The 72,089-nt window shown below is 40.7% G+C and overlaps 2 protein-coding genes and 1 pseudogene across 3 annotated transcripts in view; 1 reads left to right on the top strand and 2 right to left on the bottom strand.

The window, feature by feature from the left end:
- Positions 1-8,111, bottom strand: part of LOC117394651 (zinc finger TRAF-type-containing protein 1-like) — a 19,289-nt gene extending 11,178 nt beyond the window's left edge. Inside the window, exons 1-2 of one of the 2 annotated variants that reach the window (XM_033993037.3) lie at positions 7,229-8,111; positions 6,738-6,785 (exon numbers count right to left, since the gene is read on the bottom strand). In XM_033993037.3, coding sequence (XP_033848928.1) covers positions 6,738-6,785; positions 7,229-7,522 — 342 coding nt within the window. In that variant the 5' untranslated portion in view covers positions 7,523-8,111. The remainder of the gene's footprint in view (positions 1-6,737; positions 6,786-7,228) is intronic. The other variant, XM_033993038.3, reaches the window with a different exon arrangement.
- Positions 8,112-23,885: 15,774 nt separating this feature from the next.
- LOC117394509 (tonsoku-like protein) lies at positions 23,886-45,083 on the top strand (annotated as a pseudogene).
- A 20,987-nt stretch (positions 45,084-66,070) lies between these two features.
- Positions 66,071-69,722, bottom strand: nkl.4 (NK-lysin tandem duplicate 4). The gene is made up of 5 exons (XM_034059200.3): positions 69,626-69,722; positions 69,038-69,105; positions 67,342-67,422; positions 66,997-67,170; positions 66,071-66,160 (listed from the first exon to the last, which is right to left on the bottom strand). The coding sequence occupies exons 1-5, from the start codon at positions 69,666-69,668 to the stop codon at positions 66,155-66,157; spliced, it is 372 nt and encodes a 123-aa protein (XP_033915091.3). The 5' UTR covers positions 69,669-69,722; the 3' UTR covers positions 66,071-66,154.
- Between the last annotated feature and the right edge of the window lie 2,367 nt (positions 69,723-72,089).

Raw genomic sequence — 72,089 nt, 5'->3', positions numbered from 1 at the left:
TATATTAATTTTTTTTACTCACAGATGTCGCATCCTAAAATATACAGTTACATAACACTTTTGTCATATGTTTCATCACTTGAAAACTGTATAATTCTTGCCCGTCACACAAACAGGTACCGGATCTGGGATCTAGCACAAATTAACCCTGGTCTGCAGTAATCAGACCACAAACACAGCAAGTCATGTTTCGAGGTATCTACTTCCAGTGTGAAGTGAAGGTACAGTTATGCACAACAAAGGGCCAACCAATAGAATGTTAGCAATAGCTGACAAGAGGCGGGCAGCACTCAGTCAGGGTCAGTTAAAATTTTGCAGAGATGAAAAAAATATGATAGTGGTTGGCCAATTAAAGTCTCACTGCGGTTTTGTCGTTTACCAAATACGACTCAAAGTGGCAGCTCCAAGGTCTAATTCTAGAGGATTTTTCTTACTGTTCCCTTAGGGATATAAAAAACTACAATACAAAATTAGCCTGATACTCAAATCTGCAATTTGATGCCTTGACTAGGTGAAGAACGCTTTGCGTAATTACATAATTACAAAATGCTTAATTTTTCTTGTACAAAACCACATCAAATTTGGGCTACAGAATTGAGAGGAACGGTAGTTCCTCGCGCCAAGTTATCAGCGAGAACTGCCAGAGACTCTCTATACAGCAAGGATAGTTTTTTTCAGGGTATTGGCGTAGCAAAAGTAAATCAGCCAAAAGCACCATTTCACTTTTAATGTGTAGTTCCCAACACATAGGTGAAATGTAGAAAAAAAAGTCAATACCTGTCATACAGTAAGAGAAATAAGTCGCCAAAGTAAGGTAAAAATCATCGTCTTCTTAAAATGTATTTTTTTTGTAGACCTCAGGCACACTTATTCACGCGTATGTATATTACAGGACGCCCGATTTTAATGACAATTAACTTGTTTTGTCAGCATGGAAATATGCTTGGGAACAATGGAACATTTGCCTGCAAAAAATATCTTTTTTTATATAAATATAAAAAAGTGTAGTATGCGTGGGCTTTGAAACTATAACCTTCAGTTTACAAGCGTGTTGTGTTATAACTGTCAGTGCTACACGATTGAGAAAACAAGCAGTATTTTGAAAGATGAAGTCAGCCAGCTGAGAATTCTCTGGACTATTTTTTACATTTTGGAGATTTTTTTTTTTTTTTTTTAGTCATCTCATCAGTCTGAGATTCTGATCTCGATCTCTGAAAAATATTGGTTTTCTGTCAGTGTAACGCTCATTGTGGTCCCTATTGGCGCAAGGAAGTACGGTTTCCTCTCGATACTGGTCGATGAGAGTAACGCTATTTGTGGTCCCCACTGAACAAAAAGGAACGTTAATTAATTAGCTATGCTTAAGGACAGCCTATATATTTGGTAAAAGTAAAACGTAAATAAATTAATATTTAAATGAATACATAAAACAATAGACATTTCTTTCTTTACCTATCTTGCTATTTATTTCTTTTTTATTATCAGATATAAACCATTTAATACTGTATGAAACAAAAATAAACTCAACAGCTCTTGTTCAATTGTATATTAGTGAAGATTTTTGTACATTGAGGTCGTCCTGCTTTCATATATTTTTACTTACAAATTCAAGAAAAATATTGTAACGACCCAGACAATTGCTTTGTTGCATGACTTGTTATCTGTTCAACTTGTCTCGTCTGTCTTTTATGTTACATGTATTGTAATGGGAACGGGTCATGTCGTTACTTAGCATGGGAAGGGGGAGTGAGTGAATGAGTGGGGAGAATGTGTGTTGCTGTTTTCAGGGGTTGCAGAGCATGCATGTGACTGGTTGATGAGCCGGACAGCGACGGGAGGTTATATAAGGGGGTGCATGAGCTGGGGACTGGAGACAGTCCAGCGCTGAACTTGAATGAGAAACTGTGGGTGCGACTGAGCGAGTGTGTGAAATGTGACCGGAGAGAATATGCAGTGAAAATGCATTATTGTATTAGTGTATTATTTTGGCACCCCAGACAGGAATTCTCTGTAGTTTTTCACATAAAACAAACATTTTTTAGAATTCAACACCGTCTCCCTGAGTACTACTTCCTAAACATGAAAACGTTACAATATCCTAAATGAACGGATCAAGCTTATTATGATAGTTTGCAAAATCAGATGAAAGCTTTCAATAATCGGGATAATACAAAATCATTATTTACAAAATCTTATTCATCTTGTTACTTGTTAAAAACTACCTTTACTGATATACTATTTGCAAATGTTGTCAAATGGAAGGACAAACTTTGTGGTGTGAAAGCTAGGGTGTCTGCATTGGAAGCATGTCTTGGGTTTGATTTCCACACTGGGTTTATATTGCAAACTTTAAAAAAAATTAAATGCATTTTATTTTTGTGTAACAAACACATTTTTAAAGTGAAAAAATGTAGTTGATATGAAGGACACTTTCATTGAACATACATACTTTTGCACACATAACTTTAACGTGCATATATATGTGTGTGTGTGTGTGTGTGTGTGTGTGTGCGTGAAGGGCGAAACCCGGTGGTCTGGCGAGTCTAGTTTTGCCTGGGCCAATCTAGTTTCGTCAAGGGCTTCTGGGCAAATCTCCAAGTTACCACTTTTTGCCCGTGTCCAATCGGGCGAATCAAGGTTGGCCCACAACTTGAAAAAATTTTTTCAACAGTTTTCACTGAATTTCAGGACTAGCCCATGCAAGTCTAGTTTCGTCCAAAGCTTCAACATCAATGCTGGGACAATCTTGTTTTGCCTATGCCAATTACTTGGGCTAGATTTGCATTTCTACACTCTCTCCTGCCAGCTTCCAAATGCGTGCCGGGGTACCTGCCTCCCCTCCACTTTTGACAACAATGTAGCGACGGTGTGCTGGGTTTCCAGCGCGGTGCTGAAAAGGCAGGACACCAGGGCTGGTTGTTCAAACCGGCATACTGTACGTCAGCCGAATAGCACATCAGGAAAGTCCATACAACCTTGCTTTACTTCCCTGTTACTCTCTGTTCCAAACATTACAATTGTGTTCCCACTCCTGCACGAACAAAACCACAAACAAAAGGACAGACAAAGAGACTCAAACCCCCAGGACGGCCATCCCATTTACAAGCGATGTGAGCTTTTTATATGCAGGTGCGTAAAACTATCAATAATTCAATTAGTCACTACCCAATAACATTACAAGGGGACCGAGTGGAGAAGCTACTAGAAAGCGATAAATCAATTACAAGGTGCTAGTCGATAATATATAAAAAATGTGCACTAATCAAATCAAAGTGTACAAAACATGCAAGTGACAAATATGTGAAATATAACTGGGGCATTATTGACCCTGTTACAATCTTAACTATCTTTTAATGAAGATAAAAATAAAAGAAGATTCGAATATGAACAATTAAAATATTATTTCTCTCTCTTTTGTTTGTGTGTGTGTGTGTGTGGTGAGTTTGCCTGCGTGTTACCGTTTCTCTCTCTCTCTCTCTCTCGTGTGTGTGTGGCGAGTTTGCCTGCGCGTATGGAGGAACGAGACTTCTTGACTGCACTTTTTGGGAGACAGAGCTAATAAAAAAAACCAGCCCTGGTGTCCTGTAGAAATGCAAAACTAGACTCGCCAAAATAATTGGCTTAGGCAAAACTAGACTGGCCCAGCATCGATGTTGAAGCTTTGGACAAAACTAGACTCGCCCAAATTAATGGCATGGGCAAACCAGATTCGCCCAGCATAGACTTTGAAGCGTTGGACGAAACTAGACTTGCCTGGGCTAGTCCCGAAATGTAGTGAAAACTGTTGAAAAAACGGGTTTCGCCCAGTCATCTTTTTCAAGTTCTGGGCCAACCTAGATTGGACGCGGGCGAGTGTCAAAAAAAAGTGTTAACTTTGGGATTCGCCCAGAAGCCTGTGACGAAACTAGATTGGCCTGGGCACACACATTATATATATATATATATATATATATATATATATATATATATATATATATATATATATAATAAAATAAATAAATGCAGGATATGAACCCTAACTAGTCATACTTTCACTCCAACTACAAAACCGCTATGCTACACAGATTCACATCTTAACCCTTTCAACAGACTAGGCTACTATTTACATTTACCCTATCCAAACAGCAATACATTGCCTCAATATAGGTTGAACAATTTTGCTATTCCTGTAATGTGTGTGTGTGTGTTATTATCCTTTAAGTGTAAAAATAAGTGATATCTGAAACAAAAACACATTGGAAATGTGAAAAAATGGCAAGTGATCAAGTGCCCAGCCATTTAAAATGGAGATATAAAAAACACAAGCCAAGTTTCAAGAAAACAATGGGGCAACCTTGTCCAGGCAGCAGTGTGGAGTAGTGGTTAGGGCTCTGGACTCTTGACCAGAGGGTTGTGGGTTCAATCCCCAGTGGGGGACACTGCTGTTGTACCCTTGAGCAAGGTACTTTACCTAGTTTGCTCCAGTAAAAACCCAACTGTATAAATGGGTAATTGTATATAAAAATAATGTGATATCTGTATAATGCGATATGTTGTAACAATTGTAAGTCGCCCTGGATAAGGGTGTCTGCTAAGAAATAAATAATAATAATAATATGGTGAGGGGGGTACAGTGTAGCTTAGCCTTCCTCCTGTCAGCTAAAGACTAAACTCAAACCTAATGTTTATATTTATTATTAGAAATACCTTTTTGGAATAGAACACATTGTGATGTTTCTCCCCCTAAAAACTTTTTTGCAATTTGTAGTTTAGAAATTCTGGCCATGTGAGCAACAGGAGAAAGGGGAGGTCAGGGATCACAGGCTGTGAAATGTCACAAGATCTCTGTTGTCGTCATTCAGAGTGCAACCATGTTCGCTCACTTACACACAAACACACCAGGGATGGGATTAAGACTTCCCTTGAATAGTTCCAAATTTAAATGCAGTATTTATGAGCCACTGTGCATAGGTAACAAAATCAGGTGTGTTTAATTAGGCTCAGCGCAAAACCTGGAACAGATCGAACTGTTTGGCATGTGTTTGAAATACTGTATATTCAAATGATATCAATCTTTTGTTTTCTGACACTTTCTTATGTAAGGTGCTATCCTGCCTTGGCTTATTTTTACTGAAGTCAGTGTTTAGTACATAATGGATGCAAGTCAAACACATGACATGCCTTGTGATTCATTAAATGATCCTGACAGACTATTCTGTAGGAATTATATTAAGACAACATTTTTATGAAACATGGTGAGACATGTGTTCATACCAAAACATATCACATTTATTTAAGAAACAAGTAGCTGGAAAGTGCTTTTGGTTGTGCATCAGGATGAGGATGCTTAACCAAATAAAAAGTTTATGAAATATCAGCCTTACTAGACGCAAATGACAGTTCTGTGCAGAGCTTGTGATGGAAGCAGCAAAAACAGACTGAAAGGGCCACAGGGGTCTTGTTTATAATTAGTATTTCTGGTGACAAGAACATACCACTGACACTGTACACACCGACAGAAATTAGACAGGACAGGTGTCAGAACACAGTTTATTTTAATCTGCTGGCTGCTACCAGTATATTTGCATTATAACTTTAAACTGCAATAGGCTAGGGTGTGAATTCAGTGCAAATACATGTACATCTTTTTATTTTATTTTAAATTACACTTTATATTTTGGCAAGTCATCTGCTCTTAAGGCTGAGGCAGTGCATTAAATGGAAAGTACCGGTAATTAAACAAAAACAGTATCTGCCGAAAGGGCTCTGATGCTTGGTATTGTGATTCTGTACAGGGCAATGATTCATTGTACACACTAGTTTAGCTTGGGCAAGTGTGCAGGATAAAGAGACAGCATTGTCGGTGTTAATACCAGCAGAAAGGATTTTCACTATGTTATCTGAGGTCTGAATATTGCAGAGCAAACTAGTATAATCTGACAGGGTCATCTGTACTGTTTTGATGCACAATTTCTCCTGTTCCTTTCTATATGTGTGTTACAAATCCCATCAATAACCAGCTGGATTGAGCTACTTCAGCAGACTGCAAACATTGTTTTAAAAATTCAGTGTAAAATTTCTGCTGTCAATGGACTTCCATTTTCTACAATGAAATGTATAGGCTAATAATGCAAAACCTGTGTGCTGGATGATTTCTATAAGCTAAGAGGGCAGCTAGTCAGCAAGAAAGGTTTGTGATGTTACAGGTCACCAACAGTTCCAGGAATTAATAGCAGGTGCATGTCTAGGCACATCTCACACAAAACATGTATACTCAGTGTTGTACTGCCCCTCACACAGAACAGATGGAATAAGGTTTTATGAGCATGCAGGGTTACACAATGCATATATTCAATAGTATTAGGATGCTTCCAGTATCTACACTGCTGGCTTGGTGCATATCAAGGCACATATTTACAATTAATAACTACAGTATGATGCAGCATGGCACTGTATTCATCTTACAAAGTACACTGAGAATTTGGCAGATTTAGAGCAAAGGTATAGGCTATTACAAAATACAATGATTAGGCATTAGATTGAATTTCAATACCTCTGTGGCGGCCCAGGCTCACAGTGCAGAGCCTGTCTAGAAGGTAAAAACTGAAAGCGATACAGGGAGAATTTACGTAACAATAATGCAATATCTACTTACCAGGTCCTACCTAGATGCAAGGAGGTGGACAGTGGGATAAACAGAAAGTGTACATATAGACTAAATCAATATTATTGTATTATAATGCATCATCTCATCTTACCTGGTAGAAGGAGGACATGGGCAGGTCCACACGCACGTTGCAGTCAGTCTATGTAAACAGGCAGTGTTGTGTGTTATGTTTTGTAAGGTTACCTTATTATGCTATGCAGTACACTCAATATTACTGTAAGCATATGTTTATTGTCATTCCTTACCTTGTTGACCAGAATTCTCATGGGAAAGCCCAGACAAACAGTGCAAAGACTGGCATGTTATATAGCGTTATCTTATTTATAGTGTACATTATCGGCGTTATTATAATATTTATGCGGTGCATTACACAAATACACTATCATTAATAGTATTATTAGTAGCAGTATTATTGATTTACTTTATAAGGCCGCATCGCATGTTTCTTACGCAGAAGATTTAAGCTTTTATCCGACAGGTCTAAACACAAGGTTCAAAGTCAGGCAGTGATAACAGACTAGTCACCACACAAATACAACACAATATTAAATTGTAAGAGATGCGATAGAGTTTGCCTCATACCTGGTAGACAGACGCCTTTGGCAAGTCCAAACACACAGTGCAGCACAGCACCACGTAAAGTCTCTCCTCCAGCTTGCCTGCCTCACCCTCCTGCAGCAGCCTCACACGCTTCTTGGGTGGCGCGTCTGGGTCTGGCTCCTGATCGGCCTGCTCCTGTCCGCCCTGCACCCCGGGACCACCGGGCCCAGCCTCCAGCCCAGCCCCCGCGGCCCCGACACCGAGCCCGGCCGAGGAGGAGCTCGGAGCCGTGGCCACCGGAACTCCCACTTCGCCGCGATCCTCCAAAGAAGACATCGGGGATGAGTCTGTCTGTCTGTCCGATTTGTATGCGTTATGTGTCACTGTCAGTGGCAATGTACCGTACAATTAACTAACAAAATGTTAACTAGTATTTGTTTCTCATGTATTAATAATAAAAAATAATAATGACGATGATAATGATGATGATGATGCTACTGATAAATTGTAAATGACAGTGATGAAAGGGGATTGGGTAGTAAAATGGATGAATTAATTTGATGCTACTATCTTTTAAAGATAAAAGTTATAATTTTTTCAACATATTTTTTAAAGAATGTTTCGCATTTTTGTTCAGTCGGAAACAAAACAACCCTTCGAGTGTATATCGTGTCTTCTCCCTCATTGAAACAGGCTTCCGAGCGGCTCTGCAGCGACTCGACCGAAGCTCTCTCACCACCCAGCACCTGCCGAGCTCACCTAGATCACACCGGCTGTAACGCTTCAATCTCTACTGCGACTCTGTTTGAAGACACTAAGACCCTGCAGCCATCTTTGTTTTTCTTCAGTCCGTCTCATCCTCTCTCCTAGACTCCCCTCCGCCCAGCCAATCGACACGATGTTTACTCAGTGGGGGGGGGGGGGGTCACAACGGAGACCAATCCGACTAAACAATACGAGTAAGTCGTAACCTTGCTTGCCAGTCTTTACGTTGACTCATATGTCAGCAATGTTCCCGTTCCTGATTGGTTGATAGCTGTGTGTTGTGTTTAATCAGGTGACAGGATATTTTCATAATAGAGCCTGGCGGAAGCCTATCGGCCTGCAGCGGGTCAGAGAAGAGGATAATAATAATAATAGTAATAATAATAATAAAAATAATATATATATATTTTTTTTTGATTGATTCAAATTTCGGTGCAGGTGGATTTATTTTCGTAAGTTTTCTTTTGGTTAAGTGGCGCAGCTGTGCTCTGTTTTTTTTTGTTGCAAGCCAATTGAATGTAGTTTTGCAAGTTTGTATTTGGTTGCACAGAGTAGTGGCTTATAAAGCATCTTCTGCAAGGCTCTCGTTTCCCTCTATTGTGCGCATTCGTCTTTTTTTGTGCTTCAGTGTGAGAAGTAACGTTTGGACGTTTTAGTTACGCAGTGTTCAGAAATTAGGATTTAGGATTTATATTTGTGCACATTGTACTGGTTCTACTCAAAGTGATTCCTGTTCAGGTATTTTTGAATGGGAATAATAAGAGACATGCACGTCTTTCTTATTTGATGACTAAGAAAAAATAACTGCATTTCTAACATTTTCAACTATACAAAGGTGCCTAATTTAAAGGTTTGATAAAAAAAAAGTCTGTTTAGTTTTTGCAATTTATTTAATTTACTAAAATGAAAGTTTTTTTCACTGCATATTCTATGTGATTTTCATCTTTCACAATATTTATTCAAATGAATAAAGGACAGTTTAGATTAGGTTTATTTTTAATTATACAGGTTTAAACATATAAAATGTTTTTAATTTGACATTTTCCCAAGGAGTGCTAATAGTGGGCCGCAGTGCCTAATGCAGCTGAACAGGTGGGCCTCGGGTAAAAAAGTTTGGGAACCCCTGGTTTAGAGAAAAATGGCTGGTATGTGTGACAAATGTAAACACATTCATTTAAGCACAGCTAACCAGTAAAATAATAAGTACACATCTTCTGAGAGTCAACAAGATGCTGAAAACACTTTATTTACGGAGAAAATGACAGACAAACACATGGTCTTCACAAGTATATGGAACCCAAGCCAAGCCAAGACCCAATCGGGTTGAGGGTATAAGTTCATGGCATGTACACATCTTCTGAGAGTCAACGAGACGCCGAGAACAATACATTTTCATTTCTCTCTTCTGCATTGCAGCAAGATGAACATGTCCTTAACTTTTAATTGACTTTATTTACTGAGAAAATGACAAACACATGGCCTTCACAAGAACACGGAACCCAAGGCAAGACCCAATCGGGTTGAGGTTATAAGTTCATGGCATGTTTTTTTTTTTTTTTTTTTTCCTAAACAGGACATGGTATGTTTGTATGGAGAAGTCAAAGTGGCACGCCAGAAACTGAATTTGTGCAGCCACTCCTCAGTTCCGAAACTTGTGTCAGGTCTGCTGACAGTCCTGGTGCAGAGAGGTGTCATGGCTAATTCCTCACTGGCTGGAATAAGTGGCAACAATTCAAAGGAGGGAAAGTGGCAAAAAGACCATCTAAATCCAGATGTGGTAGATGCAATTACAAGTAAGTACAACCAGGTTTTATTTTAAAATAAATATAGCAAACAAAACGTTTGTAAACACAAAACAAAAACACTAAACAACCACGTGACAATACAAACAATACAAAAGCATGGGTGAATAAAACAAACACAATGATAAGCAAAAGACTTGCCGCTGTAATGTAATTTTAGTACAGTAATAGTATTGTAGTACAGTAGATTGGTGCGCGAGTTAATGTGAAGGAACACAGATTGGGAGAAAGAGAACTAAAGCGGAATAAAAGCGACCTTAGACCAGAAACTGAAAAATAAGTAAGACATATATTTAGATTGATAGATTTTAAAACTCAAAGACCGACATGACCCTCTGTCTGAGCCTTGACGAGTTGTAGAGTGCTGAGCCGCTTGTAGACGTGTTCTGTCAGAGGGAGGTTAAACGTGAGTCTGACCTGCTGACTACCAGATCAGCTGAAATTACTGGGATAAACAGATAAAGAATGCTGGAGAATACAGTCTGTAAACTGCGCAGGGGTCACAGGATTTTCAGCAGAGTTAAACTTGGGAACGCTGTTGGACTGAGTTGGATTTGACATAATACCTTTGAGTCCTTCAGAGTTGAATGCTGTGGCTACAGCAAAGATAATTGATTTATTTCAAGAAAAATGGGAAAACAGTGGAAAGGGAAGATTTTATTATGAAAATCATTCAAAAGTAGGGAAATATAAACGAGGAAAGGGAAAACAGTGAGGAAGAAACGAATATTAATAGACTAAGGTTAGGATATATAGTATTTAATTATCATGTATGCAGGATTGGGAGTCATGAGAATGGGTTATTTAATAATTGTAGTGAACAAGAAACAGCAGAACATATTCATGAAATGCAGTACATATATTCAGCAAAGAAACATATTAAACAGAAAATTAGGGGAAATAGAAATTGAAGTAATACCAGTAAATGATATTTGGAAGGTAGAAGGGAGAGAAAGACATGGAGAAAGAGAAATGTATATTCAAATGTATAAAACTGGGAGAAGATATAAGGAAAGAACTATATGTACATATATAAAGGTAGAGGGCACTCATCATCTCCATTTAGATGGCATGTGTCAACAACCCCTAAAAAGAAGACTAAGTTTGATTGGAAGGGACTGGTGGGGTGTGGGGCATTGCTGGACTGATGTGTTTTTGGGTTTACGCATTTCTGGACTGGGCTTCTGCTGTGTAATGATACAGGTTGGCAAAACTTGACAAGACTTGGTCTGGATGAAGCTGTCAATGCAGACAAACAATCACATGTATAAAACACACACACACACGCACACAATACTGTGGTGTTTTTTTCATTAACAGATTAACAAAAACATTAACAGGGGAGATAGTGATTATGTGCTGACAGACATTGTCTCCGTTGACAGAGCTTCAGAAAGCAGAGTAAAGCTCAGAGTAACAACAACCTTCGAGAGGAAGCCAGTCTGTGCAACCAGCTGGTTGAGATCCTTGCCAGGAGCGGCAAGTGTCTGTGTGTTCATGAAAATTGTACATTTGTTATTGATATCCGACTAATGGTAAGGCCAAGGTGTTTGTGGTGATGGATCTATTAAAACAGTGTAAAGGCCTTAACACACCAGATGCGACAAATTCGCTGTGAAAACACCGTGCACACCAGAAGCGACCACAGACACGATGCGACAGCTGGAAGTTTGCCAAATCTAAAGTATGATTACTAACAAACAAACGGAATAGAAAACGGCTTATTATTATTATAGGCCTGATGATAATAGCAATATACAGACGTGCTCAAATTTGTTGGTACCCTTACAGCTCATTGAAATAATGCTTCATTCCTCCTGAAAAGTGATGAAATTAAAAGCTATTTTATCATGTATACTTGCATGCCTTTGGTATGTCATAGAATATAGCAAAGAAGCTGTGAAAAGAGATGAATTATTGCTTATTCTACAAAGATATTCTAAAATGGCCTGGACACATTTGTTGGTACCCCTTAGAAAAGATAATAAATAATTGGATTATAGTGATATTTCAAACTAATTAGTTTCTTTAATTAGTATCACACATGTCTCTTATCTTGTAATCAGTCATTCAGCCTATTTAAATGGAGAAAAGTAGTCACTGTGCTGTTTGGTATCATTGTGTGCACCACACTGAACATGGACCAGAGAAAGCAAAGGAGAGAGTTGTCTGAGGAGATCAGAAAGAAAATAATAGACAAGCATGGTAAAGGTAAAGGCTACAAGACCATCTCCAAGCAGCTTGATGTTCCTGTGACAACAGTTGCAAATATTATTAAGAAGTTTAAGGTCCATGGAACTGTAGCCAACCTCCCTGGGCGCGGCCGCAAGAGGAAAATCGACCCCAGATTGAACAGAAGGATAGTGCGAATGGTAGAAAAAGAACCAAGGATAACTGCCAAAGAGATACAAGCTGAACTCCAAAGTGAAGGTACGTCAGTTTTTGATCGCACCATCCATCGCTTTTTGAGCGAAAGTGGGCTCCATGGAAGAAGACCCAGGAGGACTCCACTTTTGAAAGAAAAACATAAAAAAGCCAGACTGGAATTTGCTAAAATGCATATTGACAAGCCACAATCCTTCTGGGAGAATGTCCTTTGGACAGATGAGTCAAAACTGGAGCTTTTTGGCAAGTCACATCAGCTCTATGTAGCTTTGAAGCTTTCAAAGAAAAGAACACCATACCTACAGTGAAACATGGAGGAGGCTCAGTTATGTATTGGGGCTGCTTTGCTGCGCCTGGCACAGGGTGCCTTGAATCTGTGCAGGGCACAATGAAATCTCAAGACTATCAAGGCATTCTGGAGCGAAATGTACTGCCCAGTGTCAGAAAGCTCTGTCTCAGTTGCAGGTCATGGGTCCTCCAACAGGATAATGACCCAAAACACACAGCTAAAAGCACCCAAGAATGGATAAGAACAAAACATTGGACTATTCTGAAGTGGCCTTCTATGAGTCTTGATCTGAATCCTATCGAACATCTATGGAAAGAGCTGAAACTTGCAGTCTGGAGAAGGCACCCATCAAACCTGAGACAGCTGGAGCAGTTTGCTCAGGAAGAGTGGGCCAAACTACCTGTTAACAGGTGCAGAAGTCTCATTGAGAGCTACAGAAAACGTTTGATTGCAGTGATTGCCTCTAAAGGTTGTGCAACAAAATATTAGGTTAGCGGTCCCATCATTTTTGTCCATGCCATTTTCATTTGTTTTATTATTTACAATATTATGTTGAATAAAAAATCAAAAGCAAAGTCTGATTTCTATTAAATATGGAATAAACAATGGTGGATGCCAATTACTTTTGTCAGTTTCAAGTTATTTCAGAGAAAATTGTGCATTCTTCGTTTTTTGTGGAGGGGTACCAACAAATTTGAGCACGTCTGTATATATTAGGCAATATGCATTTAATCATATATGAAATTATACAAACCAGGCACACCCAGATCATTAGAAATCGACTCCCATATTACGTTTTTGGCTTCGTTTTTTTATAATTGCTTTGAAAAAAGTCAGGGAAATTAAATACTGCAAGTATGATCTTCACCTCCATTTTGAGTGAAAGTGTGTGACGGGGTGTCCACACCTTGTGTGTATTTTCTTATTTTGAGTGGTGCGTGTGGGTGGTACCATCAGACCAGGAAATTAAACAAGAACAATGGTTGTACGGGCAAAACGGCGCTACTGCGCTCGTATTTAATAATTAACAAAATAAACAGTTTAAACAAAATAACACACAACACAAAGCAAAGGGCAATGTGAGCAAAGTAAAACAAACACTAACAATTCTAAACAAGTATATTTTATATATAGCAATTGTTTCTCTATTAATTTAGACTCACGTCTTGCCTCTGACACTCTCTCCTGGAGCGCAGAAAGGTTTTTATACAGATGACTATCTTCAGATTAGCAACAATTAATCAATTAATTAACTCGGGAGATGGTCACCTTCTGCACAAGGTTTTTTAAATAAATAAACAAAACACAAACGCACAGCTATTTCCCTTCATCTTAAATAATAAATAATCATGTCGGAAGGCTTTCGTCTGTCCGCACATAAACACAATATATTTATATAATAATAATAACAATAATAATAATAATAAATGAATACCTACATAAATAATAATACACACAAGGGCAGGCACCCGTCACAAAGTGAAACGGCTTGATTTCAAACCACATGTCATGAAGCTGTTCTGCGATTGCTCAGTTGTGTAGTTATCGTGCGACGAATTCGCAAAAATAGGACCATGTTCTATTTTTTTTTTCATCGCTGGAATTGGAATTTGTGTCGCGGCGATGGTGTGAAGGGTGCTATTGAAAAGCATATGTTTTATTGATTTTCTTGCATCGCTTTGTTGTGTCACTCTTCGTGTCGTGTCTGGTTAAGGTCTCCACACAGCGGACACGATGCGGCAAGCAAATGTGTCGTATGACACACTGCACCATGACAAAACAATTAAAACATGTATTTTTGATACGAGTCACTCACATTGCCTGCGACGCGACACTGGAGCAACACAGAAGCAACACGATAAAAAATAGGATTGGATTGTCTCGAGGCCGTTAGGGAACTGACCAACGAGAAACAGGTTCCCTTGCGTGCCATCAGTAAACAGTTTAGGAAAAATAATAATTCTTGCAGTCTCAAAATACGCAGAGCTGTACATTAAAGGACAAAAACATGATAACGACATGGGAATGAGGGAGATTATCTGGGAGTCACTTTCCAGGGAACTGGCTATATCTGGTGTGTATGATTTGTTTACCTTTACTGAAATAAGTATTCTGAAAAGCTATTATGTATTCTACATTTTTATTAGCTGTATAACAGGACAATCACACATGTGATTTTTTTCCAGCTGATGATACAATCAGAGGAGAGTCGCCTATCACATTGTGTCAAACACAGTAAAAACTAAAATATATTTGTGCGTTTTTTATTAGTATTTAATTGTAATATTGATATGTTCTTGCTTTTGTTATCTCTGGATGCTTCACATTACATTGATCTACATGTGATTAAATACATAACCTTTACAGTAAAACAAATACAACGTAAAATATGGTTCAATTACTATCTATCTATCTATAGATAGATAGATAGATAGCTTTGCAAAAAAACTTTGTTAGTGTATCAGTTAGGGCTGATATTAAAACGACAAAAGTAGGGAATTGCAATGTTAGGGTTTTTAAGCCTAACTCTGCATTCCCTCTCCCTTACAAGCAGTGGAAGGGTCAAGGCAACACAAGCAACCACCGACAGGCATCATCAGTTAAGACGAACAACATACCACTCTCTGCAGCTAGAAACATCCATCTGCAGTGCATAAGGATGGATATTTACAGAACGCATGTTATCTGCCAACATAGTCCTAAAACACTGGAGAATACAGAACATACTGGTATTACAGCACAATGTATACAGCCCAACTGATGGTGAGGCCATCCCTCCCATTAAACTGTATTCTGTTGCTCATCCAGTACGACACTGAAAAACTCTTGGTTGATCCATGTTGTTGGTGCTGCTCTCTCAAACTGACATGACACAGCACATTCCATGTAAACACAGCTTCATAACAGTGTACCTCATACAGTTCCATTTTTGCAGGTGACAGTATCATTGTGTCATACATCTGTCACATGGGTGCTTTATGCTTAAAGTTCTCCTATTCCCCCTATCCATGTTACTATGAATGCTAATGCCGGCCCATCACCCCTTCCTCCCTTGCAAAAGACTGTATTATGCCATTGAACATCTGTAATTCCATACACCAGAAATGTATGCTAGAACATATACAGCAGTAAACAATAACAATAACAGCAGTAAACAATAACAATGTTAATGAAGCAATACAGAGGTGTGTATAATAACAGTCACATTTCAGTTCACCCACACGTAACACAAACACAAACACCAGTCCACAGTGCGTGCTTTAATGCTCGTGGTGAATACAGTTGTTTAGTGACAACAAAAGTGCAGTGTTGTTGATCCAGGTTTAGTGCTCGAGAGAGAGTGGTTAGACAGGAAAGCAGAGAGCTGACGGTGTAATACCAAACTGTAGTGTTCCAAAGCCCGCGGGACTACCGGCAGCTTCTAAAGATTTTTTTTCTTAAGCAGTTACTTCAAAGATCTTCTATATTATTATTATTATTATTATTTGTTTATTTAGAAGATCTTTGGTTACTTTGTACAGACAGACTGATAAACCAGCTCAGTTTACTTCCTGTTTAGTACACACCTTAGTGTATGATGTCTAAAATGTACATTTAACGTGTAATACTGAAAGTTAACAGTAAACCATGGCGATGAATAAACTATATAGATTAAACAGATGATTACTTAACTGTCTTATTACTAACATTCATATTACATGATTTAGTAGAAAATATCAAAATAAAAATGCTATCTGGTTCGTTTTCAAGAAACGTAATGTGAGGAAATGGCTATTTTGTGTTGTAACGGGAGATCTGTGCTGACTATCTGGTGTATCCGTGGTTCTGCAGGAAGAGGGTCTCGCAAGATCCGCCTGTCAGTCATGGCGATGACATGGAGAGGTGGGGAAGAGGGTGTGTTGGCTTTCCCTCTCTCTGAGTGGCTGAGAGGCAAGCCTTGGGGGATTGCTCGGCCCTTAAGAACTGCGCTTGGTTATGCATTCGGGTGGCCGGAAAGAGGATACCCAGTGACGCTGGCGGAAGACGCCAGTGTAAACAAAGACCAGGCAAGCACGGCTGAGTGAGACAGCCTGCTGTTCTGTACATAAACACGCACAGACGATGCTTCTTTCAACAACAAAGTATTTATTACACTCGCTCTGACTCTTGTACCTTCAACCCCCTTCACGGCAGTTAGCCTCAGTGTTCAAACATGCCCAACCGCAACTGCTGTGAAACCAAAACAGATTAAATTGTGGATGGCTAGAATACAGTCAGCACTAAACATCAAAACACAGATATAACATTCCCCCCCTTCCCGAGTTCAAGTGTGAAAGGAAGTGTCAAAATCCTGATAACGGGTAGGTCTGTGGCGCAGCCTACTCGGACACTGTATGTGGGGCCTGGCTGGAGGTTCTTCTCCATTATGGTCACTGGTAGGAAAACTACTGAGAGTTAGGGCTGGTCTCAGAAGTAGAAGGAGGGCTGACTCTTCCTCAGCCTATTAGCATGCCAACGAGATCCATCATGGAGTTGAAAAGTGGCTGGACCCAAGCGTTTGGTGATGCACATTGGTGAAGACTACCGGGGTTGCAGTTTGTTGGTGCGGCGAGGCTTCCTTATTCTAACCCAATCCAGTTCCTGTAGCAGTGGAGGTTTCACTCTGTGCGCTTTCTCAAACCTTTCTTTCATTACCAGTTAACATTTTGTCACTGTAGTTCTGGTCAGAGGAGGAGCAGGAGGTGAACTGGGAGGGCAAAGCCGATCTAGTGGCAACTGTATCTTGCGGCCCAACATAAGAAAAGCAGGAGACGCCCCTGTGGTGGTATGTTTAGTGGCTCTGTATTGTAGGAGTGTTTTCAGTAGAGCTGTGTCAAACTTACAGCCTTGTGCTAGGTGGGCACGAATACCATTTTTCAAGGATTGGTTAAGTCTCTCCACTCCTCCGTTCGCTTGAGGATTGTATACTGCAGTCTGGATGTGTTTGATGTCCTTGTTCTTAAGATAGGAGTTAAAGTCTGCCAAAATAAACTGGGACCCATTGTCAGTAGTGATAACACGGGGCAGACACCAGCGAGCAAGGATTTGCAGTGTCACTTGTGTGGTAACTGAGGCAACTGGATATACTTCTGGTTCAGGCATGCTGTGCTGTACGACAGCCGTAAAGCAGTAGCCCAACCGCAACTGCTGTGAAACCAAAACAGATTAAATCGTGGCTGGCTAGAAAGCAGTCAGCACTAAACATCAAAACACAGATATAACACTTGCCTTAAAATAAACTAAAAAGTAAAAGAAATAATTACGTACCCGAGGGGACGTGTGTAGTTGTACGGGGAACGCTGGCCACCCCAGTGTATAGGAATTAACTGAGCGTAGGTCGGAGGCCCGTACTAACCGGCTTAGCGGCAGTGGGGGCACTGCGTAAGCAGCACTTTTATTTTGTAGTTTTATTACTGTGTTTTATTTTCCCTTTTTCTTTTGCCTTTTGTTTTCATTATTATTTTTGAGTATGTGTATGTGCACTGGACTGTATACCAGCACGGACAACAGCGCCCTCTGCGGGTAAAAATAAATCAGTGCTCCTGAGCGGCGTTACAAATAAAACCTTCTGTCTCCCGTGTGTGTCAGTGAATTGCCCACCACCCTTCCACATGTGTTTTGATGTTTTCATACTGTTTTGCTGTCTAAAATGTACATTTAATTTGTAATACCGAAAGTTCATGGTAAACCATGGCGATGATTAATAGCTTAAGTAATCACACGTACAAACTTCAACGAAACACTTACACATGCGCATATCTCAAAGTAGTGCAAAATTCAGCCAGGGGCAGCATTCGGCACGACACCGGCACTAGGATTTACTGGGCCCTGGTGCAAGACTGGGAAGTAGACCCCCAAAACGCATTAATCATCGGCATCAATTGTATTTTTAAATTCATGTTATCAAGTACAAAAGTTAGTACGAAAACGTTGTAACAAACTTCCTTAGTGTAACCATTAAACACTTAGACCATAAGCATATACTGACCCTATAAATGAAACATTCACTATTCTGGATTCAGCAAGTAATAGGGTACAGTGTTAAAGAGGGATGTAAAGGGACCAGTAGAATATACTTAACTAGGAACTGTTTATTGTAAGTAATCTTAGGATGTATATTGCTAACCATATCAGCATAGACACAATACACCAGTGTATCAGCACAACACTGTATGAAACACTTGCACAGCAGAGACACCCTGTGCATAAAGTGTAAATTATTTTAACCAGAGATCGCCAGTAATGTGTATTCACATAATCAAATCGAACAGGTAAGCAAGATACAGCCATTCACCATGGAACATGTTGCACAGTTTAGAAAAACAATTAATATACATTAATATACAGTGCATATAGAAAGTCTGCACCCCCTTGAACTTTTTTCACATTTTGTAGTGTCAGTGCCTCAGTGTTTCATGCATTTAAATGAGGATTTTTTTTCACTTATCTACACACCATACTCCACACTGTTAAGGGGAAAACAGTTTTTATTGAGAAAAAAATGATATATTAAAAATACAAAACTGAAAGATCATAATTGGATAAGTCTCCAACCCCCTGAGTTAATACTTGGTGGAAGCACCTTTGGCAGCAATTACAGCTGTGAGTCTGTTGGGATAGGTCTCTACCAACTTTGCACACCTAGATGTGGCAATATTTGACCAAACTGTTCAAGCTCTGTCAAGTTCCTTGGGGAGCATTGATGGACAGCAATCTTCAAGTCATGCCACAAATTTTCGATTGGATTTAGGTCGGGGCTCTGACGGGCCACTCAAGGACATTTACCGTTTTGTTCCTTAGCCACTCCAGTGTAGCTTTGGTTGTGTGCTTTGGGTCGTTGTCACGTTTCAGCTTTCTTTCTTGTAGAGGGCAGCAGGTTTTCCTCAAGGACTTCTTTGTACTTTGCTCCATTCATTTTCCCTTCTATCCTGTCAAGTGCCCCAGTCACTGCCGATGAGAAACATCCCCATAACATGATGCTGCCACCACTATGCTTCACAGTAGGGATGGTGTTCTTTGGGTGAGGCACTGTGTTGGGTTTGCGCCAAACATAATGCTTTGCATTTAGGCCAAAAAGTTCCATTTTAGTTTCGTCAGACCACAAAACTTTTTGCCACATGGCTACAGAATCTCCTGAGTGTTTTTTTGCATACTTCAAATGGGATTCAAGGTGGGCATTCTTGAGTAATGTCTTCCTTCTTGCCACTCTACCATACAGGCCAGATTTGTGGAGTGCTTGGGATATTGTTGTCACATGCACACTTTGACTAGTCTTGGCCATAAAAGCCTGTAGCTCTTGCAAAGTTGCCATTGGCCTCTTGGTAGCCTCTCTGATCAGTCTCCTTCTTGCTTGGTCATCCAGTTTGGAGGGATAGCCTGATCTAGGCAAGGTCTTGGTGGTGCCATACACCTTCCACTTCTTAATAATCGTCTTGACCATGCTCCAAGGGATATTCAAGGCCTTTGATATTTTTTTATACCCATCCCCTGATCTGTGCCTTTCAACAACTTTGTCCCAGAGTTTTTTTGAAAGTGCCTTGGTGCTCATGGTTGAGTCTTTGCTTTGAAATGCACTACCCAGCAGAGAAAACCTACAGGAACTGCTGAATTTATCCTTAAATCATGTGAACGTCCACTTAACTTGGTGTGTGATTTTGAAGGCAATTGGTTACACCTGAGCTAATTTAGGATTGCTATTACAAGGGGGGTGGACACTTATCCAACCAAGCTAGTTTTTATTTTTAATTAATTTTCTACACAGTTCTAGAATATTTTTTTCACTTGGAAGTTGTGGGGTAGGATGTGTAGATAAATGAAAAAAATATATATTTTAATGCATTTTAATTCCAGGCTTTAAGGCAACAAAAGGTGAACATTTTGAAAGGGGGTGTAGACTTTCTATAAGCACTGTATCCACGCACCCAACTCTGCAGGTAGGTATGTACACACACACTCTCAAGCATACACATCGATTGCCAGTCAAAATTACACTTGGCTGTAGTAATATTTGAATAAATGTCTCGTCCTATTCATGTAAAAATCAAAATAAATACAAAAAATAAATAAATAATTTAAATCCAAAAAACAAAGAATCCAATAAAAAAAACACAAAAACTCTCTTCAAAGAAAACCAAATGGCCATTTAAAAAATATATAATCCAACCAGTTTGTAAAACAAAAAAGGTTTGGTCTCAACCGGGTGTATTTGCAGTCCGCTGTATAGATTTTTCCCATTCATTTGAAGCTGCAATCCGCTGTTTAAAAAGTCCTTTTGGTCTGTAGTTATTCAAAAAAGTAACAACCGAAAATAGAGCTGTAACAGTGTTTGAAAAATAACAAAGAAAAAAAACGCGATACATGAGAAAGATCTACGTTAGTTTTGCTGTGCACGGAAGCAACATCTAAAGACTGACTTCTATTTTGACTGGTTACCAAAATAGAATACCGTTGATAAAAGATAGACGTGCAGCTTAACAAACACTAACAATATGTTGGCTCATGGTGACTACCGAAAGTTCTAACTAAAGCCAGAAAGGCAAGCTGCCTCATTACCTGTCTCCTTTCCTTTTTGAAATACCTGGCAACAGGCAAAGGGAAAGAGATCTACGGATAACAGAAGGGGTAAAAATACATAAATGTGTAGCAGCAAAGACATAAATGTACTAAAAACCAGCACGATATGACAAGCAATTTATTAACTAATGCCTGAAAGAGTTTCTTAATAAAACAAGACAATAATCTAACTAGATTTAATCATAGAATACATCAGTAAAGTAAAAACCATCATAAATCAACGCTACGTTTATTGTATTTTGCCAGTATTGCATAATCTATTAGAATACTGTGAATTACAGTACAGCTATGGCCAAAAGTTTTGCATCTCCCTATATAATGAAATCATTTTGCTTCACGGAGTCGAATGAAGCCTGTGGAATAATGTGGCAAAGTGGTTTGCAGTGCGCAGGTGTAGAAGTGATGCAATGTGTAAAAGATGACAGACAACGATGTTCACGGTCCAAACAATTCTTGATTGGTTCAGTTTTTAATCCAGGTTGTGGTGACCGTAAATAATAATCCCAGGCAATACACCGCAATGTGTATTGCACAGTTTTAAACCACGGGTTACAGTCCCGAAATAATAAACACAGTATAAAGACACACAAAGACACACACACACGATCACAAGTCCAGAGTGGTGCAAGTGGTGAAATACAATTTATTAGTGCACAATGGTGAAGTGTTGTCCGGGTTGGTGCTGGCCTTAAGCAACAACTCCCGGTACGTGTTAGCCGTCTAATAAGAACAAACAAGTACAATTAGAAACAACAAAACAAACAAACACTAAACACTCATGGTTACTTTTTATTTTCCTTCAGCGGTTCTCAACCTTAATAAAGGAACAGATTGCTTAGCCACGTCCTCTTTGGACTGTCAGTCACGCCCCCTTGGTTAGCGAGTGCAACCGCTTTTCCTACAAAATCTGCGGTTGCCACGTCGCTTCCCGTCTGGGGCGATGACTTGGTGTACCGTAGCTCCGCTCCTTGTCTAGATGGCTGACTTCCACTTTTCCCTGGAATTAATTGTCAGATCATCCAGTCCGGGGCACACTGTTCCCTTTACATAGCGTCCTCACAGATCGGGAGGGAGATTTATAACCAAGATTCATTGTTTCTCTGTCACAAATAATTACATTAAAATACTGAATTATACCGCTCTGTAGTTTTCTATGCAGTTTTCCAACATGCCTTAAATACTACTACACGACTATTGTAGACACTTGCAATATTGTTCTGTAGTTTCTTTGATTACATGTTAAATAAAACATCTAAATTATGTTAATCTAGGTGTTTTTTTCTTTTTTTTTCTTTGTCTCAAAAATATGTAAAAACGTAATAGTTGATAGTTTTCAAACGAGGACGTTTAATTTTACTATAACCATTAAAATATTTAATATCTAAAATGTAATACATTGTTAGCATTTTGGATGTTTGCACTCATGAACAAAAACAAATAAATTATATTAGTATAAAAGTACAATTAGTATATAAAAAAAAAAAAGTTTTCAACAGTTTTCGATCCACTGATCTTCTGCTTGCTAGGCAAACGTGCTAACCTTTACACTACTGGTGGTGGTTGATGGTTGTTTTTTTCAGTTTTCACTGGATAAACCAAATAATCCAGTCCATATTGTAGTAGAGGGAGAGCAGAGGAACAAATGAGGGGTCTCTTTTATTTCTAACTTGAAATGAGGCTGAAATATCAGCAATTTAAATGTAAGGGAGGTACTTCATGCTGCTGCCCCGGGAAGTGCTGTCTGTCTCGGACTTGGCGGTGGCTTGTCCACAATCTTTTTTCACCAGAGTACTTCTATTATCGCCAGAACAGCTGCTTTCTTTGTGAGAAGGATTCCTTTTTCGTCAGACGAGTGGCGAAAAAAGATTTTAAAAGATAAAATAAACACATTTCCCACTCACAAAATGAAAAGACAATGTTACAGTCAATCTTACGGAGTCCCAATTATATACAGACATGTCATGGTTTACTAAAGATACATGATTTTCAGGTAGTTTCAGTTTTTTTTTTTTTAAACTGAAAAAAAATGTACGCCTCACAAACAAAGATTTTTTTTTCTGACGAAAGTAGATTTAGACCCACGCGAAAAAGGATATTTTGTCATGATGCAAATTCCTTTTTCAAGATCAAGCATCTAACTGCAAGAGCTGTTCTGAGCATGCTCAAAACCAAAATTGCAAATCCATGTAACTCATGAACAGATTAATATTTTCTCACCAAACCAAAAAAGGCACTATTCTGGGCCAGTCCCCTTGTACCCTAAAATTGTTAAACAAAAATTCCAAACCGTTTTGTAGCTGGAGACATAAAACCCCCCAAAAAACCCAGCAAAAACAGCAAAAAAACTCTTTTTCACTATCTAGATCTTGGAATCCACATATCCGAGCAGAACGAAATGGCCCACATCAAGAGATCTAACCAAAGGGACCACACATCCAAATGTTCATACAAATTTGGGTTTAACATTATTATTATTATTATTATTATTATTATTTATTTCTTAGCAGACACCCTTATCGAGGGCGACTTACAGTCGTAAATAAAAATACATTTCAAGAACATTAAACTGCCTACTCAACCCTAGGGAGTCTGCTAAGAAATAAATAATAATAATAATAATAATAATAATAATAATAATAATAATAATAAGTAAATGGATGGAGCTGTTGGGATTGATATTATTTTGCCTAATACAGTGGTGAAAACTAAGGATGATAATAGTTCAAAGTTTAAAAATGTATACATTTTCTAAGTGTCAAACATTTAGAATGTTTCGTAAATGTTTAACCATCAACCACACCACACACAAAGCATTTTCTGTAAGGCCGGTCATTTTCCACAACAGACAGAATATGTGGAAATTGAAATGGTGGCCTACAAGAAATTTGACTACAGGTCCCGTTTCGTGCAATGCTCGATAAGAACTAACAAGTGTATAGTCCTTGTCTTTACTGTAAAAAACAGCTATAAAAATAATAAAACCCTGCAATACAGTAAATTCAAAAGACTACCAGACAGGTCAGTAGCATGCAATGAAGCTTAACCTCTGGAGATGCAGTAAATGCATAACAATGATTTATTCTTTATAAAATTGAAATGAATTTCTTCTAAAACTGCCCCTATATCAGTTGTGCTGTATTTTCCAGCTGCAAATGGTTCCATTTGTTATAATAACTATAAAAATAGTTATACAGTAGAATTTGATTTAAATTCTAAATTATGAAAATGGCACATGGTAAATATTTAATGATTTTGTTTCTCACTTACATATTTTGTCTCTCTCTCTCTCTCTCTCTCAGCACCAGCGACGGCACCTGGAGTTAGCATTCTCAGCGAGTCTGGGCTACCATTGGCAGGACTTTCCTGTTCCGCTGTGAGGCTGACCAATCACAGAACAGCCTAAGGGAAGCTGAGGGAGCCTTCAGGAAGAGCCTCTCCATTGTGGACGAGAGGCTAGAGGGTGATGAGAGGCAGGGGGGCTGGAGAGGCAGGACTGAGTGGTGTAATTGCATCCTACTCATTCATATCTGTATATACCTTACATTAACTACAAGTGACTCTCTTCAGTAATACCTACTGAAACACATTTTAACAAGGTCCAAGTCTGAAAGTAATAATATCTTATTGTAAAATCCTCTCTCCTCTCTCACACTGACCCTCTCATTTCTCCATTCTCAGGTAAAGTGCTGTCCCGGGAGCTCAGTGAGATGCGTGCTTGTCTCTACCTGAACCTGGGCTTTGTGTATGATGGACTGAAGGACAAGCCAGCGCTGTAGTGACTTCACCCGGAGGAGCGTCTTCATTCCAGAAGTCAGTACTGCACTTTCATCAGTTTGTTAGCTTAGCTTAATGGATTCTTGTCTTGGAAGAATACAGAATATGCATTATGACAAAGAATTGAAAAACGGGATAACATTTTATATTTAGACACTAGTCAAAAACATAACAAGTAATAGTTACTTACTTAACTAATAATGCACGTATGCATGTAATCTACTGGCAAATTTAGTTCTCAGTGTAAATGGATTTTATTTCTCCAGGATTCCTGTTGTGAAATGAAGATGCATCTCTACAGACAGCACAGGACTTTTTAGCTCAATCCTTCACCCTCATTGTTTCTCTTCCTCTCTCTCTGCAGACAGAACCAGCTGCTGGAGGACCTGTATCATGCCAACTTTAACCTGGGCAGCATCCACTTCCGCAACGGGCAGCATGCCAAGGAGTGCGCTCGTAAAATGAAGGAGAAATTCTTAGACAGCGAATGTCACCACAGCATTGGACAGGTAAACCACTGCATCTGTCCAGAAAATCAAATGGGTGTATGTGTGTGTGTTTGACTCTGTTGTCCTATCTGCTCTACTCTCAGTCCAGGTTTTGTGAATGTGTGTGTTTGACTCTGTTGTCCTACGTCCTCTGCTGTGATTCCAGGTCTTTGTGTGGCTTTCCAGGTGTTGCTGAACCTTTGTGATTTTGTGGCTGCCAAGCGTGCTCTGAAGAAGGCCTACACCATGGGTTCCCAGCAGCCTTCCAAGAGAGGGGACATCAGGAGGAGCCACAAGTACGGTGAGTTAGTTCGATAACCTGCTCAACTTGTACTGGAGGGGAAGGGCGGGAGGGGGGTTGATGTCATACAGTCAGGGGAACACAGATTTGTGTCTCGGCTGTGCAAAGTTTCTGGTCTTCCTAGGGAGCATTATATTGGCTCTTGTACTCCCACGGGTTATAGAGGCAAAACCATCAGGACTGTTTCACCTCACCACACTGCAGTGGACCCTACTGGCCAGGCGTCTGGATACCTGCAGGGGCTGGCCAGATGGTTTACTTGACTTATCGGTTATTTATTTTAATGGTTTAGTATTAGAGTTCATGGACAAGGCGACAGGGAGATTTCTGTAATGAATGTTTAATGGTGTGTTTAATGTCCCAGTGATTAAAGGCTAACATCTAGAGGAAGCTCTGGCAAAAGAGTCGGAGAGTGATGCCCAGAGGATTGTGGGAATGACAGAGCAGCTGGGCGACCACTACTGTAAAGTGGGCTGTTACAGAAAAGCACTGGACTCATACCAGGCACAGGTGAGGGTGCAGGGTGGAGGGCTGTGTGAGTGCTGCAGCAGATTGTGCTTCAGTACCCAAGCTTAACTGTTAAGGTACATTTATAGAACATTTTACAGAAGACTACGCTTTTGTTTTGTTATTTACTCAGTTTTTATAATCAAAGATTTGTAAACAGCAATGTCTTGAGTCAAGTCCTGTCCAGTAACACCAGGTCGCTCAATCCTGCTTAACTTCTGATATCTTCAGGGATCTATATGAAGCAGTGTGAGTATAATGCCTGCAGTCACCCTGAGCAACACAAGGGAGCTTGAAGAACAAAATTATACAGTATGATAATACAATATGAAACCATACAGTCCAGTACGATACAGTACAGTTTGAGTGCCGAGTCTCTCTGTATTGGCAGTGTGTGGCTGTCTCTGAGATGCTATCTCTCTGTTTATCTCAGGAGTGCGAGACGTGGCTGAACATCGTTTTGTCTCTGGAGGAAGATGGGTGTGCATTAGAGGAGCTTGTGGGGTGCTACCAGAGTGCTGTAGAGTGTGCACAGCGAGCAGGGCTACCCAAACTGCAGGTTTGTCTGTTTGTGTCTCTTTCTCTATCTCTCTTTTATACTCGTTCCTCCTTTAAGATCTCTTATATGCATTTATGTGGCAACGTGACAGGGCTTGCATTTCAGTGCATTATGGGAATCCCACAATTTTCAGACAGATCCCCTGTTTTTTTAGAGATGCCATGGCAATTCCCGGAGTCTGTCAAGAACCCTCCCTCCACCCAAATAAAAAACTACATACAGGGCTTCAGACTGCAACTAAAATGGTCAGAAATGCGACAAACAATTTTTTGGCAACTTTGCCACCTGTAACACAAAAATGCTGTCTCTCCCTTTAAAAATGTATGTCAATATTTATGAGTGCTCTATGATGTCAGTTTGTAAAGAATAAAAAGCTGCCATATCACATGATTTAAACTGCAGTGTGAGAAGGATGGTAACAGTCTGATCTAATTCAAATGCCCTGAAGTCCAGAGGTGCTGTAACACCAGCAGAATACAGTAACCCCATTTTCATGCAAAAAGTTGTGATGGTGACCAAATGTGTGTGAGTACTGTTCTTCTTTAGCAGCTTCCTCTATCCCAGATATAATAGATTTGGTTATATTGTTTGCCGAGTCTGAGGATGATTTAATTGCTCAGCAGCTTCCTTAGTTAGATGATGAGCTGATAATATCTCTCAAGACATTACCATAATGTTACCATAATGAAAAACAGTAAATGTAGCGTTAGTTTTGTACTAAAGCAGGTTAAACAGAGTTTATTTCTCAAACTGACCATTTTAAGAACGGTGACAGCAGAACGCATAGAAATAATTGGGAATGTAATTAGGAAGTCTACTACCGAGAACAAAATTAACATTAAGGGAATTTAAAATTGTGCAAATGAAAAAGAATGTTATTTCCCCATATGGCAACTGTTCACAATAAAGGTGCTGTCACCAATTCCATACACAACACTCGCAAAATATCTAAAATATAAAGTTCAGTTCATTACAGTCATCAGCTACATATTTGATGCATCAAACAAGTGAGTACAAACATTAAGTTACTGTTTTAGTATCACTTCTTCTAACTTAATAGGCCCTTGGTATGAAATGCCATTAATAAATGCTCACGCTATCGCTCTTGGGGTTTATATAGTATCTCACACCTCGGGTGTGTGTAAAATCACGGTACACACACCACCCATTCATCTATTTCTTGCAGATATGCAGCTGTGGATAGTTTCAAGGGAGAGCTTTGCACTAACCATCCTTCTTTGAAAAAGTGAAATACAAGCAGTGTCTGGGTTGTAAATTGACACCTAAAGCAATGGCTGTTAATTGTGAAAGTGATTAACCCATTTATGAAATTAATTGTGAAGGGTTAAGACGATTTCTACATAGATGTGAACTTTTGAAAAACGACATACGTACAGGTGCTTCAACTATACCCCTGTAAGCATTAAGGTCAAATCACATGGACAGGATTCTGAAAAGATTACCTACCCTGACTCATACATACAGTCTAGGATTGCAGGGTCTCTCACTCTGACTCACTCTCACTGTCTCTGAAGCATCGGGTGTTTCAGCAGCTCCTACAGCAGAAGTACAGCAGAAGCTGGGCTCCCCTGACACAGACAGCACTGTCTCCAGATTGCAGGACCTCTGTGGGTTGCAGGGCTGGAGTGATGGAGAGAGCGAGGGAGAGGAGGAGCAGGAAGAAGAAGAGAACAGCGAGGAATTGACAGTGACCTGGAGCTGTCTGAATCTGAGGAGGATGATGAAAATTATTTGGGAGGAAAAATCTGCCCAGGCCAGAAACCATCTATCTCATATAATGAGAATTTAAAACACTGAACAAAGACATTTCTCAACCTTGCTCAGAAAGAGGCTTGGTCTTATGAGTGTATCCTGTTGTGGGGGGAACAGAAACCAGCACTACTGTTGGTGTGTGTGTATATAAAAATAACAAAACAATTGGGAACACTGTCCAGTTCTCTGTCAGTACTGCATGTCTTCATGACGCTGTGCAGTAAGTCTTGAAGAATCATCAGCAATGTTGAATTTGAACACTATCCTTGTTCTGTGTGCCACAGAGGAGGAGGCTCTTGATGGGTATGAGAAGGCGGTTCCTGGCAGGAGGAAGGCTAACCAGGTGGGTGGGGTGTGTGCAGTTTTATTGCTTGTGGTGATCTGGGTTGGGAGACGGGGAGGGGGGAGGAGTGGGGATGAGGTTGTGCGTGGTGGACACAGGTGTATTGTTTGTATTATTTATTCCCTGATCTGGTTTTCTTATGTATTTTCAACTTCATGGACCAGGACTTATTTTCTTCACACTTATAAAGTCATACTCATTAATCTATGAGATTGATTAATTTTAATTTTATTATTTTTGGGGGAGTAGGAACAAGTGGTGTGGGTACTTACACTGGTTGTTTCTGGTTCTGGAGCGCGGTTAAGTGTTGTTGGGTTCACTTCCTCTAGAGGAAGCTTTTGCTTTCACCCCTTTGTTGGGGCATTAGATAAAGATTCAGTCTGCTTATTGTTATTTTTGTGTCAAAAAAGTGTGTAAAAACTGGAGCAGGAGCTCCTCTTCAATGCTGCTTCTCCTTGGCTGGACATCACACTCCTCAATATTCCCATTCTTAAGAACTGCACATTCAAAAAGTTTCTTGAAAAGTACTGTACTACTAATGTTAAAAGTTTACAATCATGTATTTCACATTATATACGAAGTAGTAGTACGCGCAGAAAAATAAATTAAAAGCAACTGCAGGACAAAAAAGAATGAAAGAAAATGTGACAGTCATTTCAGAGACTTCATGTTTATTTTTTAGTTTCTGGGTATATTCTCCAGCTACAGATCCACTGTTCTTACAGCCCGCAGCACGAGCAGCCGCAGAGCAACGCTCCTACTCTGCTGTCTACTACCAAACACCAACATGAATGTCCCTGGCAGCGGACTGTCTGTCTTTACCGCATTTACTGTGTTGAGAATTAAGACAATGTTGGTGCATGATATTATGCCTGACTGAAAATGCTACATTATTAGACAGCATTCATTTGACAGCAAAATATAGTATGAGATTTTTAACTTTCATAAAGTAGAAGAGTTACGCCCCGGCAAGCCCCAGCACAAATTAAGCACTGCTCATTGAACCTTCCATACCCTGGGGTTAGGCTGTTTACACATTGGTAATGACAGGTGCTATATAAATGGAGGTGTGTTTGTGATGACTTGCACAGTGGTATGTCTCTTTTCTTCCATTTTATATATTTTATACATCATTAAACAGACAGAGAGCCATCTATGGAGCTGCAGCTCTTCAGAGACCGCGACTGAACCAGACAACCCTATCATGAGCCCTCTGCGACCAATAAGGGGCAAGCGCAGGCTGTTGAGCCCCACCTCCTCTCCAGCCTGTAAACCCCACATCTCCACATGCAGTAGGTGATTGCCAAGTCACGCCTCATGTCAAACAGCCTATCAGAGCCTGACCCCACCCCTATACCATGATGTCGGCAAGTAGCAGGCCAGCACTGGTGCCAGAGGAGGAGTATGTGGCAGATGATTGGCTGGAGGATGATACTGGCAGGGTTCAATCCAAGAAGAGGAGGAGAATTACTTCTTTTCAGGAAACCAGGAGAGAGGATGTGATTCCAGCAAAGTCCACTAGAGGGCAACCTGCCTCCATTACAATACCAACACCCGCCAGGAGAGGTCAGTCTGGGTTAGATTATTTACAAGTGAGTTTGAAAAAAGGATATTTTTTATAATTTAAATGTAAGGTATGTAAGGTTAGTATTCTCAAAAAGAGTGTTTCGGGGAGTGGTTCAGTGTTTGGAATGTGAACAGTCAGTCAGCAGCAAGTAGGAAATGTTCAAACCATTTTTTAAATAATTATAAAGACACTCATTGCAGTGTTTCAAATGAGAAGGCACTTAGGGTAAAGAAAGACTACAGCGGCAAAGATAGCAACATTTAAAACGACTGATTAAGTCATATATTAAGTATAATGTGTACTAAATATTTCAACATTCCAATTTGTATTTTATTTTTTTCTGCTGAAACTGTTCAACAGCTGATATTTTGTAGAACTTGTATGAAGCGGAAAACATTTTTTGAAACATTGTTTTCTTTTTTATTGCGTAGCCTACATTTAGAAATTTCAAAGGCTAAGAAAGAAACTTTAATTTGGTTGTATTATTTGTGCTTTTTTTATAAACTAGTTAGCAATAACAACACATTACAAGAAATGTTATATGCTTTATTTATTCAGCTGATTACCATTTAAGCCGATAATCGATACCTGAAAATGTCCTTATCGTCCAACACTAGCTCCTAGATGAATCTTAATTGTTTATTGGTAGTTTTGTAGCATTTGTAGCACGTTGGTAAATGCTTTGTGAATCTACTGTAGCTTCCAGATCTGTATTCATAAAGCATTAGGGTAGCATTCAATGCATAGGACTGCAGTCCATATAGTGTCACATTAGTACTTTCTGAATATCGCCCTGTTGTGTGCTCTGCAAGCCATGCTGTTGAAGGTGTATTGCAAACACTCTGCATGTTGTTTCAGGCTCGGCCAGCCAGGGGCTCCCTATGAAGGGGCGCTCTCGGCAGGTGAAGATTGTGATCCTGGGCAGCCATCGATCCTGCAGCCCTCTGCCTTTCACACAGGAGGAGGAGCAGAGCAGCAGGGGAGTGGGTGAGCCCAGCTTCTTGACACAGGTAAGGGGAAGAGGGGAGGCAGGAGAGTGGGTGCACAGCTTCTTCACACAGGTGAATTGAGAGGGGGGAACAACAATCACAAGTGCATAGAAAAAATTCACAACTCCTATTGGTGACTGTTGCTGGATGCACATTGATACTGCAGTGATACTGACAACTGCAGTCCTGAACCTCACTATGCAATTAATTTGTCTTGTAAAGAACTTCATGCCTCAATGCATGGCAACTGGGAATCTTTATTTTTCTTTTCCACAGGCTCCAGTTCAGCACCAACTCCAGGCTGTGGCACCAGCTGTCTCTGCACCAATCAGAGTGCGGGTCAGAGTTCAGGACAACGTCTTCCTCATTCCTATCCCGCACAGGTGAGACAACCAATCACAGTGTGCATGTGTATTAACAAGATTGTTAAAAATGTATTCGTTTCTCAACAAGAAAATCCAAATTTCCCTCGCAATATATTTTAAGCTGCTTGAAAATTGAATTTTCCTTTCACCTGGGGTGCTGACAATTTTGGTGCGGTAAACAGACACAAAACATACAAATGCCACTGAAAATCAGGAGCTGAAATCATAATTAGTTTATATCAAATTGGTAAAATAATGGAGATGAACAGGGTGAAAAGCTTTGTTTTGTGTTGTGTAATTAACATGTATCTGCACCCCTTGTGTGTGTGTGGGGAGGTGTGTGCGTGTGTGTGTGTTGTATTCTTTTGGCGTCTTGTCTTTTCATGCTGACAACTCTGCCATTTTCTAATGTGGCTGAGCTGCAGTCTTGGCTAGGACCTGTATATCCATCCTCTCCACTCTAGATAGGATGTAATGAGTTGTATACCTGTCTATTGCAGCAAGGCAGAGCCGTTCAGTGACGTGCCTGATAAATTAGTCTGTAGGGGTGCAACAATGATTTAGTGCATCGATTATTGATCATCTGCCCTTAAATTTCCCGAGCTACGATTACATATTGGTGAATCAATGTATCAAATTAGAACCCAGTTTGAAGTCTCCTGTTGCCAGTTTGCAGTGTATGAGAGTGTGCTTTTTTAGTGCAAGTACGGTAGATTAGCGCGTTGCTAGGATACACACTTTAGGCCTCTACATTCGCGTTGGACAAGCCAAATCAGAAGTTGTAGACGCATATTGTATTCACGTTTTCTTGATTTAAAAATTAGGGCTGTTAAATCTACCGATTTTACCTTCTTTTGTTTCAAACCATGTTGTTAATCCTGATTGTGCTGTTTGTTCAGTAACTTGTTCACTGTGTGTGTTCATAAAGTTTATTCAAAGCATCCTTCCAGCTAAAGAAGAGTAATCAAGCTGCATCCAGTTGTTTGAGTTCTTCAACTCATCATCATTCAAACCAGAGACTAGTTGCTATTGTGGTTACTTATTGCCACTGACAGCAAACACTGTTCTTAATTTTTAAGATCTTTCCGGCTAGGAGTACCGCATACACACACTGAATACATCATTGGAAAGCCCTGAGTCTGTACTTTTAAACAAGCCGGGTAGGTGTCTGAGTAATATGCGCGTAACCACAGGGGCGCCGGTGCCCCAAAATCAACGGGCTGAGTGTAAAGAGTTAAATAAATATTTGCATGAGTACCATATAACCAGTCATTTATGTAAAAATACATTAACTGGCCAAAGAGTCAGGAACGTAACCCCAATTTATAACATTGTTCCTATGGGAAAATGTGCTTTGACTTGCGACGATTCAACTTACAACGCGACTTTCTGGAACCAATTGTGTCGTAAGTGTGAGGACTGCCTGTGTGTGTGTATATATATATATATATATATATATATATATATATATATATATATATATATATATATATATATATATATATATACAGTGCCTTGCAAAAGTATTCAGACCCCTGACCAATTCTCTCATATTACTGAATTACAAATGGTACATTGAAATTTCGTTCTGTTTGATATTTTATTTTAAAACACTGAAACTCAAAATGAATTATTGTAAGGTGACATTGGTTTTATGTTGGGAAATATTTTTAAGAAAAATAAAAAACTGAAATATCTTGCTTGCATAAGGATTCAACCCCCACACATTAATATTTGGTAGAGCCACCTTTCACTGCAATAACAGCTTGAAGTCTTTTGGGGTAAGTATGTACCAGCTTTGCACACAGTGTCGGAGTGATTTTGGCCCATTCTTCTTGGCAGATTTGCTCCAGGTTGTTCAGGTTGGTTGGACGACGCTTGTGGACCGCAATTTTCAAATAGTGCCACAGATTCTCAGTGGGATTGAGATCAGGACTTTGACTGGGCCACTGTAGGACATTCACCTTTTTTGTTCTTGAGCCACTCCAATGTTGCTTTGGCCTTGTGCTTGGGATCATTGTCCTGCTGAAAGGTGAATTTCCTCCCAAGCTTCAGTTTTTTTAGCAGACTGAAGCAGGTTCTCTTGCTGTATACCAGGGGTGCCCAATCCTGGTCCTGGAGGGCCAATGTCCCTCCTGGTTTTTGTTCCAACTGTACACTAAATTGCTTAATTGGACCAATTAAGCTTCTAATAAGTGCTTGATTGGTCCAATTAAGTAATTTAGGGGGCAGTTGGAACAAAAGCCAGGAGGACACCGGCCCTCCAGGACCAGGATTGGGCACCCCTGCTGTATACATATATATATATATATATACAGTGCCTTGCAAAAGTATATAAATATATATATATATATATATATATATATATATATATATATATATATATATATATATACAGTACTGTGCAAAAGTTTTAGGCATGTGTGAAAAAATGCTGTAAAGTAAGAATGCTTTCAAAAATAGACATGTTAATAGATTATATTTATCAATTAACTAAATGCAAAGTGAGTGAACAGAAGAAAAATCTAAATCAAATCCATATTTGGTGTGACCACCCTTTGCCTTCAAAACAGCATCAATTCTTCTAGGTACACTTGCACAAAGTCAGGGATTTTGTAGGCATATAGTCAGGTGTATGATTAAACAATTATACCAAACAGGTGCTAATGATCATCAATTCCATATGTAGGTTGAAACACAATCATTAACTGAAACAGAAACAGCTGTGTAGGAGGAATAAAACTGGGTGAGGAACAGCCAAACTCAGCTAACAAGGTGAGGTTGCTGAAGACAGTTTACTGTCAAAAGTCATACACCATGGCAAGACTGAGCACAGCAACAAGACACAAGGTAGTTATACTGCATCAGCAAGGTCTCTCCCAGGCAGAAATTTCAAGGCAGACAGGGGTTTCCAGATGTGCTGTCCAAGCTCTTTTGAAGAAGCACAAAGAAACGGGCAACGTTGAGGACCGTAGACGCAGTGGTCGGCCAAGGAAACTTACTGCAGCAGATGAAAGACACAGAATTTGTTAAAAATGTATTCGTTTCTCAACAAGAAAATCCAAATTTCCCTCGCAATATATTTTAAGCTGCTTGAAAATTGAATTTTCCTTTCACCTGGGGTGCTGACAATTTTGGTCAGAATTAATGGTCTCCTCAATGCTGAGAAGTACAGGCAGATACTTATCCATCATGCAGTACCATCAGGGAAGCATCTGATTGGCCCCAAATTTATTCTGCAGCATGACAACGACCCCAAACATTATTATTATTATTATTATTATTATTATTATTATTATTATTATTTATTTCTTAGCAGACGCCCTTATCCAGGGCGACTTACAATCGTAAGCAAATACACAAACAATAAGAGCAAGAAATACAATAACTTTTGTTCAAGCAAAGTACAAGTGTGACAAACCACAATTCAATAATACAGCAGATAATAGTGATAGTTACATCAGGATATGATTAAATACAAAATACTACAGGTTAAACACTTGGCAGATTACAGTATTCTGAAGTACAGGATTAAATGCAGTAAAATAGGGGGCAGATAAGAGCAAAATAAAGCACATTTAAATGAAGGGTGATAGTGTCCCAGGATACAAACAGAGGAGTTCTACAGGTGCTGTTTGAAGAGGTGAGTCTTAAGGAGGCACCGGAATGTGGTCAGGGACTGGGCAGTCCTGACATCTGTAGGAAGGTCATTCCACCACTGCGGAGCAAGGGTGGAGAAGGAGCGGGCTCTGGTGGCAGGGGAGCGTAGCGGAGGTAGAGCCAGTCTTCTAGTGCAGGCGGAGCGGAGAGGTCGAGTGGGGGTGTAGGGAGAGATGAGGGTCTGGAGGTAGCTGGGTGCAGTCTTTAAGAAAGCGAAAGTCATTAAGAACTATCTTCAGCGTAAAGAAGAACAAGGAGTCCTGGAAGTGATGGTATGGCCCCCACAGAGCCCTGATCTCAACATCATCGAGTCTGTCTGGGATTACAGCAACTGTAAGCAACTGAGGCTGCCTAAATCCACAGAAGAGCTGTGGTTAGTTCTCCAAGATGTTTGGGCCAACCTACCTGCCGAGTTCCTTCAAAATCTGTGTGCAAGTATACCTAGAAGAATTGATGCTGTTTTGAAGGCAAAGGGTGGTCACACCAAATATTGATTTGATGTAGATTTTTCTTCTGTTCACTCACTTTGCATTTTGTTAATTGATAAATATAAACTATTAACATGTCTATTTTTGAAAGCATTCTTACTTTACAGCATTTTGCCTAAAACTTTTGCACAGTACTGTGTATATATATATATATATATATATATATATATATATATATATATATATATATATATATATATATACTGTGTATATATATATATATATATATATATATATATATATATATATATATATATATATATGTACATATATATACTGTGTATATATATATATATATATATATATATATATATATATATATATATATATATATATATATACCCCATTTTTATACCCCAGTGAAACAGCAACCATGGAAGGCCACAAAACAGTTCCTTAAATACTGAGATTAACTTAAAGAAGTAGAATGTTAATGCAGATTTAATTTTGTTTGATTTTATTTATAAGAATCTTTCGGGGTGCCAATAATTCTGACATCTATCTTTTTGAGAAAAAAATGTAAACTTTTTCTCTGAGCAATTGTATTAGAATAAAAGAATATGGTTTTCCCATATATTTGAGCATAAAATATAGCTCATTATCTGTGTTGTTTATTTGATACAGCCTTTTTTGCTCATCTTTATCAAGGGTGCCAATAATTTTGGAGGTGACTATATAAATATATATATAATTAATATTGTTATTTGTAGTATTGTTGTTGTTCGATAACAGCATTTTATTATTATTATTATTATTATTATTATTATTATTATTATTATTATTTATTTCACTACAATTAAAAATACACTTATACATTTCACATTTTATTTTTTGCTTGTCAATCATATTTAATATCAAGTCTTATTTTGAATTAAATAGAGCCTTCTGATATAATATTGCCATTAATTTGTTCCTCCTACTCACATGACAATGTGTGCATTGCGGGGTGTCTGCCATCAAGTCAAAGAAGGGTTGAAAACGTTCACCCCCCAGGGGACCTATTTAACTTGTCCCGGCAGGGGGTAGGAGACTAAAATCTATATGAAATATGAGGAAAACCAGTTTCTTTTCAATGTCCTTGTATTCTTCATCAATAAACCCATCACTGTTTACATTAATGGTATTCCTAAGCAATCCACTGGATTCTTAGTACCTCAACACTGGGCATTTGTATCTCCTGTTATGTTTTCAACTATTTTATGTACTGAGTCTTTACATATTTACAAAGTTTATTGACTTTTATTTTAGCGTTGTTATGCTCTTAAAAGTCTACTTTATGCACATCAGCATTCCACTGTATAGTAATTCAGCACTTCTGCTACGATATACAATCACAACTACATAAATTATAAGACAACTATTTTAACAATGAGCCCCTAGAGTAAGACTCGCCCCTATATTTTAAAAAAATATACCCGAATCTCGCCCTCACAATGGGGGGCTCAGCTTTTATACAAGGTCAACTTTTACTCGCGCGAATATGATTATATATATATATATATATATATATATATATCCTGAACAAAACAAAAAACCTTTCGTGCACTGCAATGCTTAAATCTTCACAAAGGTGCTGACCAATATAAGGTAACGTCTATAAAGAAAGTGATTGTCTCTCTCAATTTATGCCAACCAGCCGAGAATGTTCCAACAAACATTAATCTTTGTGATTCAGAACTGCAGACAGAACTTGGTCGCACACCTTGCGGTTTTTTCTTATTGATCTACACTACTCAAGTTTTCCGAGATTCAGTTCATTTTATTTCTTTTGTTGAACAAACTTCAAAAAATTTAAAAATTAAAAACATTTCTGATCCACGTCCACGACGCGTTTCAACTTTTAGTTTTCATCAGGTGGTTAGCATATATTTTATGTTTCATACTTCATCTACAGTAATACTTCTCTTATGTTTTGTACACTAGGTATTCAGTACATATTTAATTGAAGCCGCTATAGGTACTCCCCCAGTGCTTTGGTATTATACCCTGCTCCAATGCATGGTGTCGTCATTGATAAAGAGGTGCTACGTATAATGATCTGGTAGTGGATTTTAATACAACAACTTTCTTTAAGTAATAGGCATTCAAATTTTGCAGTGACATTTAATGCGCGATTTTATAGTATTCACACATTGTCAAACGGTTTCTGTTAACAAAGAAAAAAACATCTGACAATGTGTGTGTCAATGTCGCGTGATGAACTTTTGAAGGTTCAGAACTACCTTAGAATTCCTGGCTAGCGAACGAACCGTCAAACCTTCGAACCTTTGAACAGTCCTATTACAGTGATCCTGAGTTTTTTGACCGCAAGCACATTTGTGATGTTCTTATAAGGTCGAGGGTATGATAACTGTATTGACTTTAGTTCTACTACAATTACATCAGTATTGCAGATTATTTCAGCTTCCGTCACAGGCACTGCTTTGAGGATCGGTGCTGTACTGTTTATTAATGTATTTATTTAATTGTAACATTCTCCTGCGGCTACACATTATCAGTCTCTGTAAGAGTGCAGTATTAACCCTTGCCTGTCCTGCAGTGCCTGGAGGAGCTGGATCTCAGCCTGAACCTCCTGGGGGACAGTATCTCCCAGTCCCTGGCTTCCCTGGTGTCAGCCTGCCCCCTGCTGGCCACTCTGAGGCTGCAGGGCTGCAGACTGAGTGCCTGTTTCCTGCAGCAGCACTGCCCATTGCTGGCCAGTGCACTCACAGGTAAGTCGGAGCATGACAGGGAGGACTATATAACACTGTAGGAAAATATGTATCTTGATTTAACAGAATATTCTGGTTTATGGTGAAGTGGACTGCCCAGCAATAGCCCAGCCACTTGTAAACTGACATGCATCAATTTGTTTTATAGGGTGGTTTCACACACCCAGATTAGCTCGCATCTTGGACTACACTACCCAACACTGAGGTTATCGAGAAGTTAAGGCCCATGAAATCAGTCTTTCTGTTTCTGTCTTCCTGTCTCATCCTCAGTGACTGGTCACCTGAAGTCTTTGTGTCTCTCCCACAATACTCTGGGCTCAATGGGGGTGGAGCTGGTTTTGTGGCCTATGTCCTCCAACTCTCTGACTCGTCTCGAATTGTCTGCCATTCGCTGGGGAGCTGCAGACCATCCAATCATGGATCAACTGATCGCTTACCTCTCTCAGGTATACCTGAGCTCTTGATAGTGCCCCTGACCATGAGCACAGCTGTGTGTATGTACAGTGCCTTGCGAAAGTATTCGGCCCCCTTGAACTTTGCGAACTTTTGCCACATTTCAGGCTTCAAACATAAAGATATGAAACTGTAATTTTTTGTGAAGAATCAACAACAAGTGGGACACAATCATGAAGTGGAACGAAATTTATTGGATATTTCAAACTTTTTTAACAAATAAAAAACTGAAAAATTGGGCGTGCAAAATTATTCAGCCCCTTTACTTTCAGTGCAGCAAACTCTCTCCAGAAGTTCAGTGAGGATCTCTGAATGATCCAATGTTGACCTAAATGACTAATGATGATAAATAGAATCCACCTGTGTGTAATCAAGTCTCCGTATAAATGCACCTGCACTGTGATAGTCTCAGAGGTCCGTTTAAAGCGCAGAGAGCATCATGAAGAACAAGGAACACACCAGGCAGGTCCGAGATACTGTTGTGGAGAAGTTTAAAGCCGGATTTGGATACAAAAAGATTTCCCAAGCTTTAAACATCCCAAGGAGCACTGTGCAAGCGATAATATTGAAATGGAAGGAGTATCAGACCACTGCAAATCTACCAAGACCTGGCCGTCCCTCTAAACTTTCAGCTCATACAAGGAGAAGACTGATCAGAGATGCAGCCAAGAGGCCCATGATCACTCTGGATGAACTGCAGAGATCTACAGCTGAGGTGGGAGACTCTGTCCATAGGACAACAATCAGTCGTATACTGCACAAATCTGGCCTTTATGGAAGAGTGGCAAGAAGAAAGCCATTTCTTAAAGATATCCATAAAAAGTGTCGTTTACAGTTTGCCACAAGCCACCTGGGAGACACACCAAACATGTGGAAGAAGGTGCTCTGGTCAGATGAAACCAAAATCGAACTTTTTGGCAACAATGCAAAACGTTATGTTTGGCGTAAAAGCAACACAGCTCATCACCCTGAACACACCATCCCCACTGTCAAACATGGTGGTGGCAGCATCATGGTTTGGGCCTGCTTTTTTTCAGCAGGGACAGGGAAGATGGTTAAAATTGATGGGAAGATGGATGGAGCCAAATACAGGACCATTCTGGAAGAAAACCTGATGGAGTCTGCAAAAGACCTGAGACTGGGACGGAGATTTGTCTTCCAACAAGACAATGATCCAAAACATAAAGCAAAATCTACAATGGAATGGTTCACAAATAAACATATCCAGGTGTTAGAATGGCCAAGTCAAAGTCCAGACCTGAATCCAATCGAGAATCTGTGGAAAGAACTGAAAACTGCTGTTCACAAATGCTCTCCATCCAACCTCACTGAGCTCGAGCTGTTTTGCAAGGAGGAATGGGCAAAAATTTCAGTCTCTCGATGTGCAAAACTGATAGAGACATACCCCAAGCGACTTACAGCTGTAATCGCAGCAAAAGGTGGCGCTACAAAGTATTAACTTAAGGGGGCTGAATAATTTTGCACGCCCAATTTTTCAGTTTTTTATTTGTTAAAAAAGTTTGAAATATCCAATAAATTTCGTTCCTCTTCATGATTGTGTCCCACTTGTTGTTGATTCTTCACAAAAAATTACAGTTTAATATCTTTATGTTTGAAGCCTGAAATGTGGCAAAAGGTCGCAAAGTTCAAGGGGGCCGAATACTTTCGCAAGGCACTGTATGTGAGTGTGTGTGTGTGTGTATATGTGGGGGGGCAAAGATGATACAGTAAAATGTGTAGACAGATGGGCAAATGAGTAAAAGCAATTAAAAGCTGGTATTTGCTACACTAAAATGAAATAGGACAACGAGGAAGCAGAATTGGTATACATTGACAGACAACATTCAGATTACAAATAGGTAAAAGCAATTGAAGACTGGTAGTTTAGTTGCGAACTCTTTGTGTGGTTAGGTGGGTGGGTGAGTGTAGAGCAGTGCCACTGAAGCCTGTCTTTGTGTTTCAGGGGGGCTGCTGCCTGACTCACCTGAGCTTGGCTGGGACTAGATTGACAGACTCAGATATCTGCTCACTGGCCAGGTCTCTCTCTCTCTCATTATTTCCCTTATAAAAGTTTCCCATAAAGTATAGATAAGCATTATAAAGAATTGTGAGGTAAGGTAAAGCAAACCAGGGTAAACTATCGTAAATGCATTGTATAACCATGGTAAAAGCATGATAAAGCTCCAAAAATACAGTAAGGGGACTCACTATTATGCACAGCTCTATTTTAGTAGCTTATTTAAATAGCTGATTCACAGTTTTAATTAGTCTTAAGTCTTTGCTCTGCTGCATGTTTAAAGTGTAAAGTGGTGTTTATGGAAAATATGAGCGTGAGAAGATGTGAGAGAGAGAGAGAGGGAGAGGGTAGCTGCTGAGTGAAACGACTTTCTCACAAGACATGATTGTTCTGTTGACATATTGGAGAAAAGCTTTTAATGGACTAAAATGAGAAAAGACTAAAATATATATTAAAAATATCAACAGAGCATTACTTTTATTAACATAAATATGCCTCTGCACCGTTGGAGCATGGTATACTATACTTTTGGTAAACTTAATTTTAACAGGTAATTTATTGTCTCATTGTTCCCTGCAGATGTCTTCTTGTTTGTCCCTCACTGGTGTGTCTTGACCTATCTGGGAATCCTGGAGTTACTGCAGCAGGATTGGAGATACTGCTGTCTGTCCTTAGAGAGGGGCAATGTACACTGCAATCACTGAACCTAGCAGGTCAGCAGGTCTAATTAATGCAATACAAGAATATACATAGCAATATACACACTCTGCTATGTGAATTGAAGCTGTTCTTCAAAACCTGAACCTGTCAACAGTGCAGTACAATACCACACCATGATGAATCCAGTCATTCAAGCTTATATGTTTAGAGGCCAGAATGGTGCAGTTAAAGCTGTGAGTTTGAATCTTATCTTGCTCACACAGTTTAACATTATTGGCAGTCTGGCTCTGGAGATACCCATTACTAAATAGTATGTATAATCTGTATCATTACACCTGTCTGTACAATGTATTATTATTATTATTATTATTATTATTATTATTATTATTATTATTATTATTATTATTATTTGTTTATTTAGAAGACGCCTTTATCCAAGGTGACTTACAGAGACTAGGGTGTGAGTCACTTACAAAGACTCGAAAGATGAAGCACAAGGAGGTTAAGTGACTTGCTCAGGGTCAGCGAGTCAGTGAGTGAGCCGGGGTTTGAACCGGGGACCTGGTTACCCCTTTTCTTTTAACCACTGGACCACACAGCCTCCTAATGTATTATGCATCCTTAACTTACAGTACTGAACCCTAGCTGGTAAACCAAGCTCGGTGTGGAGAGAATATGATACTGTATTTATTGTGCTGTGCCTCAAGTAACATTGTATTGTGCTGTGCCTCTAGTCTCTGCTTTACCTGATTGAGTCTCTCCCTACAGGCTGCCTGGTTTCGGGTCCCTGGGACAGCATCTCTCTGGACAGTCTGTCCTGTTGTCTCCAGGAGTTTCTGTTCACAGAAGCTCAACAAACTGGACAAGGAGGCTCTGGTGTGGGGCAGGAGACCGTGTCTGATCAGTGTAACGTCACGGCACAGCAAGTGTTTCATTAGGACTGCAGACTCCTGAGCCCCGTCTCAGCCTGTGGGTGTCTGTCAACAGTGTGTTTCTAGATGTGTTTGTGTGTGTGTGTGTGTGTGTGTGTGTGTGTGTGTGTGTGTGTATCAATTTTAAAACTAGTAAATCTTGTAAAGATTCTTAAAAAGCATGCCTTGTTTTACTCTTTTTTATTTTTGTGTATTTTCTCACTTATCTGTAGTGCAGTCAATGTTAGCCTGTGGTACACTGTTAAATAGTCTCTTATCTTGTCAGTGATACAGCATTACAAGCAAGTTAGACGCCATAGGTACATCAGCCCTCACGTTGTTAGAGGTACAATGGAAGAGAGCAGCGTAATGGGGGATTGGTGAGCTATGCAGCAAACACAAACATATGGATGTTTTGCAACAGCTGTGGGGAGGTATATGCCTGTTGACTGGGATTTGTATGTAATTGTGATGAAACATTATTTAGCGCTAGTTGCTTAGAACATCAGAATCTTGGGTTATGGAGGTGTCTCCTTGTGTGTATGCATGTGTAACGGGTGTTCCGTTAGAGAAACGAGAAACACACAGAGGGTTTGATGTCAAAAACGCAGTTCAGGCATTCAGGTTTTAGTAACAATCACACAAGTTGCAGTGATACGTGGCTGCCACTAGGGTACCATTAATGGTAGCCCTAGTGCGGGATGATATATACAAAAATGTACATCATTACAAAAATGCAAAACAAAACACTGTACAAAAACAACCAAGAAAACAAGAGGTGGCCAAGCTCTGGCTGTGTGCTACTCATACAGGGAGGTCTCACACCAGGAACCTTCTTCCTAACACAAATAAACTACACTTTTTGGTGGGCTTAAAATCCCCCTCATAAACATTGTAGGTATCCTGGTATACACACGGTGATAACCTCAACACACAGAACCCCGGGATACACACAGTCATTCTTTGTCCACTCACCCAGGTTCAGACAGTCATGAGGCTTTCAGATTGCAAACAAAGGACTGGCTTTCCAGCCCCTTTTTAAAGACATGTGGCTAGGGTTAATTGATACACCTGGCTATACCTGCTGCACACTGAGTTTCATTTAGGCAGGGAGGGGAGTATAACCTCCCAGCCATGCCATATCTAGCACACACTTTGTGTTACTAATTTTTTTAAAATGTATTTATAAATTAAACTAATTATAGTTATAATCAAACAAAACTATATTATCTACAGGGACAGGCCTCAGCCCTGCCACAGTGTCACTTACATTTCTACAGGTATGTAGAGAAACGCTTATCAATTGTAAGCAGTTTTAGAGTTGATGTGTTGTCTTATTTGCACTACTACAACAAAGTGGTTCAATCTTTTTTTAAACATACCCTTTTAAAACAAATATTTTCTGTTACACAATGTTGATCTGACTCCTTAAAAACCTATGCTGTGTTACAGGCCCTCCACTGAATTGGTTTAGGTCTTGGCCAATAGACATTGTAGGTATGCTACCTCCAATCTATATCTGTCTGTAAACACTTACCAGAGTGTAGTTGTCTCAGGTCTCCTAACATTTTTAACACACAAAGTTGTGGATGCAACAAAATCGTTTTTAATTAAATTCTGACTTTTTTTTTTGTATAAACGCCCCTCTTTCAGCATGCTCTTTGACGACCACACAGTTATACCCAAACCTAAAGTCACAAATCTGCGTGTCATCTTTGACACAATTTTATAAATATTACACAGTAAAGCCTTGTCTAATGCATGCTTTTGTTTCTTCCAGAATAGACTGCCATAATGATTTATTTGCTGGGCAATCGACTAACTTTGTAGCTAAATTACAAATAATTCTGCTGCTAGAGTTCTGATCAAATTGAAAATATCTCAACATGTTAACCCTGATCTGGCCTCCTTAGTTGCCAGTACTATACCAAATTGATGTGAAATTTGTTCTACTAACCTATAAGAGCAGCTCTCTCCTTATCCACCAGCTCATTACGTCTGTCCAGCTAGAGCTGAGCTGCTACACGCCCAGCTGTGGGACTGTACACTTAGGGAGACTTGGCCGCCTTTTACAATGCACCACAAACCTGGTAATCTACCCATATTAAACTCAAACACCAGCTTGGTCTGCAAGTCTCATTTGAATTGTTTTTTTTGCAATCCTTAAGCTTTTTTTTTTTTTTTTTTATCTTTTTCTTTATAATATACTTTATTTTCTTTTTTATTTAATTTAAATCAAGGAATGTGGGATAGTCTGCAATAAAATAGAAATCATATCTTGTTCTTTCGACCTGCATTTTTTAGGTAATGTGAATAAATAGGATACATGTCTCTTCCTTTTTGGTTTCTTTGTAGAAGTGACAATTCATTTGGTTACACACTCTCAAGACCCTTACTCAGAAATAATTTCTCACAATGTGGTCTAGATGTTTTTTTTTTTTTTTCATCACTGCTTTTTTAAAACATCACAGACCACACAGTACAGAGGTTACTGTTGTCAAAAAGAAAATAAAGAGACAGTAACTTTTTTTTTGTGGCACAGTGTTTCTTCTTATTATTACAAATATATATATATATATATATATATATATATATATATATATATATATATAATGGCAATGAGTTAATATATTTATAATATCACTTTACTGGAGTAACATTCAGTTTGTAGTTCATTTCAAATGGATTTTCTAGTTATACAGCCACGGAGTCTGAATTTCCATTAAATTCATATGCATTTGAAGCCTTACAATGAAGTGTAACTAAATGGTAGAGATCTGGTTGGAACAGGGATGTGGACTACAGTAGAACCTCAGAGTTCACAACACCAAACTTATGAACTAACAGGTCAACCGAACACCCCACTTTTAGTTGGAAGTATGCAATCACTCAGCCATGCCTACAATACAACCAGAACCCAGTTTAAAAAAGTGCAAGGTTAACCTACTCTGAGACACAAAAGTGTTACCCTTGCAATTGAAAGAAAACATATTTTTTGGTGATTTTTTTATTTTATTTGAGCAAACATAAAATAATCTGAGTAATACAGAAGAACAAAACTATACAAAACAGCTTGCACAAAATGAATACATAAATAATAAAAGAGGAAACTATATAAACCAGTTATGCCATTATAAAGCCAGCCAGGGCAACAGACAGAAATCTACGCCTCTACCCTCGCTGGTCTAGCCCCATTCAGCCTGGCTGTGGTCCTCTTAATGAACAATATCCCTAAACATGCAGAGCACAACACCTTCCCTGGTTTTGATCGCATTAATAGTGGCCAGGGAATCATTGTGCTGTAATTTCAAGGCTACTTGGTCTCTCCCCCTGAAAATAATATTTCTGTTTAGTGCAGTGCATCATAAATTCAGCTCTAGTTAAAGACAAAGCATTAAATTCACCCTTCATTACATTCAGTTCCTTTGCGCTGTCTGCAGATAATTCTGCCTTCTGAGCCTTCCAACTACAGTATTTGCCTTTCTAGATACACAAAGCACTGGAGAATGGTCCGATAGAAGAGTGTATCTATAAATAATTACTACATCCTTAATTTTGTGCCTGGTGGTGCCATGACCTGGGAGGCCCAGCGACCTTAGGTCCAGATAATAGGTCTGGTGTCTAGGAGCCCAGGTCGAGGGATTCAACCCACAGGCGTCAAGCTGTGGCACAGGGTTGGTGGTCGGGGCTGTGGTGGAGGTGGTTCCCTCACCTCCCCCCTTCTCTGTAGCTGGCAGCTTCCTTTTCTTGAGCTCTTGCAACAGGCAATCCTGCAGCAAAACTGCTGCTGGTGGAGGTGGTCTCTTGAACCCCCTCCCCTTCTCTGTAGTGGCAGCTCCTTTTTCTTGGGCTCTGGCAACAGGTAATCCGGCAGCGAAACTGCTGCAAATAACAAATTCCTGGGCGATGATGAATAGGCATCCCCAGGCGATGCGGGACAGGCAACCCTGTGTGGTGCGGGCAGCAGAGTGCCCTCTGCTGCCCGCACCACAGAAGCGGATCCTCGGGAGGCGATGGCAGCAGCGGACTCTCGGGAGGCGACGGCCGCTTTAGCTTGACCCGTGCCAGTCGCCGGATGCCCCACTTTTGCCCCAGCCATCTGCAACGATGGCTGAGGTTTGCAAGGTAGGTTGCTCTCTGGTGGTGGTGGTGGAAGCAATGGGTAATCTTCCTCTGGTGGTGGAGGCAGGAGTAGCGGTTAATCTTCCTCTGGTGATGGAGGTGGGAGCAGTGGGTAATCTTCCTCTGGCGATGGAGGCAGGAGTAGTGGGTAAGCATGGTAAAGGTAAAGGCTACAAGACCATCTCCAAGCAGCTTGATGTTCCTGTGACAACAGTTGCAAATATTATTAAGAAGTTTAAGGTCCATGGAACTGTAGCCAACCTCCCTGGGCGCGGCCGCAAGAGGAAAATCGACCCCAGAGTGAACAGAAGGATAGTGCGAATGGTAGAAAAAGAACCAAGGATAACTGCCAAAGAGATACAAGCTGAACTCCAAGGTGAAGGTACGTCAGTTTCTGATCGCACCATCCGTTGCTTTTTGAGCGAAAGTGGGCTCCACGGAAGAAGACCCAGGAGGACTCCAGTTTTGAAAGAAAAACATAAAAAAGCCAGACTGGAATTTGCTAAAATGCATATTGACAAGCCACAATCCTTCTGGGAGAATGTACTTTGGACAGATGAGTCAAAAGTGGAGCTTTTTGGCAAGTCACATCAGCTCTATGTTCACAGACGAAAAAATGAAGCTTTCAAAGAAAAGAACACCATACCTACAGTGAAACATGGAGGAGGCTCGGTTATGTTTTGGGGCTGCTTTGCTGCGCCTGGCACAGGGTGCCTTGAATCTGTGCAGGGCACAATGAAATCTCAAGACTATCAAGGCATTCTGGAGCGAAACGTACTGCCCAGTGTCAGAAAGCTCTGTCTCAGTCGCAGGTCGTGGGTCCTCCAACAGGATAATGACCCAAAACATACAGCTAAAAGCACCCAAGAATGGATAAGAACAAAACATTGGACTATTCTGAAGTGGCCTTCTATGAGTCCTGATCTGAATCCTATCGAACATCTATGGAAAGAGCTGAAACTTGCAGTCTGGAGAAGGCACCCATCAAACCTGAGACAGCTGGAGCAGTTTGCTCAGGAAGAGTGGGCCAAACTACCTGTTAACAGGTGCAGAAGTCTCATTGAGAGCTACAGAAAACGTTTGATTGCAGTGATTGCCTCTAAAGGTTGTGCAACAAAATATTAGGTTAGCGGTCCCATCATTTTTGTCCATGCCATTTTCATTTGTTTTATTATTTACGATATTGTGTTGAATAAAAAATCAAAAGCAAAGTCCGATTTCTATTAAATATGGAATAAACAATGGTGGATGCCAATTATTTTTGTCAGTTTCAAGTTATTTCAGAGAAAATTGTGCATTCTTCGTTTTTTGTGGAGGGGTACCAACAAATTTGAGCACGTCTGTATGTGACAGGACACTGAGCTATGACGTCCCCAGACCACGAAAGCAGGTACTAGAAGTGAAAAGCACTGGTGCGTGTTTTTATTCAAACAAAAAGTAAATAAAAAGGTTATTAAAAAAAAAAAATACTGCTCACAGAGCAAAATAAAAGCTTTAAACAAAACAAAGTCTCGCACACTAAATATATACAGTGCTGGTCCCTTATTTTCTTTTCTTTTCATTCTTCTCAGCTCTCTCACGTACATCCTTCCAAACACACCGCCTTAAAGACAGAATTTCCCTCCCCTTATATCCCATGTGGCTAGAGCCTAATTAATAATCAATTATTCAATAAAGGCTCCAGCCACATTCTCATATGTTTTTGGCAGAGGTGAAACAGATCGCAATTAAAGGCAATTTTAGTACGAACATTTCACTTTTAAACAAAAAACTTTGTTTTCAAGCCAAAGGAGTCTAACTGAAAAACAAACAAACAAACAAACAAAAAAAACAAACAGTTAACACAGGTTTCCTGGATGTTTAAATCTGTTTTTGCTACAGTTACAATTTGAATAGGAAGTTAAATTGCAAGCCACAGCAGTGTGTAATCAATTAATGAAATAACTTAATAACTTAATAATCATCTCCAAAATATTGATTTCTGCTTATCAATGTATTGCGTTTGCACTTTCTGTCACTGACATTCACAACCTGCATTTCTTAATAACGTGCAGTTAAGGCCTGGCACGTGTGTCCACTTAATATTTGAGTCCAGCTGCAGTAGTACAATTAGTGGAAAAAACACACATTTTTTTAAAATTATGCTATTATGCTAAACTGAAAACCTGAAAACTGTTAATATACTAAAGGGAAAGCACTTGTGAAGCTGAATCAAGAGTTTCAATGCAGAGTTCCTGAAATACAGTACGATTTATTTGTACACCACATTGAGACTATTTTAACGCTCGGGAATCGGACAATGCAATGTCTTTGCCAGAACTCATGAAGGCTTGTAAAAAACATGACCTGGGACTTCTGTATCCTGATGTATTCCACCTACAGGTGCTTTTGGCCACGCTGTTACAGCTGCAACTGCAGAAAGATGTTTCAGTGTTAAAAAGCTCCACAGCGTATGGACTTTCATTGAAATGGCGAGTGAGTGTAATGCTATTTATTTATCAACACACACACACATATACTGTTTAATGTGCCCGGCAATAGCGGTCACATTTTTATTCCTGGTAAATATTGCCTTTTCTGTATTTGCATGCTGCTAATAAAGTCGTGTTTGACTAAATTATTGTGTTGAGTAAATACTTTCAGGTCAATCCACAAAATAACACTCATCTGAAACGGTTAACAAAAAGCTGCAACGTAAGGGTGAATTGATTGTAATCAATTTTTTTTTTTTTCACATTACAAGAAGCATAGGTTTTTTCACCCTGTACATGCTGGAGGAATATAAATAACTTATTGTATCAGATTAAAAACCTCACACAATAACCAGACAATCATATATCTCATCAGAGTCATAGACGAGAATTGAGGCTGTATCAAGCACCGGCCACATGTCCCAGTAGAAGCTTCTCTTGAAAACCACAAGCTTATGTAGACAACAGGGCAATGACGACTCTCAAATTGTGGTTAACCAGTTATAACCAGGCTCAGATATGATTGTGAGTTAAAAAAAAACAAACAAACAAACAACAACACTGTTAGTTCGTTTAGCATTTGAAAGTTAAAGATGCGTTTATTATTAATAAATGGTTCCATGTTAGCTGTTTAGATTTAGTACAGGGAAGGAGTGAGTGCTACTAAAATTAAACAGGTGTCTTTAAGTGTGAAGGTATTGTGAGGCTACCATTATGGATTATGGGCCTTGCTGGTGAGATGAATGTTAAAAAGCAGTTAGAATGTAAGACCATGTGACTTGGGGTGTTTGTTCTGAGATGACGTGGCTTACAGAATAGAGAGCTCTGAACTCTGCAAAACTTGTTTTTTGTAGGAGCAAAAGAAGAGTAATACAATAATAATGTCCACTCCTAAAACAAGTGTCTCATCTAATGACACATGTTTACAGCGACCTTTGGCACCCAGAATGGTAGCTTCTTTTTCTAGATTTATGATGCCATTGTGCAATACCTTTCTAGATTTCAGGTTAGGCCAGTGCCACTTTGGTATGATTAATGTAGTTCCGTGTGTCAAAATGCATAAAATTCAAGGGACAAATTGCAGAATTGTCATCTTACTGAGATAGAAACACACTTCCTTATCTCCTGTAATCCTGTTGCAAATCTCTTGTTAAGAAATGCATATCACACTACATCAAAACAAATAACGCAAGGGCCAATGAAACTTGCTAACAACAAAAAATGCCAACCAAGGACAGAGTTCAGAACTCCATCAGTGCTTCTCCATGATTGTCAAAAGTACATTCTCAGGAATTTCAAAACATACATCTCTGAATAATCTCAAAACAGGTTTATCTGTTTATAGTGTACATTTGTATACATATAAATTATAAATGCAATATACACGTTGATATACATGCTTCCAGACTATGGCTGACAAATCACTGAAATCTAAGCAATGAGCTGAGCTCTTCATTTAGATCAATCAATAAACCCTTAGCCGGAGCCTTTCTAAAATTGGGTTTCAGAAATGTTTTTTAGGAATAAATGAAAATTATATTTTGAGAATGCACTTTTAATTCGATCATATATCTTACTAAGTAAAACTGTCAAAAAAATATAACCGCATTACATAGTGAAGCCATAGCATAATATTAGACATATACAAACAAATATTAGACAAATATAATAACAACATTGAGGAGGTAAATGTTTGCCCCAGATAAGATGAGTCTTTTCACAATATCTTTATAAGAAAAAACAGCATTAAAATGTTTTGAGAAAACCTAAAGAGGTCACCTTGGAGTGTTGCTTTGCTCTTGAAACAGTTTACTCTACTGTTCAGACAAAGACACAACTGGTTGTTACAGACAGAGGCACTACTTATTAGTAAACTGCATTATACAGGCTTTGAGAATGCCACTTGTAGAACATATTTAAGATCTATGCCTGTTTGTATTCTGGGGTGCATACAAACAGGCATGCTTAACATCATTTGAATATGGTACATGATTGTCCTGAATTGTTGCAACATTGGGACCTGTAAACCTCGTTGTCTATGAGTGAAAAGTTCTGTTAGCTGACTGTTCCTGCTCCCTATTGCCAGCTGGATGTTCCTCTTTCGAGCATTGCTGTCTCTGCTGAAGGTCTTGGTTCCCAACACTTGAATCACGACTTCATTTCAGAACCAACCTGAAAGAAAATCAATTGGGGTATTTATTCTTTTGTTAATATCTTTCACTTTGACCTTCACAAAATCTCTACTGTAAGTGAGTGCCGCTTCTCTTTTATATAAATCACAGATAGGATGCATTTGTTTCTCTGTTGGCAAAACAATTTCTCTCATTGCTCACAATGAGATAATGTAATAATAAAAGGTTTGTTTATTTCTCAAAAATAATAATTCCAGTCCTCTTGATGTGATTTTCAATAAAAACAGTTTAATTCTGGAACAGAGGAAAAAGCAATGAAACACAATACAGAATGTACAAATCTTCAAACAAAACAATACTGTAAGTTTAACGCTACAGGACCCCCCAGCGCCATCAAAAGAAAATACTGGAAATACAGAGGTAAAGTAGCCAACAAAACCAGCCCCCCTTCTTCCCCAGCTGAAGCCTGACACCTTGTCTGTGGGAACCTGACTCTGTCGGGTGTGATCATGTTTTTTAACACCTATGGCCAAATCCGCTCTATATAGGGGAAATAGCACCTTGCAAACCAGGATCTTCCGCCCAAGCTCAAAGGGTACTCTGAACTTCAAAGTGACCAGATCTTATCCTGTTTCTCTAGACAGACAGGGCTTTTGGCAGTGTGTGAGTTTACAGGAAGAGAGATAATTAAGGATTTATTCCTTCTTACTATAACAAGAGAATTGTGAAATTGTTAAAAATGTTAGCCCATGTTGTTGCATGGTCTGAGTGATACATTCAGCATGAAGGAAAAGAAAAGTTGTACAAACACAAGTATGTGTGTACCCCAGTTGAGAGAAAGGTTTAGAAATACAAGCAGCAGCCTTAGAAAAAAAAAAAAACATACAAACATAAAACTTTACAGCTCTATTTGACAAAAGGAGCTGCAAGGTTATGGTGTGTGCTGGATGGATACAGAAACATCAATAAATCTGCACTGCAGGCCTATGGCAGCACTGACAACGGGTGGGTTCCACTCATCTTGCCGAAGCACCACACTCGGCCATAGGCGGAGCAATAGCTCGAGTCTGAGGCGGACTATAATTCCATGCCTCCTCTGATTTTAAAAGTGCAGGCACTGTTTAGTGTGTGCAGCTCCGCTATTTTTGCCTTGCACTTAATGACTGCCTGTGCATCATTCGTTTGCTCTTTCATTTTATTTTATTTTCTAAAATGTAATTGGCTGTCAGCATTAAGTGCTGCATCAGAGATTCTTTTTTATTATTATTATTATTATTATTATTATTTATTTCTTAGCAGACGCCCTTATCCAGGGCGACTTACAATCGTAAGCAAATACATTTCAAGTGTTACAATACAAGTAATACAATAAGAGCAAGAAATACAATAACTTTTGTTCAAGCAAAGTACAAGTGTGACAAACCACAATTCAATAATACAGCAGATAATAGTGATAGTTACATCAGGATATGATTAAATAGTGATAGTTACATCAGGATGTGATTAAATACAAAGTACTACAGGTTAAACACTTGGCAGATTACAGTATTCTGAAGTACAGGATTAAGTGCAGTAAAATAGGGGGCAGATAAGAGCAAAATAAAGCACATCTAAATGAAGGGTGATAGTGTCCCAGGATACAAACAGAGGAGTTCTACAGGTGCTGTTTGAAGAGGTGAGTCTTGAGGAGGCGCCGGAATGTGGTCAGGGACTGGGCAGTCCTGACATCTGTAGGAAGGTCGTTCCACCACTGCGGAGCAAGGGTGGAGAAGGAGCGGGCTCTGGAGGCAGGGGAGCGTAGCGGAGGTAGAGCCAGTCTTCTAGTGCAGGCGGAGCGGAGAGATCGAGTGGGGGTGTAAGATTTTTAACATCGTCTTGTAACCAATGATTTTTTTGTTTAATCTTGCATGCATTGTCCTGACATGAAGTTATCTTTTTTAATTGTATCTGCACTTTGTGACTTGTCTGCAAGTCCAGCAGTACAGTAGCTACTTTTCTTTTTTTCTCAAATTGGAGCTGAAAACAGTCTTCTTTTTTCATGTTTCTCAATAATATTTTGATATAATTTCTCCCATTTTCCTTAATGGCAAAGAACAACTATGGCAAAATATGTTGCTCCTATTCTACTAGTTTTGGGACTCTGCTATTGAGCCCCCGTACCCTCAGATTAAGTTGTGTGCTACGCACTATGTCCAGACACTGTCTGTCGCGGCAATAACACCTCCCAACTTTTCTACTCGTATGGTAGTGTGCTCTGGCAAAACTGTGGCACTTATACCCCCTCACAGCTCTCTTCAGCCACTCTTTACACTACCCGTTCGTTCTCCCGCTACACGCTTTAAATCCAACACTATTTCCCTACCTATAGTAATTAGGTTATAATAATCCTTATTTACCAATAGGTTCTCTATATGCAATTCACTGCTAGTCAATTTTAAAATCCTGTTCCCTGTTCACTCCTTACGCTAGGAGTGAAAAATGACTGACGTGTCTTAATGCAGGGTAGTCCTGACTTCTTATTGAAATTGAATAGCCGTTATTCTAGATCTTTTTATGTCTCATGTCCCTTTGTGATCACCAATTTGTAAGAAAACAAGGCCTAATATTTTCTTAAATATCTATTGATATAGACATGAGAGTAAACATGACCAGACACAACTAACAATTTCAAATCACTGTAATCAGGTTTTATTATCAACATACAGGTCAAATGATACAGAGAAATTCACTACTTCTAGAGTTTATGAATTAGCCCTGATACAGAGTAACAGATGAAGTAAAATACTTAGCTATTAGCGCTGGACAGTTGGAGCGTGTCAGCCTCTCTCCTATTTTTCCAACTGTGAGTGAGTTTAACATTGTAACAATACATAAACCCACAAACCCCACCCCAGCCCACAATATATACATTCAATATATACGCTGCTGCACATTCCTCAAATGTGCTCTTATCCTGCGATTTCCATGTGGAGCGCAAGCAAGTCCAAATTTGTCACTCCCGTGAGACTAGCTTGCAGGGGGTTATACAGTGCCATGAAAAAGTATTTGCCCCCTGTCTGATTTTCTGCATTTTTGCACATTTTTCATATTGTACTTGGTCAGATTTTTCTGTGGGTTGTAGTAGTATATAGAGGAAGTCTGAGAGAAAAAATGACACTTTCTTTCATTTGTTTGATGTGCAAGGTAATCAAACATGCAATCTTCAGGTGTGAAAAAGTTATTGCCCCCCCCCCCCCAGTTAACTCAACCCAATTAAAGGGATAATTAGGTGATTATCCCTAATTATCCCTTTAATTGGGTTGAGTTAGTACTTTGGTTAACAGCCAGGCCTGATTTGTGCCAGCCCTGCCCAATATAAATCTGACTAACTTTGGCCCTTACCATCAGAGTGAAGTTGTCAGCACACAGGTTCTAGAGGCACATGATGTCACGAACAAACGAAATTCCTGAAGACCTCCGGGAAAAAAGTTGTTCCCTTTCAAGTCGAAAATAACCATCAACATGAGATATTGCCGTCAGGCAGCACCGGTAGGCTGAGCTTTTATAGCAAAGCTGCCGATAGGCCCCCACGCCAGCTGCAGTGTAAGCCCGCCCCCCTGGGAGCTTACTTAACTGCGCGCGCGGGGATGCACTTCCTCTTTTGTCTTCAGCCTTGGTACGGTAGGTAATAGATAATAGAGCTTGTTAACTGATTGTACTCGATAAGCTTTACGCTTGAGAAGCTGGTTAATTACCCCTTCTCTGAGTTTATTTCAGTTATTGTGTTATTTAGAATTATATATATTTTCTTGTTAATATATATATTTTTCCTTTCGCTTTGCTTCGGCATCGCGTCTTCGTGGTCTCCCGTCTTCCTTTTCTTATTGTTATTATTATAATATATAATTTATATTATATTTATTATTGGGTTTTTGTGTATATATATATTGTTATATATATTTTTTATTGTATATTGTTTGGGACGCGTGTTGCGTTGGCCTTAGGCCACGCGCATTATTGCAGCCTCGGTCTTGCTTAGGCTAGACCGCGTGTGTGTGTGTGTGTGCGTGCAGCCTGCATTGCAGTCTCCCCCCCCCACCGCGGCGCGTTCTACCGCCACGTGGCTGCTATTGAGTATAGCCCACTGTCTTACACTATACGTAGTGTCTGCTGCAGCGTCCAAACAAAATAAAAAAAAATAAAATAAAAAAAAAAGTTTTTTTCCCATACAGTATAAGGAAGACGACCACCAAGTGCATTAACTGTTGCCCTTATAAGCAGCACAACACCTTGTCTTTCGAGACTCAGACACAGTACTAGAGCACATAGCGTCTCCGCTTTGCGGGTCAGCTGACGTGGATCGTCTGGTGCAGTACACGCGCCCCGGCGCTTTCGGTGTCAGCGCTTAGGCGCCTGGTGTAGAGCTTCGGCGCCTAGTGCTTGGGCTCAGTGCACGCAACGCACCTGTGCACGTACCTCGACGCTCGGTGCTCGGTGCCTCGGTGCACGCACCTCGACGCTCGGTGCACGCACCTCGACGCTCGGTGCACGCACCTCGACGCTCGGTGCTCGGTGCCTCGGTGCACGCACCTCGACGCTCGGTGCTCGGTGCCTCGGTGCACGCACCTCGACGCTCGGTGCTCGGTGCCTCGGTGCACGCACCTCGACGCTCGGTGCTCGGTGCCTCGGTGCACGCACCTTGACGCTCGGTGCTCGGTGCACGCACCTCGACGCTCGGTGCTCGGTGCCTCGGTGCACGCACCTCGACGCTCGGTGCTCGGTGCACGCACCTCGACGCTCGGTGCTCGGTGCACGCACCTCGAAGCTCGGCGCTCGGTGCCTCGGTGCACGCGCCTCGACGCTCGGTGCTCGGTGCCTTGGTGCACGCACCTCGACGCTCGGTGCCTCGGTGCCTCGGTGCACGCACCTCGACGCTCGGTGCTCGGTGCACGCACCTTTGGTGCACGCACCTCGACGCTTCAGTGCACGCACTTGACGTTTGTCTTTCAGTGCTTGGTGCACGCGCCTCAACGCACCTTAAAGCTGTTCGCTTGGTGCTCAGTGCTTAACGCTCGGCGCTCCTATTACTGGCACGGTACGCTTCGGCATACAACGTGCTGCACCATGTCTTTTCACCGCTGTGTCACCTGTGGGACGAAGTTACCGGCTAATGACCCGCATGAGGACTGCGTGTCCTGTCTGGGGCCGGAGCATGCGGCATCTGCTTTGGCAGATAAAGCCTTTTGCACGTTATGTGCAAGCTTTCAGACGCGCACTCTGCGTCGTAGGGCGAGGAGAGCAGTCGGGGATCGCTCCCCTTCATCTGGGTCGTCACACACCCTTTCCGCCCCGCAGCCTTCTTTGGCTTCCCCGCCAGCGAAGCTGCCTTTTTCCAGGAGTTCGCCTTCCCAGGTTACCCCTGGTCAACGATCTCCTGACGTTAGGCGTAAGAGAGACCGCTCCCACAGCCTTTCTGTAATGCGAGGCCCTTCTCCTCGCGGCGAACGCCCCCGTCAGATCTCGAGATCCCGCTCTAGATCGCCCCGAAGGAGAGGACGTTCCCGATCTCCTCGTCGCGACAGGCGAGGTGGTGTAACTGAGCTCACCAATAAGATGTCTCAGTTTATGGACCTTATGATGGGGCAGCAATCGCTGCTCATGTCCCTTGCCACAGCTCGGGCCGCAGAGGAGCCAGTCAGACCGGCTGTCAACCAGCCGATCATCCTACCACAACCCCTGTCCGTTCCAGTTGCGCAGCAGGACGCATGGGACGTGGATGCTATCTCTCGAGATGCATCAGAGGGTGAGCCTCTCCACGGAGAGGATAGTGTGGAGGCAGAGCTCACGTCCCACCACTCAGAGTCTGAGATGGAGGTAGGCGTAGATGACTCTTTATGGTCCCTAGTAGAGCGGGCGACGCTTCCGGCCTTCCCAGACTTTGTTAAGGAGGTGCAGTCCACTTGGGGGACTCCAGCCTCCGCCCCGGCAACCTCGCGTAAGGCGGCTGCCTTTACCATGCAAGGTGCGAGTGAAGCGGGTCTGGCGTCATTTCCGCCAGTTGGCGCTGCGTTCGCAGCGTTGGTGAAGTCACCAACACTCTCTGGGTTGGTGAAAGACCCCACCTGCCCTAACAAGCAGTGCAGGATCACTGAGGTGCACCTCAAGAGGGGCTATTCGGCGGCTACAGAGGCAGTTAGGCTGTCCAATCTGGCCAGCCTCCTCTCAGTTTATCAGGCTGCGCTAATAAAGGATCTCCCAGACTACCCTTCGGTGTCTCTGAGAGCGGAGTTGGGGCTAGTTGCCCAGCTGCTGGTCAAGCTAGCCCAGCTTAACGCGCGGGCCCAGGGCAGGAGCATCGCGTCTCTGGTGGTGGCCAGACGACAGCTCTGGCTCTCGCAGGCGAGAGTCCAGGAGCATGACAAAGCTCCCTTGTTGGATGCCCCAATTACACCGGGGCACACATTTGGCCCAGCGGTGGAAGAGATGCTGCAAAGCTCAGCTAAGGCTAGAGAGGCATCACAGCAGTTGGCTACGATATGGCCGCGTAGGCCTTTCCAGGTCAAACGCCCACAAGAACATCAGTGGCGTAGAACACCACCGCAACACCAGCCGCGTCCAGGGGGTACTAAGACCTCCCCGGCGGATACAGCAGCGCGTGGCCAAATCCCAAGGGGACGACCGCAGCGCACAGGGTGGCGACCTAGAGGAGGCGGCAGACCACGCCCTCGTGGCTCTGGCCAGGCCCCTCGTGAGCGAGCGAAACCTAAGCAGCCCTGAGAAAACCAGGCAGCCATTAACCCAACCCTATACTGTTCCACAGCTTCTGTTTTGGCAACAATGCACCAGCGATATCTGGGTGCGCAAAACTATACTCACCGGGTACACCCTTCAGTTCCGGTTAAAACCCCCCCCCTTCAGGGGGGTGGTGGTAACTGTGGTGAAGGACGTGGTTCAGTCCTCAGCTCTGAATGTGGAAATACAGGCATTGCTCAGGAAGCGTGCCATTCAACTAGTAGACCCTGCTCTGACCGACCAGGGGTTCTACTCCAAATACTTCCTTGTGCCAAAGAAGGACGGCGGGCTCCGCCCTATTCTAGACCTGCTTGTACTGAACAAATACCTACGGGTGTTGTCGTTCAGGATGCTCACGCACAGGCACATTGTCCAGTCTGTCCGGCAGGGCGACTGGTTTACCACCATAGATCTGACAGATGCGTACTTTCACGTTCCTATCTGTCCGGGTCACAGGAAGTATCTACGATTCGCATTCCAGAGCAGGGTCTACGAGTTTTGCGTCCTGCCATTCGGCCTGTCTCTAGCTCCTCGAACCTTTTCGAAGTGTATGGATGCCATTTTAGCTCCTTTGCGGGCTCAAGGCGTCCGACTGCTGAACTATCTGGACGACTGGCTCGTCTGCGCGCAGTCAAAGGAGCAGCTGGCACAGCACACAGTGATGGTTACAGACCATCTTCAGCGGCTAGGTCTGAAGGTCAATCCAGACAAGAGCCGCCTCGTGCCCAGCCAACAGACCGAGTTTTTGGGTCTGCATCTGGACTCAGTGTCCATGGAAGCGACCCTATCGACACAAAGAGTTGCCTCATTAGAGCGGTGTCTCTCCCTATTCAGGTTGAGAGAAACAGTCAGCATGGAGCTCTGTCAGCTCATGCTGGGGTTGATGGCTGCCGCCTCGCAAGCCCTTCCTTTGGGCTTACTACACCAGAGACCTCTGCAGGCCTGGTTCAATGCCTTCGCGTTGCACCCGCGGAGAGACAAGCACCGCAGGTTGAGGGTATCCCGAACCTGCTGGGAAGCATTACGCTGGTGGAAAGTTCAGTCGAACATCCGCCAGGGCGTGCGCTTGGGTCCCATCTTCCGAAGGGAAGTTATCACAACCGACGCTTCCAACCAAGGTTGGGGAGCAGTCTGGAACGGGACAGGGACCCGTGGAGTGTGGTCAGGACCTTGGAGGTCAGCCCACATCAACGCTCTGGAACTCAGAGCAGTGGACCTCGCCCTTCGGCACTTCTTGCCAGTGCTTCTAGACAAGCACGTGTTAGTGCGGTCAGACAACACCACAGTAGTGGCGTATATCAATCGCCAGGGCGGATTGCGGTCCCCCGGTCTTCACCGGATGGTAACGCGGCTGTTGCTCTGGGCTCAACCGCGTTTAGCCTCTCTGCGTGCAGTTCATCTGCCGGGCAGAGTCAATTATGCAGCGGATCTCCTGTCCAGAGGAGGTCCTCTTGCGGGCGAATGGCGTCTTCACCCTCGGGTGGTAGAGCGCATCTGGGAATGGTTCGGCACAGCGCAAGTCGATCTCTTCGCTTCGCGAGAGACCACGCACTGTCCCCTATGGTTCTCGGTGAAGGACCTCGACAGCCCCCTGGGGGTGGATGCACTGGCTCACTCGCCAGGGCTCCTGTATGCCTTTCCACCGATTCTGATGCTCCCCGCCTTCTTGGAGAAGGTCAGGGTAGAGCGAGCGACAGTGATTCTGATCGCTCCTCGGTGGCCTCGGAGAATATGGTTCCCGAGTCTAGTGCAATTACTGCACGGTCGCCCGAGGGAGCTCCCTCTGCGAGCGGACCTGTTGTCCCAAGCTCAAGGAGAGCTTTGGCATCCGAACCCCAAACTCATGCAGTTATGGGTTTGGCCCCTGAGCGGGAGCGCCTGTCAGCCTTAGGGCTTTCGACTGCAGTTATATCGACCATCCAGAGTGCGAGAGCGCCCTCTACTAGGTCGCAGTATGCGTATAAGTGGCAGTTGTTTCAGAGTTGGTGTCTGGCTGAGAGCCACGACCCAGTCTCCTGTCCCATGGCAGTAATATTGCAGTTTTTACAGAAACTGCTGGATGAAGGGAAATCTCCTTCTACACTTAAAGTGTATTTAGCCGCCATTTCGGCTTGTCATGTACGCATTGACGGTTTATCACCTGGTTGCCATTTTTTGGCATCTCAGTTTCTGAAAGGCGCAAGACGCTTGCGGCCTCCAAGAACGACCAGTTTACCGTCGTGGAGCCTTGATGTGGTGCTAGAAGCCCTTACCAAGGCACCGTTTGAGCCTCTCCACAGCGTGGATATGAAGCTCATATCTATTAAGACTGCATTTTTGCTGGCTGTGGTATCAGCAAAACGCGTGAGCGAGTTACATGCACTTTCAGTGCATCCTTCTTGTACTCGTTTTGCAGGAGACAGTTCTAAGGTCTCCATGCGCCCTAATCCGGCCTTTTTACCAAAGGTTATATCCCTGTTCCACATGAACCAGTCAGTCGAGTTGATGGCGTTCCATCCTCCTCCTTTTTCTTCCCCAGAGGAAGAGCGGTTACACATGCTCTGCCCCGTGAGGGCATTGAGGTGTTATATTGACCGTACAAAGACTGTGAGGCAGACAGAACAGTTGTTCATATGCCATGGTTCTAGATCTTTGGGTCAGCCGCTGTCTAAACAGCGCCTTTCCCACTGGATAGTGGATGCTATTAAATTAGCGTATGAATCTGCAGGCCTTCCACCACCAGGGCAGTTGAAGGCGCATTCTACCAGGGGTATGGCGACATCCTGGGCCCTCTTTCGAGGGGTGCCGGTGTCTGATATTTGCGCGGCAGCCAGTTGGGCTACGCCGCATACTTTCATGAGGTTTTACAGGTTAAATGTACTGGATTCCTCTGCTCCACTGTTTGGAGCATCTGTTTTACACTCTACGACGCCTCAGGATGCGGACGTATAGAGTGGTTGATAGCATGGTGTTGACTGTTCCACCTTTAAGACAGGTGTCATTACGAGCATAGACGCTGAGGCGCAGCTCCGCATATGCCTAGATGTACTGCCTACGCAGTTGCGTTATGACGTAAGTCTGTCCTACTGCCGAGAATCCTCCCTCGCGACAGCTAGGGTACACTGTATCCCATGTTGATGGTTATTTTCGACTTGAAAGGGAACGATAGGTTGCGGATGCAACCCCGGTTCCCTGAAAGAGAAAATAACCATCAAGCTGCGAGGTCGCTCCGGTAGCCTTCACGGCCTGAAGAGCAAAAGAGGAAGTGCATCCCCGCGCGCGCAGTTAAGTAAGCTCCCAGGGGGGCGGGCTTACACTGCAGCTGGCGTGGGGGCCTATCGGCAGCTTTGCTATAAAAGCTCAGCCTACCGGTGCTGCCTGACGGCAATATCTCATGTTGATGGTTATTTTCTCTTTCAGGGAACCGGGGTTGCATCCGCAACCTATCGTTCTGGCCCCTGTAGTTGGTTTGAGTTCATTTTTTAAGTCAATTCCATTTGGCCACTAGACGGCGCTGTTTACTGATAAGGTCTGTTGTTTGCTTAAGTTCCTATATCCTGTAAAAGAAGAATCCTTGTTAGCAATGGTGAAAGTCGCTCTGTGGAGCTGCAGATATCATCGAACTCCATCCTTCTTGCAATTATTTTGTAGAAGCATTGTCTGTAAGTAAAATCAATAATAACATACTTACCTTTCAATTCATGATGATATTTTATATGGATGATCGTTTACGTGATAGATTTACGTATTTTCTTGATTGTTGCATGGTTGGAGATATCTGTTCTATGTAATTGATCTTGCCATGTTTGGGGAATTATTTTGCATACGGCAGCATATTTCTGAGTTTATGATAATATTATACCATACCTAAAAATACATGCTGTGCTATTAGTGAGAATTAAGCATAGTATTCAGCATACTCATACTTATGGTTGTTTTCTTTATTTTATTTCAGTTTTACTCAGTTCCTAATACTGTACCTACAAACTGGTGGCAATAAATCATCATTCAATACTACAGTTACTGGAAAGAGTTTATCTATCTGTTAAGCTTAAGAAGGGAACTCTTTTGCGAGGGCAGAATAAAAGTTGTTGATGCCTATCAGTCTGGAAAGGGTTACAAAGCCATTACTAAGGCTCTGGGGCTCCACCGAACCACAGTCAGAGCCATATTGTCCAAATGGAGAAAGTTTGGGACAGTAGTGAATCTTCCCAGGAGTGGCCGTCCTGCCAAAATCTGTCCAAGAGGAAGGTGTAAAATCGTCCAGGAAGTCACAAAGAACCCTAGAACAACATCCAGGGATCTGCAGGCCTCTCTCGCCTCGGCTAAGGTCAGTGTTCATGACTCCACCATCAGAAAGACACTGGGCAAAAATGGGATTCATGGCAGAGTAGCAAGGCGGAAACCTTTGCTCACTAAGAAGAACATGAATGCTCGTCTCAAGTTTGCCAAAAAGCACCTAGATGATCCTCAAGAGTTCTGGAACAATGTTCTATGGACAGATGAGTCAAAAGTGGAACTTTATGGCCAACATGGGCCCCGTTTTCTGGCGAAAACCAAACACTGCATTCCACAGTAAGAACCTCATACCAACGATCAAGCATGGTGGTGGTAGTGTCATGGTTTGGGGATGCTTTGCTGCATCAGTACCTGGACGCCTTGCCATCATTGAAGGAACCATGAATTCTGCTCTGTATCAGAGAATTCTACAGGAGAATGTCAGGCCATCCGTCCGTGAGCTGAAGCTGAAGCGCAGCTGGGTCATGCAGCAAGACAATGATCCGAAACACACAAGCAAGTCTACATCTGAATGATTGAAGAACAAGAAATTTAAAGTTTTGGAATGGCCTAGTCAAAGTCCAGACCTAAACCCCATTTAAATGTTGTGGCAGGACCTGAAACGAGCAGTTCATGCTCGAAAACCCACAAATGTCACTGAGTTGAAGCAGTTCTGCATGGAGGAGTGGGCCAAAATTCCTCCACGGCGCTGTGAGAGACTAATCAATAACTACAGGAAGTGTTTGGTTGCAGTTATTGCTGCTAAAGGTGGCGTAACCAGTTATTGAGTCTAAGAGGGCGATTACTTTTTCACATGGTGGGTGTTGCATAACTTTCTTTAATAAATAAATGAAATATGTATCAAATTTTTGTGTTATTTGTTCACTCAGGGTCCCTTTTATCTAATATTAGGTTTTGGTTGAAGATCTGATAACATTCAGTGTCAAAAATATGCAAAAATGCAGAAAATCAGACAGGGGGCAAATACTTTTTCACAGCACTGTATGTGCATTTGCAAAGTTTAACATGTCTTTTCGACGCGGTAGACTAAATAAATAAGCAGACTATATGATATTATAGGCTGCAGTTTTGTTTGCTGGCAGATGGCAGCAGTCTCTAAGAAATGTGCTTGACAGACTGGCCCATCCATAGATAGCACAGCTGGGAGTAAAAAATGGACGCCAGCTAGCTACAGAGAATGAGATGAGGGTATTTATTTCTTTGTTGATGTTACAAGGGGTTGTAAGCAACTGGTTTATTCTGCTGATGATGTACACTTCACAAATAACAATGCATATAACAGTGATACACACCAGTACCCAAAACTGTGGAAGACAGAAAGTAAGTTTACCACATCAATCACCCTGCAAGTTTTCTGATGGATATGTACTAGGTAACAATATTAGCATTGATGAAAGTTTGAGGGGAGTCTGCTTTGAAATAGCGAGCACAAAAAATAATTTCTAAAAAGTGATATGACGTTTTGTTGCACTGCTGTTATAATGCTGCAATTGTAAAAAAACCAATGTTATTTATACTTATATAATGCTGCCATTGAAAAAAAGTATGTTATTTTGTGATTTATACTGTTATAATGCTACATTGTAAACACAGATACACTGCAGCATTGCAAAGTGGCTAATAACTGACTTGATTGTGTGCTTATTAAGTTAAAAGCAATTGAAAATCTCATATAATCCTTTCTGACAATGAGGTCTCATTTGCATCATAGATAGATGATATTCGCATTGTCAGAGGATCTGCTGTAGCCTGTAAAAAAATGTAAACTCCTTTGTGGTGACTTGTACTTGACTCTCAAACAGTGGTTAAAAAGTTACCAGAATGCTTTGTCATGTGATGAGTGGTCTCAGGGTTTGCAGAGGTTCTTTGTTTGAAAAATATGTGGTCTAGAAAAAAAAGCCATAATACTGCAAAACAGATTAATAACTCAGCAGAGTACAATGCTTGATCGCAAATTTGCACTCTATAGATATTTTGCTGTCTGATATACACAAAAAAAAAGTTACATACTGAGTGCAGTGAATAGTCCGTACACAGTAAAGTAACAATTTACAGCCAACATACCCATCCATAAGTCATTAGGGCTAAATGCTATTTCTAAATTCAACATGGTCAAACCATGAAGTAATCATATTCACAAATTATAAAGTTTTTCTTGATTTGACCGTTGAAAAAAACAACCCTTTAATGATAGAAGTTCAGCAGGGATCATTACATATGCTCCCTTCAACAGTTAAAAACCAGCACTATTTTGCCATGGACTGTGTCCCATTCAATTGCAGTCAAAGCACCGAGAACTTGGAGCCAGCCCTTTGCAAGCGCTAATTAAAGCTCAGCCAGTTTATATAAAAAGATATATTGATTTATGGGTTGTGTCTGCAATATGATATCCTGAAATATCAATTGTAATTGAAGCAATCAGTTGAAGTTATGTTGTGGTCTTGTTCTGACAATGTACAATAAAGAGTTTAATGTCATGACACATGAAACTTCAGTTTTGTGTTGTCCGTCTGAACCACTTATTTTTTAGACTTATAACTCAAGGTGACAATCAGAATGCATACTGAGTTCAGCAGTCATTATCCCTGTGGTAGTTCATGCTGAAAATGGCTGTAGCAAAAAATGCTTATAGTTACAAAAATAAAAAAGATGCAAATAGTATTTCAGTCAGGAAAAATGCAATAGAACAATATTTATTAAGCTTAGACAAGGGGTTATATGACCATTTATTTCCATATTGTATGATCTGGACAATTCCAGCAGAGTTGCTTTTCAGGTGAAGGGCTGGCAATCGCCCATGACAAGATTGAAAGCTTGCTTTTATTAACTTTCATGTTCAGCACAGTCAAATAATAAACAGATGCATTGTTTTTTGCTTGCTACCAGCAATTACACCTATTCAAATGCAGTCTTAACACTTACACCAGGGAAAACTGTTAAAAGCCTGTAGGGAGCATACTTTGATCAACTGCAACAAATTAGTAAATGCAGGGCCAGATATTCAAAAGAGATGCGAGATTCTGCCTTAAGAAAAAAGTTGTGCCTGTAAGTGAAATTTAAAACAGAACTTGTGGGAGAAAAAAAATGTAATTGTTTTTTTCCTCAACTCTGGAGGAGAAATTGTGAATAATTATACAAAGTGTGCAATTAAAAAAATTGGTTTTCCGCAAATCATAATTTTGGGGACAAATTTGTTGCATGTTTTTGACTTCCCTTATCTAATTTGCAAACTAGCTAAACTACTACTTAAAGTGCAACTGAGTGTGTGAATGTACAGCCTGTTTACTGCCACAGAAACATTTCATTATCTGTTCATGGTAAATAGATAGGGTTTTAATTTTAATGGTAAGTTACTGCCATGACTGGTACAACATTCAGTCACCATTAGAGAAACTCTTGTTTGGGAATAAACTGAAGAACAATTGTCCCAGCCAGTCATTCTAAATTTGTAGTGTCTAAATGCACTTTGAGCACTCGAAAAGAGTGGATTATTTTTACAGACTCCCATTTACAAGATGCATTCATGTTATTAAACACTTTTATTAAGAAACTGTTATCTGGTATTGTTAATGCTTCCCTATTGCTTTTGTATTTATGGAGTTAACAATGTATATAACATTCTGAAGAAAAGGTTAAAAGTGTGTTTTTAAACCCTCACCAAATTACCCAGCATACAGAATCCCCAGACAAAGAAAAACAACACACAGTAGGTGAATTTTGCAAGCTTTATTGAATCACAAGTGTCCTGTGTTTGAGGACTCCAGGCTCTGACTATCTGGATTTTCTGTAAGTAAATCACATCTGAAAGAAAAAAAACAGCAACATGGAAATAAATACATGCCAACTGTTTTGTGGAGCAGATTAAATGTAAATGCTGTGTGCCACCTTAGCTAAGGTGAGATAAATAAACATGGGTGTTGCAACAACAAAGTACTTCCCAGTACCTTGGTATTCTCTAAAGCTCATATATTCTCATATAGAGGTGTGTAATTTAACAATGTATAAAATATGAGCCACATTAGCTAAGGCAGGTCCCTTTTTTTAACTGCTTCAATACTGGTTTCGTATAGTGTAAAAAACACAAAAACAGTCTATCCATCTGTAAACAGCACAAAAATGAAACAAGGTGACATAGGGAGAGTATTAGGGAAGAATAAATACTATCTGTGATTCCCCCATTGCTTGTAAAATAATCAAATTTCCTTCCAGAAATAGCAATATTTCATTTGTGAATATATAATGCGAATATATAATGAGGGGTCAGCAGTGCTACTAAAAGTGGTCAAACAACTGCATCAGACTGATGTTTACCCCATTCATGCATCTTAAATAAAGTGAGGTCAACATGCATTGAAACCATATGACTGCCAATCACATAATTCACAATCCTAAAAACCCGAGAGCTATTTTGATAGTGTGAACAGCGTATCAACCCCCTTTTGACCAAGTGCACGAAATTAAGTTTATTTTATTTTTGAATAGGAAAAACAAACTTGCAGTGATGAAATAATTGTGTCGTGTCTAATTCTCTAGTTCGATTGGTTAATACCAGTCACATTCTGCATAGACTAGTTTATTTTACATTTTGTCAGACATTATTTCCCTTTTATTTTTCTATATAACATGTTGTAATGTACCTCCTGTAGGACTTTTTTGCATAATCTAATGTCTCTACAAATTTGTGTTGGATCCGACTTGTTCTTAAGCTCCTCAGCAAGTTTTTCAGTATACTTGGACACAAATTCCTTGCAGTCGGATTTAAACAAATAAATCTTGCTGCACACATGGTGCAGGATTCTAATAACGCCTTTCTAGAGGGGAAAAAAAGAGAAAAGAATTTAAGTTAAAACCAAATATAAAAAATATATATTTAAATAATAATTAAAATGGGTTTGATAAACATCTGTATAATTTTGCAAAAAAATAAACTGTCTCTAGGGGTCACAGGTCAATTAGTGTGGGGGGTGGTGGGGGGGGGGTACCTTGTTTTCATCATCATGTAGGAGTTGCTCCAATTTCTTCACAACTGAGGTGCACACCTTACACAGAATACCCAGTTCTACCTGCAATATAGCAGCAGTGTTATTTATCCACATGAGGGATTTGCACATTATTCTTTGCAGTTTTACCATTATTTTCTTATGGTTATACTGTGCATTTAGTTTATCCTGGTTTGCAATGTTTATTAATATGATTTACTATATTTTGGTGGTCTTTACACTGCTTATAAGTGCTATACAATGCTTTCATTATAGCTTATTACACTTTACAAAGCGTTTACTGTGGTAAACTTTTATAAGGGGGACTTAGTGTTATATTTGAGGTACAAAATCACTTTTTATTGCTATAAACCCTCAGCAGCAATAACTGATCTCACACAGAAAGTGGAAAGGAGTGTAATGCACCCACTATACATAAACATGGTTAATGCATCATTTAAAAACAAGAACGACACAACTGCAACTCCCTCCTGGCCGGCCTCCCTGCGTCCGCCACCCGTCCACTCCAGCTCATCCAGAACTCCGCTGCTCGCCTGGTGTTCTCTCTGCCTCATTTCTCCCACCCATTGCACTGCTCCGCTCACTCCACTGGCTCCCGATCACCGCTCGCATCCAGTTCAAGACTCTTATACTCGTCTACAGATGCCTTGACCAGACTGCACCCAGCTACCTCCAGACCCTCATCTCTCCCTACACCCCCACTCGACCTCTCTGCTCCTCCTGCACTAGAAGACTGACTGTATCTCCTCTATGCTCCCCTGCCTCCAGAGCCCGCTCCTTCTCCACCCTCGCCCCGCAGTGGTGGAATGACCTTCCTACAGATGTCAGGACTGCCCAGTCCCTGACCAACTTCCAGCACCTCAAGACTCACCTCTTCAGACAGCACCTGTAGAATTCCTTTTCCCTCTGGACACTTATCACTCTTCCTTAAATGCGCTTTACTTGCTCTTATCTGCTCCCTATTTTACTGCATTTAATCCTGTACTTTAGAGTACTGTAATCTGTCACAAGTGTTATTTAATCTGTAGTATTTTGTATTTAATTATATCCTGATGTAACTATCACTGACACTGTTATCTGCTCCGTTATTGAATCGTATTTTGTCATATACCTGTACTTGCTAGAACCAAAGTAATTATATTTTATCTTGCTCTTAATTGTATTAATACTTGTATTGTGATCCTTGAAATGTATTTTTGTTTACGACTGTAAATCGCCCTGGACAAGGGCGTCTGCTAAGAAATAAATAATAATAATAATATTATTATACACGATATTGAATAAAGGTTGTTTTGAAGTGCCAAGTATTTAAATATTTGATGTATTTATTTAAAAAAGTGCTGTCAACAGTAAATGCCTTTAAAATACCACAAACAGATATAAACTACAAAAATAAATATTATTTTGTACTTGTAAACTTAACATGTACAAAATCTGGTAAAAAAAAAAAATAAAAAAATTGTCAACACAAACCTGATCTTCAATATTTTAGTTTCAATTGATAAAAATGCAAACATCAAGATTGCCGTGCTTTATAATCAAGGCAGTTAAAGGACATTTTGTTCTTGGGCTCAGACTTATGACCCGTACTGTAAATATATATATATATATATATATAATACAAAAATAAATGCATACAAAATAAAATAATTGCCAAGTTGAAAGCAGCAATTCTTACCTGATTTTCAAAATAGATGTCTTCATCATCAAGAGTATCATTTGGGATCAGATCACAATCAGCAAATGCTGCAGACAACACAAATGAAATAAAAAGGTCATTCTAATGTGTATCTGGCGCTTAAGTCATTATTGTGAGTATTCTAAATACAGTGAAGTGTGGGTGAGCAAAGTACACCCAGTGCATCCCTTGTAAAAGCTGCTGTTGTAAATCATGATGAAAACATAGTAAACTGTCGAAAAGAATTGAAACCAACATAAAGCACAAGTAAGCAGATAAGCATGAGAAAGGTAAGCATGGTCAAAACTATCTCTACCCACTGCATTCAATTCTCCCCCTAAAACAACACAGCTGCTTCTTTGTGATATGGTAGAGGTTAATGTGTTCTTTATTGCTTTGAAACAATACTATACATAACAAAATGTTCAAGCACCAGCTGAAAGGTAAGCTTGCCTTAAATAACTTTTACTATGTAATTATGCAGTTTAACTTGAACACATTTTCCTAAGTAGTTCAAGATATCAGTAAGTACATCACAACAATTACACACACACACACACACACACACACACACACACATGTTCTCACCTGAGGAGAGGAGGAGAAATGAGACAAAAATAAGAAAAGCCATTCCAAGTCTTTAAGATGGAAGATTCTGTTCAAATGTGACAGCAGTCAACAATTTATACCATAAGGGACACCACTGACCTTGATACAAAGGGGGGAGGAGGGAGGAGGGAGGGGGGTGGGGGGGTGGTCAACATCATCACAGAAACCTTGCTAGTATGACCGCATTCTATTTGGCTAGTATAATCATTGCGGTGGTAAAGGTCCAAAAAGTTTTTGCTCAGTGTCCTGTGACAGAGATCGAATGATTCCTGGTGTTAAATCACCCTACCGACCTGAGAGGCAGCTGCATAAAGGGAACAGAATACCCTGGACTAAATGGCACGACAGTTTATTCCCAGGGTTAGGTGGAAGTTGGCCATCTAGAAAGGGGGCAAAGCTATGGTATACAAACTCAGTGACCCGGACAGGAAACGGTGTGACATCTGCGGATTGGAGGAGCGGATGTGCTCGTTGACCAAGGGGTCATGGGTGACGTTATAAAAAGGGCACGTAGTGATGTGATGTGTTCCTTTGTGAATGGTTATATTAAATGACTAGAAGGAGAACCTGTGCTGTTTTTTTTTGTCGTTAATAATACTGTTTGTAATTATTTGGACGGCTAACACGAACCTGAGCTGTCGCCAAAGGCCAGCATTAAACCCGGATCAACAACACTGCACTTTTGTTTAACACTAAAGAACTGTATTCACCACGAGCATTAAAGCATGCACTGTGGACTGGTGTTTGTGTTTGTGTATGTGTTACGTGTGGGTGAACTAAAAACGGCACTGTTATTATTTCGGGGCCAACCCGCGGATTACAAACAAGCAATACACGCCGCTGTATTGCTTCATTACCATTGTTATTATTTACTGTTGTTTTGCCATCAGGCCATTGGATTTTAAAAAAAAAACATTAAACAACATTGCACCTGGATTATAATTGTCTGTCTGTTTATTGATCACCTGCACCTGCACACTGCTAACCACGTTGCCACAGTCCTCATTAAAAAATAAAAGTTAAACTAGCAACACTAAAAGAAACTTAACAAGTTCTCTGACAAACATTTCTGTTATCAGTCTTTCTGAATGGCTTCAATGTTGAAATGAGTTTTGATTAACATACTTATATCACTAGATGATGTCACTTGTCATCCCCAAGTTATAGTTTGAATGATCTCTTAACGGCTCTGTAATAGGGCAAGGTGGAGAAGCTATAAAAAAGGCCAACAAAATGCTCGGATATATATTGAGCATCAAAAGAAACTTATCACTTATACTTGAGCATCAAAAGAAACTTATCACCTATATTTGGATAAAATTCACTAGATGTGATCGAAAAATGACAAATGACAAACTCTGATTAACAACTGACATCACGAAGATGCTGCAAAATGATCTGTCGATCTTGTGCAGGTGTTGTGACTCTGTCTCCCAGTTTGTGGCCTGTCATTGACAGAGTATGTCTGGTTATACTCTCTCGCCAGGGTTGAAATTGCTGGCTGTGAGCACTGAAGACGGCGAGCCACAATACACTGCCCTAGTCCAGCCTCCAACATGCCGATTGCACGAATGCGCTGCTCTTTTGACAGACATGGCATATTGTTGTTTTTTTTCTGTGATGTTCTTTATTGCTTTTATTCAAGCTTGCAATTCAACAGCTGAAATCACTCCATATCCAGTGTCCAATCAACTGTCACACTAATTAGGTGATTAAGTGCATATGCTTCAGTCATAGTCACTCAAGCGTGTCACGGTCAAGGATGAATGATTGAGTGATTAAAAAGAAACCAAAAACATTTCGTCAATGTCCATCATTTATATACCTTTTTTTTTCTAAAATAAATGTGTTATAATAGTGATAAGTCTCTTTTGATGCTGGGTATATAATGAAAAGTGTTGAATTTAAATCAAGGGAAGTAATGTTAAAACTTTACAATGCATTAGTATAACCTCATCTAGAATATTGTGTTCAGTTCTGGTCACCTCACTACAAAAAGGATATTGCTGCTCTAGAAAGAGTGCAAAGAAGAGCAACCAGAATTATTCCAGATTTAAAAGGCATGTCATATGCAGACAGGCTAAAATTATTTAATCTATTCAGTCTTCAACAAAGAAAACTATGCTGTGATCTGATTCAAGCATTCTAAATTCTAAAAGGTATTGACAATGTCGACCCAGGGGACTTTTACGACCTGAAAAAAGAAACAAGGACCAGATAAAGTGGCATTCAGAACAGAAAATAGGAGGCACTTTTTTACACAGAGAATTGTGGGAGTCTGGAACCAACTCCCCAGTAATGTTGTTGAAGCTGACAACCTGGGATCCTTCAAGAAGTTGTTTGATGAGATTTTGGGATCAATAAGCTACTAACAACCAAAGAACTAGATGGGCCGAATGGCCTCCTCGCATTTGTAAACTTTCTCATGTTCTTAATTGACCAT

This window comes from Acipenser ruthenus, chromosome 3 (assembly GCF_902713425.1).
Source record: "Acipenser ruthenus chromosome 3, fAciRut3.2 maternal haplotype, whole genome shotgun sequence".
Taxonomy (NCBI): domain Eukaryota; kingdom Metazoa; phylum Chordata; class Actinopteri; order Acipenseriformes; family Acipenseridae; genus Acipenser; species Acipenser ruthenus.
Note: the sequence above shows the minus strand (reverse complement) of the source record. Positions and strands in the feature narration are given on the sequence as shown.

Bases quoted from the DNA above. Each gene is read 5' to 3' on its own strand.
- nkl.4 (XM_034059200.3), bottom strand. From the start codon at position 69,668: ATGGCTTTTCTTATTTTTGTCTCATTTCTCCTCCTCTCCTCAG. The intron at 67,423-69,037 runs GTAAGAATTGCT...GCTATATTGCAG, and splicing joins ACATCTATTTTGAAAATCAG to GTAGAACTGGGTATTCTGTG. The intron at 67,171-67,341 runs GTACCCCCCCCC...TTTCCCCTCTAG, and splicing joins TACATGATGATGAAAACAAG to AAAGGCGTTATTAGAATCCT.